This window comes from Vigna umbellata, chromosome 3, assembly GCF_029865625.1.
Source record: "Vigna umbellata cultivar VRB3 chromosome 3, Vumbellata_1.0, whole genome shotgun sequence".
Lineage (NCBI taxonomy): Eukaryota > Viridiplantae > Streptophyta > Magnoliopsida > Fabales > Fabaceae > Vigna > Vigna umbellata.
The window spans coordinates 52,389,564-52,460,592 of record NC_142167.1 but is presented as its reverse complement, the minus strand read 5'-3'; the positions used below and the strand labels follow the sequence as shown (position 1 = coordinate 52,460,592).

Here is a 71,029-nt window from a genome sequence, read left to right as displayed (position 1 = left end):
AGGAAGAGGAGGACGTGGCACTAGAGGAGGAGGACGAGGAGGTCGGGGACGTACTCAATGCACATATTGTAAAAGGATGTGTCATACTCAAGAGAATTGCTACTCCTTACATGGTTTCCCTTCCAAAACCGCCAATATTTCGAAGACTGAAACTTCCACTTCGAAAACTGAAACCTCCACTTCTATGTTTTCTGAGGATGAATATCAAGAGTATTTAAGGTTAAAGTCTAACAGCTTGGCACAACCATCTCAATCTCCCAATACATCAACAACCTGCGTTTCTCAATCTATGGAATGTCAAAATTCATGGGTAATTGACTCAGGTGCTTCTGATCACATTTCTGGTAATACCTCTTTGTTCTCATCTATTTCCTTTCGAGAAAAACCTCATTTCATAACCCTTGCAAATGGATCTAAAACTTCTTCCAAAGGAGTCGGTGATGTTTCTTTGTCTCCCTCCCTCAATCTCAACTCAGTCCTTTTTGTCCCTAATTGTCCTTTTAATTTAATTTCCTTAAGCCAGTTGACTAAAATGTTAAATTGTTCAATAACCTTTGATCATAAATCTTTTGTTATACAGGAGCGTGGTTCGGGGAGACAGATTGGAGAAGGATATGAAGCTGGCGGATTATACCATTTTGGATCTCGTCCAAGGGTGTCTTGTGTTGCTGCTCCTAATCCTAAAGTGCTACATGATCGACTTGGCCATCCTCATTTGTCCAAATTAAAAAAGATGTGTCCTGAACTTAGTGGTCTCCAAACTTTAGAATGTGAGTCATGTCAATTAGGAAAACATGTTAGATCTTCCTTTCCTAAAAGGTCTCAATCAATATGTAATTCTAGTTTTTCCATCATCCATTCTGATATATGGGGACCTAGTCGTATCTCCTCCTTTGGTTTTAGATATTTTGTTACCTTTATTGATGAATATTCAAGATGTACTTGGGTTTATCTTATGAAAAATCGTTCTGAATTGTTAGTTATCTTTACATCCTTTTTGAATGAAATCAAGAATCAATTTGGTCAAGTAATCAAAATATTAAGAACTGATAATGCAAAAGAGTATTTCTCATCCTCCTTTTCTGCCATCTTGAGTTCCCATGGTATCTTACATCAGTCTACTTGTCCTCATACACCACAACAAAATGGTATAGCAGAACGAAAAAATAGACACTTGGTTGAAACTGCTCGTACCCTTTTGCTTGGTGCCCATATTCCTGTCCATCACTGGGGGGATGCCATCTTAACTTTATGTTATCTTATTAATAGGATGCCCTCCTCCTCTCTTGATAATAAAGTCCCTTTCTCCATTTTGTTTCCTAATGATCCTCTCTTTCATACATCTCCCCGAGTGTTTGGCTATGTATGTTTTGTTCATGACATGTCTCCAGGTCTAGACAAACTCTCCGCTCGCGCTCTCAAATGTGTCTTCTTAGGCTATTCTCGACTTCAAAAAGGATATTGGTGTTACTCTCCTGAAACTAAGAAGTATTACATGTCTGCCAATGTCACATTCTTTGAACAGACTCCTTACTTCTCTCCATCTGTTCAGGATGTTTCTATCCTCCAGCAAGTCCTTCCTATTCCAATGGCTGAGTCAAATAGCTCCACTGTCTCTGTCATTCCAAGTCTTGATCACAATCCTTCTACACCTGTTTCTCCACATACTGAGATCATCCCACACAGGGCCTCAATGGATAGTCCACCTCCCCAAGACAATGGTGAATCTCCTACTTCAGATTCTTCTCCCTCGTCACCTCCTCCCACGCCTCCTGGTGCAAATGATTCAGCATGGCCTATTGCCCTCAGAAAAGGTACTCGTTCCACTCGGAACCCTCATCCCATTTATAATTTTCTAAGCTATCATAGATTGTCGCCCTCCTATTTTTCTCTTTTATCCTCAGTGTCCTCTGTTGTTATACCCAAGAATGTGAAAGAAGCACTTGATCATCCTGGATGGCGACAAGCTATGATTGCAGAAATGCAGGCTCTTGACCACAGTAATACTTGGGAGCTGGTGCCCCTTCCCCCAGGAAAAAAGGCGGTTGGTTGTCGATGGGTGTATGCAGTTAAAGTTGGCCCTGATGGTGAAATTGATCGGCTCAAAGCTCGGCTTGTTGCCAAAGGTTACACTCAGGTTTATGGTCTTGATTATTGTGACACTTTCTCTCCTGTAGCCAAGATGACTACTATTCGTCTCTTCTTTGCCATGGCAGCCATTCGTCACTAGCCACTTCATCAATTGGATATCAAGAATGTCTTCCTACATGGTGATCTTGAGGAAGAAGTTTATATGGAGCAACCTCCTGGGTTTGTTGCTCAGGGGGAGTCTGGTATGGTATGCAAATTGCATCGATCTCTATATGGCCTTAAGCAATCCCCACGTGCTTGGTTTGGAAAGTTTAGCTCCATTGTTCAAAAATTTGGGCTAAAACGCAGTGAAGCAGACCATTCAGTTTTTTATTGTCATTCTTCTCTCGGGAAATGTGTTTACTTAATAGTATATGTTGATGATATTGTCATTACAGGAAATGATGCTGTTGGAATATCTCAACTAAAAGAGTACTTGTGTAGACATTTTCAAACCAAGGATCTTGAAAGTCTCAAATACTTTTTAGGCATTGAAGTAGCGCAATCAAAAGATGGAGTTGTAATCTCCCAAAGGAAGTATGCTCTTGATATATTACAAGAAACAGGCATGATTGATTGTAGACCGGTAGACAGTCCCATGGACCCAAACCAGAAATTAAGGACAGAAGAAGGTGAATTATTCTCCGATCCAGAGAGGTATAGGAGGCTGGTTGGCAAACTGATTTATCTCACTATTACAAGGCCAGATCTATCATTTGCAGTTGGAGTGGTTAGTCAGTTCATGCAGGCTCCATGTGTTGACCATTGGAATGCTCTCATTCGCATTCTAAGGTATGTAAAGAAGGCTCCCGGGCAAGGATTGTTATATGAAGATAAAGGAAGCATTCATGTCTCTGGGTATTGTGATGCAGATTGGGCAAGTTCACCTATTGATAGATGGTCTACAACAGGATATTGTGTTTTTCTGGGAGGAAACATTATTTCATAGAAAAGTAAGAAACAGAATGTAGTAGCTCGATCAACCGCGGAAGCCGAGTATAGGGCAATGGCATCATTAACATGTGAACTTATATGGGTGAAACAATTCCTTCAAGAGCTTAAATTTTGTGACATCCATACTATGAAGATGTATTGCGACAATCAAGCTGCTCTCCACATTGCATCAAATCCAGTGTTTCACGAGAGGACTAAACATATAGAAATTGATTGTCATTTTGTTCGTGAAAAGTTGTTGACCAAAGAAATATGTACTGAGTTTATTGGGTCAAACGATCAACTCGCAGATGTATTGACTAAGTCATTAAGGGGTCCTCGGATTGAGTTTATTTGTTCCAAGCTTGGTACATATAATTTGTATGCTCCAGCTTGAGGGGGAGTGTTAGGATATTTATCCTATTTTATCATCATTATAGTGTGTCAAGGGTTACCCTATTTATCATGATTATATTGTGTCTAGGATTATCCTATTTATCATGATTATATTGTGTCTAGGGTTACCTATTTATCATGTATTTGTGTATCAATTTATTCTTATAAATAGAAGATTGTGAGAGGGATCAATTAAGCCCTCAAGAATTATTTCTTTTCAATCTTAAGTGGAATGATAAAAAGAACATTACCCTTTTAACAAAAAAACTCTGACACAATGGGAAAAAAAAAGAAAGAAGAAAAAACAGATAAAGATTGGGAATTTAATGCCCCTTCCCTTCCTGAAGGGAGGCATGTGTTGATATTCAATATTGTTTGATTGAAGAACTAAGCAAAAATGGAGAGAAAGGGAAAAGAAGCTGCCAAAGTAATGTTTGTTCCCTCAATGTAAAGTATATTACAGCCTTAGAGTTGAAGGGATGACTAAAAGGAAGCAGCAGAAGGGTTGACAACAATGTGCCTAAGAGGGTGTGCAACATCACCACCACCAGCATGCTTAACAAACTCTGCTGGAGACAGGAAGTTTCCATGGCACACACACATGATCCTCACTTCCTCTCCCTTACCATATTTGTACAATATTCCCTCAATCCTTCTTCCATTAGGACCATCCCCTTTTGTAAACACACAAGGCATGTCTTCCATTGAGTTTGTCCCAATTTGCTTTCCCATTATGTTCTGTGAATGATGAGTTTTCTTAGATGGATTCTCCACCTCTGCTTTGGAACTTCGAGCCACATGTTCATTTCTCTTGGCCCCTATACCCACACCATCTTGTGCTGATTGATTACTAGCAGGGCTTGCTTCACCACCACAACTATTTGATCCTGTCATTTCACCAAAAACTACATTATCAAATCTTCCTTTTCTTAAATTTGATGTTTTCGTTTCCCTCATTTTCAGCTAACTTATACAATATACATATAAACACAACCACAAGTTCCATCTTTGAAAGAAAAGCCACACTTGCTTCAATATCAAGTAACACATTCCAATAAATTATGCTTTGTTTCATTCTGCAATAAGTGGTGATCCATGAGCATCCTTTTAATGCCATGGAAGGGTTTAAACATCAATCACTGTATATATAGAAAGTAAATGAATGAACTTAAAAAGCAGTCCTAAAAAAGGTTAAGTTTATCCCTGATCATTCTGCATAAATTATAGATGAATGCACACAAATTCAGTGTCTAGCCACGGATATCATTTCAGTTATTAAATGATAGAAATTTTTTTGTTATACCATCAGTAAAGGATTGTAATAATAAGTAGCAAAGTCAATAACTATTAAGGATCGACTTATGAGGCTGCATATTCATCACCTATGTGGCTATGCCTGAAAAATGTCATTTTTCCTAAGTGATATTGTGTTCTAAACACGTCAAAATAGTCCACTAGCATTAGCTTGTTAGTTGATACAGGTTAAACCATGATGAATCTGAACAGTGTTTTTGATGAATGAAGGTAATATTACATGTTAAACCAAAGACATTTTGTTCGGAAGTGAAGTCAATCAAACATGCTAAGACATACTCATTTTGCAAACAAGACCAGCAAATTACTATTGAAGTGAGGTTGCAATATCAGAGCACATGCACAAACACAAACCATCTGGTAGAAACTAGCATGACATTCGAAATTGTCTCATGAAGCTCGACAGCCAAAATAGAGCAAGAAGTAGTGCCATCAGTAAAAATGTTCTTGTCTTGACACAGGTATTATACCAAAATTTAAGAATTAAGTATAAGTTCCATGAATTTAGCCAAACTTCAGATTCCATAGCATCATCCGATCATTCCAATTTAGTTCTTTTGAACTTTCATGAGTGAGCATTGTTAGGGCCTTTGACATCCAGAAACCAGAGCCAGGATGTAGAATCAAAACCTCAGTATAACTCACGTAAGAAGATACAGGCAAAAATACAAAGAGTACTGAATCACTATAATAAATAATTAACTTTTATATCACTTAGCTTGATTAAGTTTTGATGGGTCTTTTTTTAAAAGATAAAAATTTACTCATTGAAATATAAACAACAGATTCGGAATATGTTTGTAATAACAGGAAAATTAACTAATAACCTTAGTCTTGAACTGCTTATCTTAAATGACCAGAGCTTAAAATGGGAATCAATAAGATTAAGGGGTCATGATCTCAATGTAATTGATTATCAGTTCAGCAACTAGTGATGACAATTCAGTTCAATGCTACTATAAAAAGATGTGTATATTATTAACTTGAAAACCTATAAGATCACACCTTAGCAAGCATAAAATTTACAGTGGTAATCCATCTCAAATAACATACAATATATTCAAGAGCTTTATTTGGTAAAGCTAGCATCTTCTCTTTTTGGTATCATAGTTAATTCAAATATGAAGCTTCAAATAATGGTAGTATCACATGTGCAAGAGAAATTCCCAAGTGACAGAATAAAAGTGACTGTTTCACAATGCTGGAACGGTGAAAAAGAAAACCTCACAATAACATATACTTGCAAAACATAATTCCTTTCAGTGTGCTGTGGCTTCTAGGTGATTATTACAACTCAGAAAGGGACAAATGCATAACAATGAAAGACTAAAGGGGAAAACTGGAAGGGGAATCGCCCCCAACTTTATAATCATTCCAAATTTCCATACATATAGTGACCAAATAAAACGAAAAGCCACAAAAAGGAAGAGATTAACAAATTAACAGCTTCAGTAGATTTCAATACAAGTAAAACAACACTCTTCATGGTTGAATCTCAAGAACACTAAGTCCCCTTACAAGTAACAAATCATATTCACAGAATCAATTAAAACTTTAAAACAAGCAAGTCACACATAAAAAGATACACAAATCACAAATACACAATCACCATCACACACTCGTAACACAATCACCACCATATAACCACAAAAAGCAGCACGATGTCAAACTCATATGTACAGTAACCAAAATTTACCTAAAAAAGCCTTGCTATCCATTTCGGACACTGATGAAGAGCTTCCTCCTTGCGAATCTGCCGAACCCTGAGAAGATGGCTGCCCAAACAGACCTTGAAAACCTTTTCCCTTCCCCAACACATCGCCAAGAACAACCTGCTTTGGCGCCGCCACACCCCACCCTAGAGGGGGCGGAGCCAAAGTGGCAGAACCAAATCTCGTCAACCCCATTGCCACCACACTGCCACCCTCCACCTCCTCAGCGGCGGCGCAGCCACCAGCAACGGCCTCCCGGGAGCCCTTCTGCTTCTCAGACCGGCGTCTCTTGGCCTCCATCCGGCGCAGAGTCTGCATCTCCTTCCTCCGCCGCCACTCCTCCTCCGTCTCGGTTGGCAGTGAAGACGTTCTCATCAGCGCAGGGAACGCTGCAAGCGGCGGTGCCACCGCGTCGTCCTCCCTGAACAGAGGCATTGTCCCCACCACAGAAGAAGAACGCATAAGCTTCTTCTTTTTTGGGTTCTTGTCCACCCCAAATCTTCCTCCGAGAGAGAGACCAAGGTTCAACTCAAGCTCTTCATCCTCCTCCTGATCCTGTTGCTCAGGACGAGGGTGATGAAGAGGCTGCGATACGCTAACGTTATTCATATTATTATCCCTAAGGGTAACACCTCTCATGGCAAATCCCTGAAGCAAATCCCTCGGGTACCTCTCCATCCTCTCAGAATCCTCGTTCCGATTCTGCTGTTGCTGAAGATGGGTTGGTTGATGCTGCTGCTGTTGAGGGTGCCGCTTCTTATAGTCCTCCATCATCAATGCCCGTTACAAAAAGACAACAACATAGAACATCGTGAAGTAGTAACACCTGTTCACAGCATGTTCTTCACACAATCCGCGTGTGCAGCAGAAAAGAACAAGGCTTGGTGGGGTGACGAGTAGCAGTGATTCAAATCAGCAGTAAAACCCATGACACCAAACATGCCTCCTCATCAAATGATGCCAAAAGCAGCACACAGAACACAACTGGATTACACAAAAACCGGTTCTTTCCTCTCAAAACAGTCGAAATTTAATGCAATTAATTCAAAAAAGAATTTTCCTTTATTCTCCCAGACAGCAATCAATCCTCACACAAAACAAATAAAAAAAAAAAACCATCAAAATCAGTTTTTTTCTTCCTCTTCGTTTCTCACACGTGCGAAACCCAAAGCAAAGAAAGAAAGAAGCAACCAAACACCAATGATTCAAGAGAAAGAGTGAGGAAAAAATGGAAAGAAGAAGAAGAAGAAGAAAGAAGAGAAGAAAAAGGTGTTGTTTTGCTGAAAGAGGAGAAAAGAAGGAGAAAGTGAAAGAGGAGGAATAATATTTATTAGTGGACGAAAGTACCCCTGGGATGTGACGGGTTGAGTGAGGAGGAAGAGACAAGTGGGTATGGCGAAAGAAGGGCGCGTGTGTGCCACGTGGAGACAGTGACATGATTTTTTAATGTAAGATGAGATTGCTGTCGAGAGGGACAGATGTCAAAAGGAGGGTGGGGATAAACCAATTGCCACGTGTCGGTGAAGATCCCGGAAAAGGAAAAGGAGACGCGTGTCTCCAACATTAATAATGATTTATTATAGTTTGTTTGTCGTGGTTGTTGCGGCTTGGGGTTATGTGTTGTTTGTGCATTAAGTCGTGTCGTGTTCTCTTAGGTTAGGTCCTATGCGGTTCCACTTTTCCTCAATTTGTCAACCTCTTTCGCTTACTCACTCACTGCCACCCATGTGCCAACCTCAACTTCTCACCCCATTCTTTCTTTCTTCTTCATTAGCTGTACCCCATCATTATTTAATAATTTTTTCAATATATTTATGATTTAATTAATTCTCCAAAATTTCACAATAGACACGTGTTACTTAAAGACGTCTTAAATTAAATAATAATAATAATAATAATAATGAGACTAACCTTCTACAGCTGATCATGATATGTACCTTGTAGGTTGAGTTTGTTTTTATTGCTGTTCTCAGTTAATTATCTCTGTGGGCATGTAATTCATAAAGTCAACTTTATTGTATTTGGAAATTTCTCACTAAATTATTGTTTTCCATTTTTATACATTGTTAATTCAAGAAAACTTTTAAATATTATCTTCAAATAATTATTACAATAATTGTACAGGGAAAAACTTAATTTGAGAAATTTTGAAAATTGTTAGTAAAGTCTTTTCATGGATGAATACTGTGTATTGATAATGTAATTATAGAAAACGATAATTCTAAAACTAATTTTGTTATAAATGATAATTTGTAATTAAATTATGATTTTTATACATTATCAATAGAAATTTACTTCTATGCTTTTCAAGAGTATTATCATTAAAAATCAACTTTATTATATAAAATATTTTATTTAAATTGTTTTTAATTTTTAACACATTTTCAGTCAGTTTAATATATTTATCAGTTTATTTTTAAAGCGATTATATGGAAGTTAATTTTATTATATATGGTCATTTGTGATTAAATCATAATATTTTGTTTTTGTTTTAGATGTTAATAGTTAATGAAAAGTAATTATTGCTATACTTTTCAGGTAATAGTTATACTTCTTTTTATTCAATATGAATGTATTTGACAAATGTTAACCCTCTCATCCAACTAAAAACGAGATTTATATTTTTTTTCTTAATGATTAGAAAAGTTGAATTTATTATATATTGCAATATGTAATTAAATGATAACATGATTTTTTTTAATAAATTCATATCAATTTAAAATAATTGCTGGCATGGTTTTTAAAATAACTATTATAAAATTTGATTTTATTATATGTGGTAATTTTTAACGAATAATATAGTTTTCTTTTAAATTTATATACGTCTAATGAAATTAAAATAAGTATTGATATATATTTTTTAAAATAATTATGATAAAAATCAACTGTGTTAGGTATAGTAATTTGTAAGTGGAAGACAGTGTAAACAAAAAAAACAGCAATACTACAATATTTCCTAGTGTTATATTATGAATATTTATTTTTTCAGAAACAGAAAATCAATTTCCTTTACTTTCTTCTAAATATTATTTCATTGTGTTTTATTTTCTTTTAATATGTATGAAACTTAAATTTATCAAAGATAATTTGAATATATAATATATTAATACTTTAATTTGGATAATGTATTTGTGTTTGAAATTTTAAAATATTTTATTTATATTTATTAGTGAAGCATTTAATTTATAAAATAACAATAATAATTTATAATTTTTTATTTTAATAATATTTAATATATATGATTTTAATTTAAATTTACACAATAACAATTATATATTTATTATGTATTTAAAAAATTTTGTACACATTTTAATATGTATATATTAAATATTATATTTTATTATTAAATAAATATATCTATGTGTCGTATTTTATATATATAGGATTAGTACATCGTAGATTTGAATGCATGTTGTCATGTGCTTTAAAAAAAATATTACATTTGTTTCTTATTTAATCATTTTATAGACAGCAGTTCATTAATTAAAGTATTAAAGACTATTCATTTATTTTAATCTCTCTTCTATAAATATTTAATAAATACGCCTATATCATTTTAAGAAGAGGCCATTTTCTAATTAGCTTCTTTTTCCTAGGTATTTAATGTATATATGAATTTGTGTGACAAATCTTTTCTTTTTAAGGATTTCATTAAATCTAATACACTTATATTACCTATCTTTTTATTGTTTTATCATTGAAATTAATCTATTCACGTTTCATCAAATAAATAACTTATTATAATAAAACATATTAAAGGTTGCTTCAAATTTTAAACTTCTATGTGGTGTGTTATAATTAAAAATCCGTGTAATTTTAATTTAATGTTTTATTTAGTACGTGAATGTGTGCAATTTTTTCTCAAGTAAATGTAATTACAAATATAATAACCTTTAGTTGTTATAGAAAAACTTTTCTCAAAGATAGCATGATACTTTTGTCAACATTAAAAGGTTTACGTAAATTGTTAAATGTTCAACTTTAAATATTAGTTTAAGCAATAAATTATTTCTAGTAAATTCTTTTCAATAGTTGAAAGATGTTTGTTGCAACATTTTGATAAAGCTTATTCTTTATTAAAGAGTCATAACAAGAGCTTTTATATCAATTAAAATAAAGTGCAACTTTAGGACAAAATTTTTGTCTTGATTCTCTTTTTCAATCATCTTCTATTTAATTGCTTCTAAAAAGATGTTCGTTAGACAAAGTTTTTTCCTTGATCATTGAGTCTTCTCAATCTTGTCGTATGAAGTAGTCATTGGTTAAAGTCAACTTGTTAGAGCATGTAAGACCCATAAAAAAAAAATCTATATATATATATATATATATATATATATATATATATTTATAGTAGTAAATTTTAGTATTTTATTAGTAATAATAATTTTAATGGATAGAAAAATGTAAATTTTGGATATAAAATTATAGTAATTTTAGAAGGAGAGGTTCAAATTTTTGGTAACTTATTTAGTAAATTTTTTTAAATTGAATAGTAAAAAGTAAATAGTAAATAGTAAAAAGTAAATAGTAAATAGTAAAAAGTGAATAGTAAAAATAAATTTTCAGCATTTGGATTTCTTAGCATGGAAGAAAGTAGTAGGTAGAAATTAGGATCAGATTTGGTGAGAAAATGATTGAAATATTATTTTTAAATAATATTAAAATAATAAATAATATTAAAATATTAATGAATAGTAAATTTTTTTTACTATAAATAACCATGGGAGGGAAGATTATTCTGCACCAAGAGAAGAGAAATCAAGTGAGAGAAAGTTAGAGAGAAATTTTTAGTTGCAAGAAGGGTAGAGGTTCTGAAAGGTTTCGGAGAAATAAATTCAGAGCAAGAGACGTCTGGAATAGAGGTAGGGGAGCTAACTTTTCTATGCTTTTATATTATGATTTAGTATTTCTATGCTTTTATATTATGACTTAGTATTGTTTTATTACTATTCATATCTTGAAATTATGTATGAATACTGTTAATGCTTACTGTATGTTTATCTATATTGAAATTCGGTGTTAATATTATATGCTGTTGTTTTGAATCTGTAAATAAGAAATTTGTTAAAAACTAGTTGAGGAACACTTTGGCTAAGGAAAGATTTGGTACTTAAGTTGTCCATTGTGACGCACCTCTCTTTCCTGGAAGTCTACTCGACAAGTTTTTAACTTAAATCTTATTGAACAGATTTTGTACTATTAAAATATTGTGCAATATATCTTGTTGGAATGGAAATGTCTGATGAATTCATTTTTGTGGTAGATATGGAATTATGAATTATAATTGTGATAATTGCATTTTATTATACTGCATTTGAATTTATGCATCTGAACATGTTATGGGTAGTATGGGGAGATTTTGTAAGGGTATAATGTGAGTTGAGGAATATTAGTATGGTATGAGTCTTGTGGAGAGATTAAATAAATGTTATGGTATTTGTGTATATGTTGATGTTGAGGGTCCCGTAGTTGGAGGTTATCCTGATACTCTAATAATCATCTAGTCTCAAGTAGAGAGGGATGAATTATGTGGTGAGAGGAGCAGGAGGTCCTGGTCTATGTGCCGGTTTTGGACATAGTGAGGGGATTAACCTTGTAAATGGTATGAAGTATTTTGAAAGTATATTAAAAAAAAGAAGTAGAAGTCATTACAAGTGCATAACTTCCCGTGACCGCTCATCAACGTATCATCCGGATGAGTGTCTATTGGGTATTGTGGTGTCTATTGGGTATTGTGAGACGAGTGTCTAATAGGAATTGTGGTATGAGAGTGTCGAACATAATTATTATATGATGTTTATATCAAGGTAATTATATATGTTTTATAAATGATTTGTTGCATGTTAGCTCACCCTACTTGTTTGTGTTTGTATGATGTGATTGTTGTATGATGGTATGAGTATGTATGACATAATTATTATATGAGGTTTGCATGCATGTTTCATAAATGATTGGTTGCATGTTAGCTCACCCTACTTGCTTGTGTTTGGGTATGTGCGATGATCGTATAATTCGTTATACGGGAGCAGATGAAGGAATGTTGCCTCACTCAGTGCCAAGGAAGGGAGAAGTAGAAGAACTATAATTAGAACATTTTTACATGTATAGACTTATATCAACTAGGAAATTTTAAAGGGTGAGATTACGGGATGTTACCGTAAATGTAATGTTACAATATATAAATTATGAATTATCCAATGTGAGAATTTGGGATGTTACAGAGCATACTTATTTTTTGAATACTTTGACGAAAGTAGATAGTACAATTTATCTGACACGTCTTCTGGTGAAGAGAACATTCCGTGAATGTCTTCTTTGTTCCTAACATCCACTTTTGATTTATATAGAATGGAGCATATGGATGCGTGTAATAAGCAATCCATGTATGCAACAAATATGTTTTTTCTCTTATCACTTTTGTTGGTTTTAAACGTTGATCATTTAATGACATTTAATATATGTTCAGAACAAAAAAATGCTTTCTACGTTTTCTATAGTTTCGGTAGGATTTGATCATTTAATCTTCACACTAAGATACAAATCAATTGATAAAAACTTCATTGTTGGATGAAGTAAATCATTTGACACATGATATCATCTAGTCTATGTAAACACTTTAGGTTTTTCCCTGTTCTATTCAGCAAGTGCGTTTTGTTAAGACAAAATTGTTTATATGTCTAAACGCTATCATGTTTTGAAGTTTAACCAAATAACATTAAATGAAATAATAATATGGAAAATACCATCGGAAGAAACATAAGACTTAAGTTCAAAATCCCCAACCTATGAAAACTTTAGGAAAACACTTAGGATTTTAGGAAACAAAAAAACAACTAAGTCAAAACACTCGGACACTATGCTAAACGACTATTAAGTCAAAACGTCTAAGAGAATTGAAGCTAAATGTGTAAAGCTTACTATACCCAAGGGGTATTCAGTTTAACTCTCGGGAAAATGAAACAATGTCAAGATAATGTCATTGACAAAAACACTCTAAAAGACTAAAACTTAAAACACTAAAGGAAGCCCTAACAATGCTAAACGATGTTGCTCTAAAAAAGAAAAATCAAGAAAAACGTTTACATTAGTCTAAACGATACCATGAGCTAAACTATTACTTCGTCCAACGATGAAGTCTTTACTCAACGCTTGTATCTTTAGAAGAAAAGCTAAATCGTTAAACGCTACCTCAACGGTAGAAAATTGAAAAGCACTTTGTTGTTTTGAGTAAAATAACATTAAATGTTCAACATTCAAAAACAACAAAAGTGATAAGAGAATATCTTGGGGGTTATCCTGACACTCTAATGATCATTCATTTTCAAGTAGAGAGGATTGACACATGTGGTAATAGTAGCAGGAGGTCTTAGTTTATATGCTTCCAGTATGACCTAAGACGCGGTACATACTAACCTTGTGAGTATGGTAGAATAAAACTCATTGTCAATAACTTTGCAAAACAATTGAGGCTCCCACAAGTGCACAACCTGTCATAGCTTGACATTCATACTAAATCCGGATAGTCCCGTCTAGGTCCTTACATGTTAAGATGTTTGGTTTAATTCATGTTCTATATGATTTATGTATGCAATATTTTAAGTGTAATATGAATTATTTTGTATCTAGCCTACCTTTTTGTTTGTGTTTATTGTTATGTTTCCTTGTTCTTGTCTTGACTATGATCATCTGAGTGTGAGCAGATGGTGATGAAGTGTCAGTGGAGTAGGCTCTAGACGGAGGACCAACAAATGTGTAGTCTTTTAGACTGTGTGGATGTATATAGTTTTGATTATTGGTTTTATATATATTAAGTATGTTTTTATGGTTATGTTAGATGATAATAAATAATTTTATATTTTTTATCTTGTCGATTGTTTTAATTTTATTAATTATGTAATAATTCTCTTATAATTTAATATTATATTTTGGAATGTTACATTATATATTATAAATAAAATAATTTTTTTAGTGATGAATAATGTTATATATTTTATTATTTAATCATTGAATAAAAGAATATTTAGGGTTGGATCTTCCTTTAATATAGTTGTATATACTAAATATTGAATGTAACTATAACTTGTTCATCATGTTATTATCTTATTTCGTTATATACTATCATATACTTTTTATCATATGGGGTTATGTTTATAAATAATTTGAATTAAAAATATCTAAATATCCAATTTAGGAAGATATTCACTAGTTAACCTGATTTTCTCCACATAATTCTTCTTAATTATCTTACAATTGGAGAAAATTGGTGCATCTATTTTGAAGAATACAGGCTTAGAAGTCATATCATTCTACAAAGTACATATATTCGATCAGTAGAACTTGTTTGAAAGAAAGTATATTTATTCCATCCAAAATATGACACCTGTTAAATAGAACTTTCTAGTGATGCTTACGTGGGATTCTTCTCTTTGTACGTAGTCAATGCAAAATTAAATGAATTTTCTCATTGCAACTGAACTTTTAACTTTGTAGTATTAGAATGGACACATAGCATTAGCCTCTGCAATCTATGGCTAGACCTATTTTTTATTGCTACCAAAAAGTTAACAACAATCACTTCCATCATCTTACCAATTTTAACATCTATCTTGCAGTTTTTTCTTCTTTCAATTTATTCATATATGTTTTTGGCCATTTATTAATCAAATTTGTTTAACGAATAATTTTCATTAGGAATTTCACTGGTCATTTTCAGTGATCTCTTTCTTTGAATCACATTTCATCTCTATTTTATAGACTATTCGATAGAGAGAGAATAAATTAGATAAAACGAGTAAAATAAATCAAAGTTTAAAATATAAAATTATATATAGATTTACCTATATTTGCATTCTTTTTATATTGAGCAAAGAAATTGAGTCAAGAGAAAGAATAATAATTTTTATGTATAGGTAAATGATTTAATAACATATTTATTTTCATAAATTAATCATAAAATATTGAATAAATAGAAAACATATATTTTGGTGACTTTTTTTTATCATTTTATAAACAAGTTAGAAAAAAATTCAAATTATTTTCATAAATTCATTTAAAGGTTAAATATATTTTTAGTTTTTAAAATTTGATATAAATTAGAATTTCTTAATTAAACTTTGGTTCTCAAACTTTAAAAATTAATGGATATAGTTATTTCAACCCAAGTATAATAAATTTTTTTCAGGTGTTAAGCGTGTTTTTCAGTTGCTATTGTAACATCCATTTTAATGGTATAAAACTACTAAAATAAAAATGTTACAAAGATGATAATAGAACAACTAGATAAAACAAACCTACCACAAAGAAAAGATCTACACCTGTTAAACCATTTAACTATAAATCTGTTTCACTCTCACCTCACGCTGAAGCAACTTAAGAAAAATGTCTCCTTAAGCTCACACCATTAAGGTGATCATTGCAAAAGAGAAAACAACACACAGACAGACAACGCAAAAACAAAGGTGAACTAAAGTACCAAAAGAATATACATACGTTTTTTTAACAATAACAACACATCCATAATATAAATGAAACAACATAGAAATAATTCCATCAACCTTGAACTCCAACTATCCGAATAGAAGTATTGATTTCAGATTCATGGGGGACCTGTCCTGTGGTAGTGAAACAACTTTCCCAAACCATAACACTATACCATCAAACTTCCACACATCAAGGTTAACCCGTCAAACATCTATCGTCCAAATCAGTGACCATACACCAGGACCTGCTACTCTCCACAACATAATCACCCTTCTTTACTTGAGATTGAGAGTTATTGAGAGTGTTAGAATCATTCCCCAATCTCGGAGCCCCTACTTCAATACATTACAAAATATAACACCTAGAAGTATTTTCCCATGGAATCTTTTTCACCTTATACTTGAATCCATACAAAACGCTTATATCATGTTTAGTATTCATCAAATAAAACAATAATTCATTATACATTAAATTCATTTAAACCACTTAAAACGAGCCTAAATCATGTTATAAACAAATCCTAGTTTCATCACTCACACAATCACTGAATACATCACAAGAGTATAGGAAAACTTAGTTAAAATTTTGACATTCTCGCTCAGCCACCAGATTCTGCTCGCCTAGCTAAAGCTCTCTCGCTCAACTACCAGATCTACTCGCTCAACTAGAGGTGTCTGACAACACTCTAGCCCAGGAACCAAAATTGCTCGCCCAACAAGAGCAAAAATAGTGAACTCCACAAGCCCAGCAAGGGAGCTCGCCCAACCCTTGGAAGTCACTGTCAAAACACCCAATTACTCGCTCAGTGAGCTAATCGTTCGCCAAGCCACTTTGCATAATTCTACAGAACACCAATTCTGCAGAATTTGCATTCGCTCAACCTCACATATCTTATCTTATGTACCCTACCAACTTCTACCACTTCCAAAAGAGATTTTCATCTATATTAGACTTAACCAAGTATAAACAATCCAATTATAACCAAGTTTAACCCCTTCATCATTGAATTCCAACCCAAAATCAATTAACACACTACTTTTTAAACCATAATTCAATTCTACCACTTTTATCTCATATTTAAGCAACTTAAGGGTCTGGACAAGTCTAAAATGACTCAACCACAGACCCCAAACACTCCAATATACATTAGCTTTGCTGTTTCCAAAATTCACTACTCTAAACCTCTAAAATACACTAAAAACCATTCAAAACATAACCAATTGACTATCACTCTATTCTAGATCCCAAATCTACCAATTCATAACTCATACAAGCTCCAAATATCCATACATCAGAACCTAAATCCTCACTTTTTCGCTTAGACCAACCTTTCTAAAACTCACCTATTAAAACCCCATTTTAAACCAAAATCAATTATAACTCTATTCTTTTGACCACACTATGATTCAACAGAAATTTCCAACTCAATACAACATCACTTGCACCAATTCAAGCAACTAAAACAAGTAGATTCAACAATCAATCACTACAAGGTTCATTCAATATTAGAAAACACACATTCAAACCAAATTCACTCAATCATGTAGAAAACATCAGAATTTCAACAAACTCATTTACTCAACTCAATAATTTTATCAATTAATCAAACTAAAATACTCCAAATCAGATTTATCAAAATTACTAGAACAAAAAATTTATGGTATTTAGCTCCCCTTACCTGTTAGAAATTCAAACAAGCTATGGAGACCCCTACTTTTCTCTCTCGACTCAAATACACCAAATAACCCTTATAGACAACGAAAACATGATTAGGGTATGCTATTAAAACCACTGATCAGTAGAGAACCTAAAAGAAAACTCAAATCATACATGTGACAAAATTAAACATCACATGCATTGGAAAACGTGGAACCAGATAAAAAAGCATAAAACTAACTTACTCTTTTTGTGAAGCTAATCGAGTAAAGTTGAAGATCTAACCGCAAGGATCACACAACCGGTCTTTGGTCTTCAAACTGATGAACAGGGTGCAAGAACCCTTAGAGAGAAGGCAAAGAACTGTAGAAAAGTAGTTTCTAGAGAGATAGCGTATTTTAAAATAGTGAAACCCGTTTATAACAAATCTATTTATATTAAAACTTTTTAATATTAAAATAATCGAGTCTCAATATTTTTAACTCATTATTTCTAAAATACCATTTTCTAGATTTTCACATATATTGAAACGGAAACATGTCAAACTATATAAATAACTCAAATGCTTAAATGAAACATGTTTAATACGTAAAAAAGAAATAATGTAATTGGTTTATAGTAGTTATGCATTTCTCTTTATATTTTAACTTGACAATTTCTTTTTATTAATGACTTATCAAGTGATGTTTAAAGTTTATTCTTAAATTTATTATTTTGTGTCACTTTTTTTCCATAGTTTTTCTTCCTTTGTTTGCAATATATATGGATTTAAATAGACTCGTCATATCATTTTATAGGCCATTATTACTTAACATTTTCTTCCTTTCACTCATCATGTTGTCTATATACTGCAATTTCATAGATCGTCTAACCTTTGTAATTACATATAGTTTCTATCACTTCATAACCTTTTATATATTCCTTTAATCATATAATTACCTTTGCATATTATTTTCTCTCCAAAAAAAAAACCATTAGTCTAGTTTATTATTTTTTATATTTTTTAAGGTCTTACACAACCAACTTTTAATGTTATTGACAACTTACCCATTTTAGAGCCAAATCTCAAAAATCGGTATCAACATCCTAGATTAATGCAAGTAAAAGAAGAACTACATTGGATTACTCAGAGGAACTTCATAAGAGGATCGCAAAGAGCATTACTAGAAAGGAGGTCTCTAATCTATCTTCTTTATCTTCACTTTTCATTTCTTTATGTTGACTTTTATGTTGTGGACTTATGTTGAGTTGACTTTGGTTAACTTGAGTTGAGTTTACTAGTTGACCTTTTGAGTGTTTGTTTTGTAGGTTAAGAAAGGATCAACTTGGTGGAGGATAACACTACTTGAGTAGAGGAGATGATTGCCCTTGGGATCACACATCTTAGGTGCATGTCATGAGAGCTTGGAGAGCAAGGTTAACCCTTCCCTTCTAGAAGGTCAATGTCGCATATGGAGAAGACTTGATGGTCAGGATAGGTCACTCTCCATACAAGACATTAACATTGAGTTGTCTTAGCTTCTAAAACCTTGTTTTGAGTATTTGTATTAGTTTCCCTTAGCTTGTGTGTGTTTTGCAAAGAGATCCCTTACGTCACTTTTAAAAAAAAGAGCTATGCTAGACTTGTAAATGGGTTGAATATTTGGAGTTTATATACATTATATTTGACCACCTTGTGAGAGTGCTTTCTTGAGAGTGTTCCTTCTCTTTGTCTTATATTGAGCTTAAAGCTTAAGTGGTGGCATACACCACTAATATTGACTTTCATGAGCCTTGTACCCCCCTCAAGTGGTGTGTCATCGTCTTCATCCTCTCCCCATTTCTAGTCTTTCATCCTTTTATTCCATATTTGCTTCAATTTTGGTTCCTTAATGCATGTTATATTCGACATTTATGCTTATCTTTGTGTTCTTATTTTTGGTTCCTTTTGTTTGAATCCTTTTATTCTATTAAGCTCCTAGAAATGAACCTTCAACCTTTGGTTATCTTAATGTCTAGTGAGGATCTCCCTTGAGCTTTCTTCACCATCTTAACACAATATTTGCTAAAATGAAAATGGGTCTTCATCACAATGTTTAACTTAGAGGCATATGATGCATTAGACGAAATGAAATGAAAAATGCAAAGATGTTTATCATATTTGGTTAATGTAGACCTATTAATTTGACAAAACCTACATGGATTGACCTTAAATTACAGGGGTCAAGGTAAAAAATTCCACATGACCAAAAGGTCACATAAGAAAAAGCCCATAATGCCAAAATAGAACCAAAAGCCCATGGGTCTGGGTCAACCCATGAGTTGACTTATGTGAGTTGGTTTAAGATCAAGATAGATGAGGTTGAATCGAACTTGGATTGAATAAATATACCTTCAATTATAGTTGACTCAACTTAACCTTTTAAGTCAGGTCGACTCGGATAGACTTTTGGTTAGAACTAACTCGAATTGACCTTTGAGCCAACTTCCATATTGATTGGAATAACCAAAAATGCAGCTTTCCCCACTATCACTTTCTAAGTTCTTTCTAATACATGCTTTGAGAGGGTTAACCCCGACTATCAAGATGAGCCAAATGGTCACACTAGTGTACTTTGCCAAAAGGGAATTTTAAAGATCTCGGGATTACTTCAATGGCAGAAGCCAGAAGAGTGAATTCAGTGATTTCCTTTTGACATGGTAATTGGAATCTTCCCTCAACCAAGGAGGGATGGGTAGGCTCAACTCGATATGGCTAGAAAACCCTTACCTTGAGGCCATTTCTCATTATACCTTTAGACACAAGATTCGCCATCTAGGGTTTAGTCCTAGAGTTAACTTGACCTTCGACCTGTGTCAACTTAGCAAAAACTTCAGTTCAGACTAGTTGACTTGTCATTACTTTTACAAAAACCCTTAATAATCAAATCAAGGGTATCACTATAATTCTTAACTACAAGGTATTCACCTTTTTACATAGTTATATAAATCATCCAACAAACAATAAACTAAGGAAAAATTGTAAAAAGAAATTTACTCTAAGCACAAAACTGATAAGTGAGTTTAATATTAATTATCGAATGAAATCAAATATATTAAGGTTCTCTAAATTTTAAAATATAAAACACAAACTATGTTCGACTCTCAAAAGACCCATATTGTATTTTTAATATTGTTAATGTAAGAACTAATTCTAAAACCTACAAAATTAGAAGTCTAAAACCAAAATTAAAATAATTAAAACATATTAATCACATATTCAATAACCAAATTTAAAGATTCATAAGTTTCAACTATTAATCAATCAAACCAATTTATACCAAATAAATATCAATATCATTCAATCTAATTTGTATTAAATGATAAATCAACATTTAATTGATTCCTAATATGAAATCTAATTTCATAAATGCAAATTGATATCACAAAAAGTAAACCAAAATTAGAGAAAAAAAGGGAAGAGAATAAACTTAGAGAAAAGATCGATGCATTCAAAACTCAATTCGAATTGTTTTTTTTTATCTTGATTTCGTGAATTGATTACCAAAGATTTATCTCTATTATATAAGAGAAAACACAATACAACGATAGAAAATGAAGAGAAATATGAAAGGGTAAATAAAAATAAGCTAAAAAGAAAAGAAAGAAAGAAAAAAGTTAAAACTCTTAAAATTTTACAAAATGTATTCTTCTTTCTATATCAGAACACAAGTAATTCTTATAGAAGCTCAAAAAATAGAAACAAAATTGGACCTAACTTAAACCAGCAAAAACTAATATACATAGTTCTCTTTAGTTGCCTCAACTTTTAAAATAAGTTCAAATTCAATAAATTTTAAAGCCCCCAAAATGTAGAATTTAATGTAACTAGAATCATTAAAAAAACTAATATTTACAGAGAATATTACAACCAAAATAATGAACAAAGTCATATAAGAAAAATAAAAAGTTAAATCAAACATGTAAAATAAATCCAATTTATTAATAATGAATGGAAATAGTTTAAAATCTAACATATGAAAGATATTGAGAATATTATATAATAAAACTATATATATATATATATATATATATATATATATATATATATATATATATAATATGGTTATCAAAACCATGTTTTCTTCTCTCTATTAGTGTTTCTATAATAGATTTAGGTCTAAATCTTAAAAAACTAAAAAGAAAACAAAAAAAAAAGTACGCTAAATAAATGATGTTTTTGTGAAATGGAATTTTAATTTTAATTATAAAAGATAAAGAATAATACTTTTATAAAGAAAATAATGTTACTTTAATAAATTACATTAACAACTAATATATCTAGTGTTATTCTAAAAAAAATTATAATGATTTTAAAATAAAAATATATAAAATTAATCAACTCTTATATTTAAATTCTGAAAAAACTTTTTAATGAAATTTCCTCCATTGAAATATACTAAATGACACTTACGTCATTGTTTGGTTTTACGAATAGCATTTACAACCTTCATATTGTTAATAAAAACTATATACACTTCTTATAATTTTTAAATAAACATTTACAGTCCTTATATTTTTAATCAATAAATACATATTTTTATATTTTTAGGAAAATGATACTCGGTTCTCGTATCGTATTTACAAAATAAGTTATTGCTAAATTTTCGTTTATATTTTTTATCAAATCTTAGTCAATATAATATTTTGAATTAAAATAAGATAGAAATAAGTGTTGCTTTATTGATAATATAAAGGGAGTATTGTTCATTAAACATAATCACTGTGAAACTAGAATTTATGTGATTAGAGGAAGAAAAGTAGAAGAAGAGTGTGCTAGACCCGAAAGCAGCGTAAAAAAAGAAGTCAACGAAGGATGCAGAGCGTGGTGGAGGTGGGTGACCGGGAGAAGCGGTGGAGAGAAAGAGGAGGCGACACGTCACATGGTCCCAAACAGAGGGTATGATGGAGGTGGGACCCACATGTCAAGTTGCGCTTATTTCGATTAAAATAGAAAAGGAAAAGGGATAAGAAAAGGGTCAGAAAATAAAAGGACATGCAAAAGGACTGGTGTACGTGGGAATGCCACGTGTGTGACAGCCACAGGGTGCCACGTGGCGCCTCGGGTGAGGGCGAGAGTTCTGTGCCACCGCACATCAATCAACTAAGCTGAGAGCGACCCTTCGGTGTCTGTTGGAGCCAACGCCGTTACGTCATCATGCGCACGTGTCACTTTTGCCTCACGTTTTCGAATAAACTAAAACTTCCCTTCAACATCTTTTTCATCTAATGAGTTCGTTGCGTTTGCTAAAAAAGAGAAACAGGTTTATCTGTGGAACGTTAAATAGTATTTTACCTTTGAATTAGTATATAATTATGACTTTAAATTAAATTATAACATATTTAGTTTTTAAATGATATATGAAAAGTTTTTCATTTAATAAATGGAGTTTATAGTAAATTATAATATAATTTTTACATATTACTTGTTAAAAAAATATTTTACACGATTTTCATAAATTGTAAAAGTAAAATATTTTATAATTTAATTTAATGGGAAAATAAAACATTTTGTATTTGTTTGAAAAAAAAATAATCTAAAATAATCAAAAACAAAGTTTTAAATTGTTTTTACTGTTGGAATGTATCAACAACCAAAATAGATAAGAATACAAACTTAGAGAATTTAAAATTATATAATCGAAGATGATACAATTGAAAAGATTATATTCGATAATGTAATTTTCTTTATAACTAAGACCTTGTTCTTTTGAGTGGAGTTGAGGGAGTGGATTTGAGGAGATTTGAGAGGATTTGAAAATAAATTTTTTTGTCGTTTATTTGAGTGAATTTGGAGGTAAATGAAAGTGAATTTGAAAATAAAATTTGTGAGAATTAGTATAGAATTGTATTGACATGACAAATTAAAAAAATTTATTTCCAAATTCACTCTCATTTACCTCCAAATTCACTCAAATAAACGACAAAAAAATTTATCTTTTAAATCCTCTCAAATCCACTCAATAAGTTTTTTATGTTAACTTTATATCCAACCGTATCTTTATTTTTCTAATTAAATAATACTCATCTCTCTAACATTATTTGAAAATAGCATTTACTAAAATTTCAAAAAAATATAAAATTAAAATTTTATTTTAAAAAAATTAAGTGATTTAAATTATTGAAAAATCGTTCTTATTTTTTCTAAGGGTCTTCTTGAATAGTAGAGACAATTTAAGTAGTATAAATTGCTTAAGGTTATTGGGAGAGATTTTTGAAGGTTGTTTGGTACGTTGGAAATCTCTTGTTTTTTTTCCTTGAGTCTACATTTTCGCTCATGGAGGTTTTGTTACTTTTGGGTTGGAAAAGATGATGGATTATGAAATTGGAGGTTGAGATGATAATGTGAGGTGCAATTGAAGAATAGAAGAGTTGCTAATAACCTTGTAAGAGTTATCAAGTGTTGTATAAGTCTCTAAAAAAAGAATAATATTTTTTCACTTGCTACGGTGAGAGTTTCGTGCTAACAAACACACGTAAGGATAAGTACTCTATTAAAGACTTTTTTACTATGAGTATTTAAAAAGAAGAGAAATTACTAATGAAGGAAGGTGAAATAGTAAACTTTGACTACTTCTCTTAAGAATAAAAAGAATCAAGTTAATCATAAGAGAAATATGTCTACTAAGTGGTTATAAAGAAGGAGTCCATGTGTTTTTTATGTAAAAAATGGGACACATGAAGAATGATCGTACAAAATTTAAGAATTAGGTAGAGAAGAAAAGTAACTCTTCTTGCTTTTGCTTTTGGCAGTAAAAACAAAGTTACGAGTATGGTATTTTTCATGTAGTGAAGCATGTGAAATTGTAATATTTTATTTTGTATTGTTAGTTTTAAGGTATAATGTTTTAGTAATGTTTTAGTAAATTTAGTGACTTTGGGTTTTCTTTCAACTTAGTAGTGGTTTTGGATTGATATTGTGTTTTCATGATGTTTTACGTGATAAAGTTAAAATAGTTTTTTTTTTGTCTTTTCAAGTTTTAAATGTTTTATCTTAAAAGTAATTGTGGTTGTGTATTTTAATTGCGGCATGATTCAATTATTGTTACGTGAGAATAAATCACTTATTATAAATAAAATTTCCATAAATAAATATAATATTTGAATGTCTGTATTTAAATATACATGTCACTCATAATTGTTTCATTTATATTTATAGAATAATGTTGTTAATACATTTGTGTGCTAAGATATGGGCGTTGAGTGTCACATTAATTGTATATTATGTAGTAATGATTTGAGTTTAAGTTATGTGGTTATTTGATAATATGAAAAAAGAATATGTGTTATTGCGAATGAAATTCCTACATATGTTATGTGACAGTGCAGATGAGAAGAGTGTGTCTTGGCTAGAGGTGAGGGGGTTCTAGAAGCTGACCTTGAAGGAGCTTTGGGAGTTGACCCAAAGAACTTTAATTATGGTTTTTGGGAGAGCAACAGGAAATGAAGGCTTATGTCTTAACAAAAGGTGAGGAGGCTTTGAGAGCTAACCTTGGGGAGTCCAACTATGGTCTCTAGGAGAGCAACAGGGAGTGGTGAGCTTAATGTAGTTGTATCAGAGGTGAACCTCGCTAGGAAAGCTCTTTGGGAGAGTGTTGTGAAGTGACACATGTGTACTTCGCATGTAAAGCTTAAGGAGGAGCAGGAGAAGTAAGCACTAACTCTGAGTAGGAATGGATAATGGTTTTAGCTTTAGAGGTGAGCTGGTTTTGGATAATAAGTTTCATGCGATAATTATATTGATGATTAAACCTCTTGAGTTGAGTCTACAACGTGGATTCATTATTGTTTGAGATATTAAAATATGTTAAAAGGGTGCAGCATTACTTTAATAAGAAAAAAAATTAAAAAAAATATTTATTAAGGTTAGAAATAAAATTTTCTAAAAAGTTGGAGGTGTGGGATGAGATGTTGGAGGTGCATAGTAAAACACCCAACGTGTGCACAATGCAGCCCATGTGCTCTTCTAAGCGCACCTCCATTCTTGGTTTTTAAACCATCCGCTCCTCATCTCCTTCTTCCTCAAGGAAACCCATGTGCTTGCTCACTTCTAATGACACCTCCCAAAAGGCCGCTTGCACCTCCTTTGCTAATGGCACTTCTTTTATTTGCTATTTTGACCTTTAGGCTCGTAAGTAGAAGCGTAGGATTTGAACTCCAATTATATGCTAAAAGATCCCCATTCTACTCCTGACTACTGGGAAAAATGCATTTTCATAATAAAATGTACAAATAGTAATTAATTTTAAACACTAAAAATAGTTAGTCAATGCAGTGACAAATTTTATGAATTAAAGATTATTCGTATTTAAAATAGTTTTGTTATGAATAAAATATTATAATTGATTTGTGAATTGATCACTAAATTAGTTTCTATCATTAGTTATCAAGATTTTGACCATAAAAAAAATTAGTGTGTAAATTAAAGATCATCTAATGTTAGTGACAAATTTACAAATCAATTATAAATTTGTATTTATAATGGATTATTATAATAGATTAAGATGTCTTTACTTGGGCATTAACCCTATATTTATAGGGCTTATAGCAATTAAGCTCATTAATTCATATTTGATATGGTAATAAATTTAATAATACTTGCTAATGTACCTGCTAATTGTCCATTAATATCATACTCTTGTCCAATATGACCTGTCAATCAGTCATAAACAACATATATTCGCATTTAATATGGCCATTAAACATATTAATTGACCATTAATGATATCTACCTTTCCTGATTGGTGTGTCTGCCCGGTCGGTTGCTTGTTTTGGCTCGCCGGTCGGTCAACAGGTATAGTACACTAAATAATCTTTAGTTTATAAATTGGTATTTAAATTAATTATTATAGTAAATAATTACTTTTTGTTTCTAAAATTGGTTGCTATTTAGCCATTTTCTTGTAATGTTTATTCAATAAATATTAGTATTTTGAATTTTTAATATTTAATTAGTTAATATATTTAGAAAAAAAGTGTAACTACATCACAAAGGATTGCTTCTGTTAATACTCCATTTCTTACCTAGCAATGAGCCATATGATCACATTTTTTTACGTACAATTAATTTATGCTAAAGATCAAGACGATGTATGGCTTAAAATTTCATGGTCAGGTTAATTAAATCTGTCAGTGTGTTAAATATTATACTAATGATAATTGATGTCTCTGAAACAAATTACAGGATTTCATTGAAATACAACACCAAAACAATCTCTTGATCTGTCTTCAAATTAAGTCCTCTACAATTATGGAATGATTTGTCACATAAAATTAGCAAACTTTCTTTAAGTAGTTCAATTTTAGAGCAAAGTCAGATTGCAGGTTCATGTTAATTTTCTTCGTGAGTGCTCCTATTATACTCAAACACTCTTAAGGGTTTTGGTATGATTGGCTTTTAGACCGATAATTGAATGATTTTAAACACATCAAGAGACACTAAGAGGGAGAAAGAACTTCCCAGGAAGTGTCAAAACCATTAAATTTATGATGAAACCATATAATTTTTCTTTACTCATTATGAATCTAGCTCGCATATACATTCATATTACTCTTTGAAGGGAAGAGTGGTTCACATGAAGCTCCAACATATGTGTTCATTGCCATGTGATCAAAACTATGTACCTAAAGGTGGTGGTAAACTATAAACAAACGAGGCATCTGAATTCTGTAAAAGATCTCTCAACAACAACAACAATGTTTGGAAGGTAGTTTCCATGGACAAGAAAAAGAATGGATCCAATTGGAATTATTGTCTTTTGATTTGGAAAGCACTTCGGATTGTTGTTTAGTTTGGATGGCTGTAGAGTCCGAAGTCATTCCTGATTCTTCTTTATCTGATTCATGTGGTTTATCTGATTCATGTGGTTTATCTGATTCCTGTGGTTTATCTGATTCCTGTGGTGAAACATCCATATTCGTAGAACCATTTCCTTCTTCTTTCAAACTACAATAATTCCAGAACAGATTCAAATCAATATGCTTGTACAGTTAGAGCTGAAACTAAGAGAACTTTCAGAGAATCTCAAGACAAATTATAATGCCTCAGCGTGTGCAAACATCAAAATAGATAACAAGGAGATACTTGATGCTATAAAAAGAAGCATGGATAACAATAAGGTAAATAGAATATAAAAAACATACATTAGGGAGGTGGGATGATGACACTTTGTACGATTACAAATCCAACAACTGGAGAATGATGAGCAACAACTCAAACACTTGCAGCTCGGCCACAAATGGCTCATCCAGCCACAACTATAAAAGTAGCCTTTCCGTGATCGCTTCTTTCTGCAATGTACATAAGGGATATTCCTCAATAATTGGATTTGACTGAGTTTTCAATATCTATGGATGAATGTCCTTGTAATTTACCATGCTAATAGTTAACATATATTTATAAATCAGTTGTAAAGGATGTATACAAATATAAGAATTTCCACATGGACATTGCTTTCTCTGTCAATGTTTCTAACACTTTTATTGTGGTCTTCCCTAGCTTCTTTTTGTTAGTAGATTTGGTTTGGTCTCCTATTTTGTATTTTTTTTTAAATATAGTTTGGGAATGATGTAGATGACTAATACTCGTTGAGATGCAAACCTAGTTAGTATTGTAGTCAGAATAATGATGTTTTAACATTTTTGTTTTCTTATTAAAAAAGGTACAATCCATAGAAAATAGATTTATGATTAAAGAATTAAAGATGAAAATGAACTCACAATGGAGGATCAGGTAAAATTTCATTGTCACAATGAGAAGGAATTGACGCATTGGACTTGGATGATTTCAAACTTTTTGTTTCAGGTGATGTCTTAGTTTCAGGTGAAGTCTTTGTTTTAGGTGAAGTCTTAGTTTCAGGTGAAGTCTCTGTTTCGTTATTGTCTTCAAGGTGACTTTCTCCCTCAAACCTGAAAGATCCAAATGATGTTGATGCTTGCAGGGCCTCTACATCAGCATTCTTTATGGCAGTGTCTATCTCCTCTACAGCAACATTATTTTCAGTAGTGCCTATCTCTTGTAGTATAACTGAAGGTGTTTGGTTATTCAGCCCACCAGATTTGGTCAATTCCGTTGACAAGCATAATTCACCATACATAAGCGCTTTTTCTCTGGAGAAACTTGGTTGCCCTATTTGAATACTGAATAGTGAATCATTAGAAGCAATACTCCATTCTGAAGGATTAGCAGTTGTTTCAAAAATTGAAGATGGAACAATAGATGCATCATAACTTCCAGATCGATCCATCAGTTGGAGGGGGGGACTAGCAATTGGTGAAATATCCTTTTGGCTGTTGCTCAAATTGTTAACTTCATATGTTGATGTTGGAAGTACAAAGTTGTTGTCAACTTCAGACTTGTCAGAGCTCTCAGAGCTAGAAACATAATCTTTCCCAGATTTGGTGTTCGTAAATGATTCCTCCATTTCAAAGGCATCATCTGATGATGATTCGGATGAAGAGCAAGAAGTTCCCCTTCTAGCTGATGAAGACGTGATTTTAGTGCCATCGGTATGTGTGTCAGAGAATTCAGCCTTATCACTTTCAACTTTACTGATGACACAAATTTGCTTTGGTGAATCACTACTGCTTCCACTCTCACGGCTGGAATCTTTACTTCTCGGACTGTCACCGATAGTTTCTGAAACTACTTTTGCTTGTTTATCTTGTATACTATGATCAAATGACTCTCCATCCATTTGAACACTTTCTACTTCTCTTCCCTCGCTGGATTTCGAATGCTGGGAACTTGGTTTGCGATGCCCCTATGAATTTTACTTGAGTACTTGACTTACGTTATACTATATTTCCACATTTCAGTGTCAGGATATTGACATGTAAACTTGAAGTGCATTTCCATTTGTACTGCATGAATAAGCTCAAAAGCTTGTCTTTTCTGAAAATAAAAAAGATGTTATAGAAAGATGACAAAGAGTAAATGGTGTTTCAGGATTAATAAATACCGCATGCTAAGAAATAATGAATTATATGTCACGTAAGAACATTGAAATTTGGAATTTTATGTAGCCTAACAACTAGAGAAAAAACAAAAGACCTTGAGAATAATATATTTGTGCAGACTAGTGCTAAATTTAATGACTTCAAAAGCATATCAGCAAGCAATATATGAGATATTTAATATTAATGATTAAGAATCAAATTAACTAAACACCTTGAACATCAAAAACTTGATGGGAATTCCATTACTAAGATGATATTAAAGTCTACCTTAATTATGCTCACTGGGATTGTTATGTCACTTGCTAGAGCTCTAGATAGAGTACTTAAAAATATATAATTAATATCACGCGGGTTTGTTGTAGATTGTAGATTAACTAAGGACATGACCAAATCATAACGTAGAAATGAGGTACAAAACTCTCCTTCCAAATTAGTTTTCTGAGGTCGAATTACGCATTAGCTCACTTTCATAGAAACGATCCACAACGGTGTTTTTGACCGTAATGTCAAGGTTTTTGGGGCTCGACGGCTGCAACACAACTACATCGGTTGTAATGTCAAGGCATTTTTGGGTATAGACGGCTGCAACACAACAATATGGGTTGCATTTAACTGCCGCTTTAAGCAAAATCAAGGATTTCAGCAAAACCACAATTAAAACCTTGAATCCTTAATATCATTATTCCAGAATCCATTTGCAATATACGTTTCAAATATTCAATACCACAAAATTCAATAAAATTGTTATCATCCCATATCTTGCTTCATTTTTCACGTTACTCATCTCCAAAATGAGACATGTTCAAGCTCAGATACCCCTTTCCAAAAATTCTACACCCTCCCCTTTTTGATATATCCAGGTTGATTCATTTGTTCGTAAAAAGAACAAAAACCGAACACAGAATAATCGAAAAACAAAATGAAAAAAGAAAACATAAAATATAGATTTCAAAATTTAAAAATTGTTATAACCCAAGATAAAAAAACCAAACGGGTTTGATTGAGTATATAAGAGATGCACCTGAAAAATCAAACAACTGAGAAAACAATTTTGTGTCTGAAACCTTTGCTTATTTAACGTGACGATTGCATCTAGCTACAAATATGTTGTTGAATTTGAAAGGTGGTGGAGAGGAGAGGAATGGAAAGCTGATTAGAAAGAAAAATCAAATGAAAAATTAGGGTTTTCAGAAGAATCTGACGGAGAGGATTGTTGCGACAATATAGGAATTGAGTTTTGGATTCCATTCTGTGAATAACTGTTCTTTCGTTTGGCGCCAAATCTCCAACTAATTGTCTTAGACACAAGGTATGTCAGGTAACTTCCAGTGACAGAAGATAATTGTATTTATTATTTTTTAAATAGTATTGTAATTAATTTCAATTTATTTGCTTTTTGATATATATATATATATATATATATATATATATATATATATATATATATATATATATATATATATTCACATAGAGTTTAATTAATTTTTAATCCATAATAAAATTTAAAATTTTGGAGACATATGATTTTTATTAGGAATGACGACTAGACAAAATGACTTTTATTATCTCAATAAAAAATTTATATCAATTTATATCTTTATATTTATTAGGTATTTTTTTTTTTTCGTCTTCATTTATATTGAACAATTCGTACTCATATTCATCCGTCATTTTCTTACTTTTTAAAATCAATTAATTAAACTTTATAAAAAAAACATTACCTTATCAAATATTTAATATTAAAAAACGTGTTCAATAAAAAATATTTTAAAAAATTATAATTATATAAATTTAAATTTTAAATCAAAATATTAAATAACAATTAGATAAAATTAAAATAACTATATAATATAATTATATATAAATAAAATTTCGTAAGAATCAAAACATCTATTCATTTTAAAAACATTTGAAACAAAGTTGATAAAGTTAAAAGAAATTCCATTAAAAGATTATCAAACAAAACAAATATTTATCTCTAAAAATATTTAAAAAGTCTTTTGACTTCTTTCGCTATATGATAATGAAATTTATTTTTTATTCATTATAATACACTATTTAAATGAAACCATACTCATCGGAAAAAAAAACTAATAATAATTCAAATTTAAATATAAATATTTTATTTTTTAAACTTTATGACAGGGTGGTAATACAAGCCAACTTGATCCGTTTTGGCCCATCTTGGCCCGCAAAATACGAGTAAAATTGGGCCATCTCATTTTACAAATATAGCCTTCAGTCTTTTAACTCATCCCACATAGATCTTGGTCCAAGCCTATGGGCCACCCGCTTTAGTTAGTGTCTTATGTCATCAATCAACATGCCCTAAATCACAAATCTTTGGTAAATGAATAATCATTTGTAAAAAACAATGTTTGAAGTATTTGAAAAATACTAAAAGGGGTTGAATAGTGTTAACAAAATACTTTTTTGCAACACTTATAATATAACATGTTCGTCGAGTATGAGATTTATCAAGTAATTGTTAAACGTTCGACTTTACAAATGATTATGAACGATAACTTATTGTACATGTTATTCAAAATACACAATGCAATGTTTGTAATGAGAAGTTTCTTGTATGTAAAAGTAAAGTGCAACTATAGATTTTATAAGAGAAGCGTTTAGGCAAAAGTAAACAATAAATGCACAAATATTTTTATATTGGTTCACTCCAATTGAGTTATGTCTAGTCTCCTCTATCCATAGGGGGTTCCACTCCTGGTATCCCTAGGCACTCCTGGTACCCACCGATATGTTGTCTAGTTGAGTTTCACTCACTCTTGATTGTGCAATATTCTTCATCACTCTTGGTATCCCTAGTGAATAACTTCTCGTTACCCTAAACTAGTTGAGTATTCATACTACTCTTGGTATCTATAGTCAGCGAATAATCTTCCATTACCCTAGACTAGTTGAGTATTCCACCACTCCTGGTACTAGACAATCTTGGTATCTTTTGATACGTTGTCTAGATTTCCTTAACTCCTTAGAGTTTCAACAACAGATGTTTTAATTCTCTTCAGAATTGCAATCAACGATTACTTACAAGCCGTTTAGACTATTACTCTCATAGAGAGGATATGTTTACAATACAATACAATCTAGAGACTCACTAGGTGTTTCTCTCTTTTCTCTCTTCTTACAACAATAAGCAAATATAACAATGAAGCTCGAGAGTATTGCTTGAATTTTCTTTTTCTCTACTCAGATATTCTCTTTTGCTTGATCTTTTTTTGTGCTTCTCTTCTAAATGTTTTTTTGTAGGATTAATATTTTCATTGTAAGCTTTTCGCTTGGCTATCCTCTTGATTCTTCCTTTGAATGACCTTCTATTTAAAGGCTCTTTGAAAATATATCCGTTAGACTGTGAGCTCTTAGCCTTGAATCTTGTCGTGTCTTCTCTGTCTTGGGTGTAAAAACAGACGTTGGTTAAACTCAGCTTGTCAAAGTAAGCATGCCTTTTTAGAACTTTACTTGAAGTAGGTTGTACTTTCTTTCAGACCATTTCTAATATGTTTCAAATAAAGCAGTGAATATGTATAGTAGGTTATTTGCATAGAAAAGAGTAGATTGTGCATACAACAAATATGTCTTATCTCTTATCACTTTTGTTGTTTTTGATTGTTAAGCATTTAATGTCATTTAATGCTTGTTCAGAACAAAAAAGTACTTTTTACATTTTCTACTATTGAGGTAGCATTTATCAATTAAGTTTTCCTTAAAGATATCATTTGTTGAGTAAGAACTTCATCGTTTAACGAAGTAAAGGGTTTAACTCATGGTATCGTTTAGACTAATGTAAACGTTTTTTGAAATATTGTCTTTTAGAGCTTGAGCGTTAAGTACGTTTCTTCTTTTATAAGTTTTCAATCTTTGTTTAAGGCTTTTAGAGGTTTTGGTCAAAGACATTGTCTTGACACCTTTTTGCTTATTGAGAGTTCAACTGAATATCATTGGGTACAATATAGCTTACGCGTTTAGCATAACTCTCTTTCGACACTTTGACTTGTAAGTCGTTTAGCATTGCGTTTGAAAGATTTTAACCTAGTTGTTTTCCTAAGGTTTTTCTATGTTGATGGATGATTTGAGAATATTGTTTCTAGCATTTGGGTTTCTACCTATCCTATTTTTCAAGTTTAGATGTTTTCAAATTCTTATCTCGTTTAATGTTAATTGATTAAACTTCAAAACATAAGAGCGTTTAGATGATTTTGTCTTAATAATGATCTTTCAATGATTTGATCTGAAACAGTGGATAAACACTAATTTATAAATATTTACCTTCCAAAACATTGGAAGTCCTTGACCTTAGGCTGTTATGATGGTACCATAGATCAAAACAAACATATCTCTATTTACATCACCCATATCAGTCTATACTTGATTAGTGATATCATCATGCGTAAAACTTTTTCTATAACTCTCAAGAAGATGACTCTAGGGTGTCTTCCTTACCCATTGATTATTTCCACAAAGGCTTTTACTAATTTTATCAAACACTTATATTTAATTAACTAATCTGTATTTATTTCAGAATTTATTTTAAAGACTAATTAATGTGAATGAAAAAAACAATTCAAAGACATATATTTTTAGGCATATATTTAATTAACTAATCTGTATCTGCTCTAGAATTTACTTTGGTCCTTTATCTTCGTTGTTGTTTAAAGACTAATTAATGTGAATGAAAAAAAAAATAGTGAGACATATATTCTTAGACATATACTACTTATCAATAAAATCAGTAAATACTTTATAGCAATACCAGTGTTGTAAAAAAGTATAATATATCAACTATTAATATATTCCATATTTAATTAATTTTTAGGCTATTAATATATTCCATCTTTAATTAATTTTTATGTTACAGATTCATTCTATCAATCTAAGAAGGAGATAAGGAAGAAACATTACGTGGTAGGAATTGCATTATATTTTATCATACAAACAAAAAAATTAAATATATTTTTTTGCTTTTATATTTTTTCAAAAATGTATATTTTATTTTTAAATTAAATTATAAAATATTTAATTAACTTTTAGGTTACAGAGCTGATTTGTTTTACCAATATAAGAAGGGGATAAAGAAGAAACATTACCTTAGTAGGAATTGCATTTATACATATAAACAAAAAAAAATTAAATATATTTTTTCTTTTTAAATTATTGTAAAAAATTATATTTTATTTTTAAATTAAAACATAAAATATTTATTATGAAAGTAATATAAAATATCATTGTAAAAAATTATATGTGAAATGTGTTTTTCATAAAAAAGAAAAAGAAGAATTTCACACTTAAATATAACACACATATATAATTTTTTTAGAAAATATCTAATATAACTTTTACATACAGAAAAAATAAAATATATTATAATTTAATTTAATTTAAAGATAAAAAACATATGTTATATATTTAATAAAACACATATTTACTAAATTAAAAAAATACTTTAGAAGAAGAAACCTTTTATGTAGCGCGTATTATATACAACTAATAACTACCTCTGTCAAGCTGTTTTACTCTTTCGAAAACAAATAAACCCAAAAGGTTAGTAATTAGTAATCAAACACTTAAAGCAATTCGGATGAACAGCGCTTACGTACAATCCATCGTTTCTTTTCTCGTAATGCAGTGTTCGTAACTCTGAGAATAGAAACCCGTTCGCAATCTTACTTCAACCCATCTTCCACCTTTCAAACCTTTTTTGCATATTCTCGACCTTCAGGTAACTCTGGGTTTTCGATTTACTCCACTGTTTGAATCTGATTTGATAGAAATTGTTAACCGGGTGGTGGTATTTATGCAAAAGATGAAATCTTGTATGAGACTCGGGAATTGGTGGGTGCTGTCAGTATAAGGTTAAGGAGGGGGAGCGTGGGACTTAGTTCAGATGATGGAGAACTTAACTGTGTCAATTTGATTCAGTTGGGTTGAAATTGATTGAAGGACTCCCTAGTGTGAATTGGTATTTCGGCACAACATTAGTGTTGGCAAGTTTAAAGTATCTGGCCGAGTTTACTGGCAAAGCAATTTTTTGAATCTTAAGATAAATTATGTATTGAATGATGGTAATTATCACAGCATTGCGTTTTCTCGCCCTTTCGTTTTGTTATTGTTTAATTGATTGCTTCCTTGTTTTTATTGATTGCTTATTTGGGTTAAGGTTTTATTTTTCTATTGAGTTGAAACTACTTGTCCGTTCCTTGCTCCTTCAATTAAAGCGCGATATGTGGTTAAAGTGTAACATTCTTTTTCCTATTTGTTAGTTTTCACATCGACTGAGGCGTCACTTTGTTAGTTTTCTTATTGGTTGCGGTCAATTCGTCAATTAGATGGAGACGTGAATATGGCCTCTTTCTGTATTTCTTTTTTTTTTTTTACATTCCGTTCTTCAGTAATTTTCTTGTCGGGGTACCAATTTCAGGTTTTAATTTGAGAAAGGCACAACGTATGGATCACCTCAGATTCAGTTCTTGATCCGGTTATCACCTGTATATCAAGGTTGTGGTGGAAACGAATGCTGAATAGTGAATACTAATGGAGACTACCACAGTTAAAAGTAATTCTGTATCAGTATTGCAAGTGTGGAAATTATAATGCAATTGCTATGGATGAAACACAAGATCAGTATTATTCTTCCAGTCTACCTGAGATTTCTTTGTCTCGTGATGGTAGTGTGAGGTCTTATTCCAATGCGCAAATAAATCGTGGGACTGGGATGCCAGGCCTGAAGAAGAGAGGTCATGGAAGTCGGTCTTGGATTAAAATTGGTAACGATGGGAATTTTGAGACAGTGAGACTTGACAAGGCAACTATAATGAGAAATTGTTCTTTGCCTTCTAGAGATCTCCGGCTATTGGATCCAATGTTTATTTATCCTTCAGCAATATTAGGACGGGAGAAGGCTATTGTAGTCAACCTTGAGCAAATCCGATGTATAATCACTGCGGATGAGGTCATCCTGATGAATTCATTGGATGGTAGTGTTGGTCAGTACAGGTCAGAATTATGCAGTCGCCTTAAGAATGAAAAAGCTGGTAAGGAAGGAGTTCAGCTCATATTGATGTAACATATAGATTTAGGTGAAAGGAAGACTCATAAAAAAATGTCTTATATGTATCTAGGTTTATTGTGACGATTTTAACTTACCTATTTGTCTTTTCTGTTGGGACACTGTTAGGGAATGGATGAAGAATAATAACGGATAGACATTGAATTTTCTTTTAACTGTCGAGTATTTTCTTCTTAATACTTATTAAATCTACTATATTTCCAAGGTATTAAGCACTTTTTTAAGTTTTTTGATGGAGATAATTACTGCATAGGATTGCTTACTTTGTCTGCCATTTTTTAACAGATGATCTACCTTTTGAAATTAGGGCACTGGAGTTGGCTCTAGAATTGACATGCACATCTTTAGATGCTCAGGTATAAATTGACCTAAAGGTCTACTTGGGGAATCTTCCACCTTAGGGCTGTGAATATGATAGTATATTTTCTATGTCTTATTTACATTGAAAATGGTAGCTATGAATTTGCATGTTTGTCAGTATTATGGTTAAATTACTTCAGGATTTATCATGTTGGAAATATTTTCATCATACACTCTAAGTATTTCCCTGCAAATTCAAATAATCTATATAACTCGACCATGATTATACTCTATTGACTGCCCACAATATTTTCCACCATTCACTGCAATCAAGATTCTGGCTGGTTAAAACCCTAGGATTAATTTTGCGTAGCACAAAGGTAATATAGTGTGCAAGGAGATTTGAAACAAACAATAGGGTGGTGGTCGTCTAGCTAATATCTTAGGAAAATATAAGAAAACGTCTATTATTAAGGACAACTATTTCTCCTATTATACAGCCAAGAGACCTATTTGTATAGTATGAAACCCCTATAAAAAAACAAATCCTAACCCTTAGGTCTATATCCAGATCATCTAAAACTCTAACTAGAATCGAACAGAAATCCATGGGAGCGACTAGTACATGTCTCAGTGAAGGAGAACAGTTCTCAGAAGAATTAAGGTAGCATAACTAGCAAAACACAAGAATCCAATGAAAGAAGAGAGGAGAGGATAGGAGAAGAGAATTGTCTGGTGTATGCAAAACCTGTCTTAAAAGAGGTTATTTATAGAGTGATTATATGGAATAATTCTCCTAATCATTAAATAAGAAATAAACGAGCAGATAAAAATGTTGAATACCAAAACATTAGTATGCATTAAATCGAAAATATATCTGACAGAGTAATGGCTCAAAACCATAATATGACACTTTGAATAATGGTAACATTTAAAAACCGTAATCTGATTCAAAATATAATGGCTTTGTATTGAAAAAATATTTTAATTAAATCACATTGTAGCAACACTTATGTGTCTCACTATCACATGTGCAATGGAAAATAAAAACAAGGCAATGTTAGACACTTGCCTTTTTGAAATACCTGAACTTAGCATCATGAATGGTATGTGGGAAGTACTCTGGGACATCAGCTTATCAGCATCAAGTTATAATAGCTTGAATAGAAGTCCAGGTGTCATGACATATAATTATGAATGACTCCTCTTTGTCCTACATCAATTTCTACCCTATCATTGTTTATGGTAGAATAAAAATTGGGGGTGGGGCGGATGACATTGCAAATGATCTTTGATTGTCAAGATAACAAACATGAATTCCGGTTTTGGTTGCTATCAGCATCTGATGTGTGCAATTACCAATGTTGCAAGACTCTTAATCCATTTAGACAACAAATTAAGAGGGTGAAAAAATGTAGAATAAGAATAAAAACTAAGTAGTGCACAATGGAGTAATTTGCAGATATAAATAAACACAAGGATGTCAATTATAGATGAATCTATGGTTCATGACTCAGTTGTGTTGAATTTACTATAATTCCAAATTCCCATATATAAGTGTAAGAGATTGTTGGGTGCTATCCATTAAACAATTGAGTAAGAGTTTCCGTTTGATTATTGAATAACCATTGACCTGATTTGCCTTATACCTGATGATTAATTATATTTGTCATCATTAATCAATCCATCCTCATACATCTAAGAATGGCCAATTGAATGCAGCTAAGTGCAATGTAACAAACCTAATGAACAGAAATACAATATATTTAAAACTGGGAAGATCCAGAATCAAATCCCAAGGTCCACCATAGCCCAAACTGTGGATTTAGTTATAGAATGAAAAAATGCCTGGTACTCAAACATATATTTCAACCATAAAGATTCAAAAGATGGTAGAAAAAATCGAATAAAAAGATAAAATCCCTTTTTCCATGCAGCAATGAACTCAAACTTTTTAGAATACGTGCTTGAATTTTTTAGATTATATTGAATCATTTATAGTAGACTTCTATTAAAGCTAAAAAATAATAATACAAATCCAAAATTTAAGGTATGTTCATAAGTAATGGGTGGAAGTTATAATTTAAGGAGAGTGCCTTGATTAGGATTTTGAAAGATTTTTTTTATCAAAAATTCTTCTGGTATTGAATCAAGACTCTTGAATGATAGAAATAAGCATTGCGGTATCAATTAAATTATCATAATTTATTTAAGGAAAACAGAAAAATTTGGTGATATTCAATTGAGATTTTTTAAACCTTATAATAAGTTTGTTGGTATTAAAATATATACAAATTTTGATGTAGTATTTTTAAGAAATATTTTATATTACTTTTTAATACTATGTATAAATATTATACCATCAAACAATCTCACCCAAAACCTTGAGACTTTGCTAGACTTTTTTTCTCCCAGCTAGTTGTCATAGTTGTCTCTATTTGTTTAAATTCATATAGAAATTCATGTGTAGCAATTGATAATTTGCTAGAATGTCATTATGATAAATTTCTATTGATCCAGGAGACGAATCTTGAACTTTGGTATTACTATATAACAAAGGTCATAATTCTAAATATATTCTTCATACCCAAGAGAACGAGAAATGCCGCTACACTGAGCGATCTATGAACAAAAAGATTTCACCCTGTTTTCAGTTTTTCCTGAGCACTGCAATAGCTGCAATGACTTTGGCTTGAGTTATTGCTGCTACTGTGTACTATTTGACAATTTATGTTTGTGATGCTCCAAGATTGCCAAGACGACAGAATATTGTGAATTGAGTAAAAAAATTGAGGTATTATGAAAGATGATAAGATGATCAAAGATGAGTGTATCCAATCTCTAGTTCCTACTCTTTTCATACGGATAGAGAGAGGATTACTTCATTATTTCCACCAAATTTGAGATTGAGATTGGATAGAGTTTCTTTAAATTGCCTCAGAATAGATATCTCTATAATTTTCTTCAACAATTCCTTTTGTTGATATCTTCATAAAATCATTTTGTTTTATATCTCCATCAAATGTGATGACCTATTTTCATCTGAACTCATCTAATTCATTAATTTTGTTGTAAAACAAGAGAAATTGGGAAAAACCAATACAAGATTTAAAATTAACATATGAAGTTTCACAATGTCCCCAAGAAATCCATAGGAGTGAAGGTTTATCACTCCTCTGATATCTAATTTTATCTTAGGACCTAGATCATTGTAATGCAAATTTCAGTGGCTCAAGACCAGGTATAGTCGTATAGCTTGTATCTTGCAAATGGTTGTTTTAGTTTTGGAATTGAGGTCATTACGTTTATGTCACGTTATATCATATGCATAGCTTAACGCATAGAAAAAGATGTTGAATAAGCTTCCAGCTTATGCAATTAAATTGACATCTTGAATCGGGTATATTAAGAAGGATGTTATTTGACAGGTAAACGAACTGGAAATGGAAATATATCCCGTGCTAGATGAACTAGCCTCATCTATCAGTACTCTAAATCTGGAACGTGTTAGGAGATTTAAAGGTCACCTGCTTGCTTTGACTCAACGAGTTCAGAAGGTTGATCAATGTTGAATTATTATCCTTGATTACTATTCTCATTTTTTCTGGCTTTCTATCACCTACAACTAGTAATTCCTTGTTAATTCCCAGGTTCGTGATGAAATAGAACATCTTATGGATGATGATGGTGACATGGCTGAGATGTGTCTAACTGAGAAAAAGAGAAGATCTGATACTTACACTATTAATGACTGTTTTCAAACTAATGCATCTGGTGGAGTGATTTCAAAGTCAGCTCCTGTTTCACCCGAGCGAACGACTAGTGGAGTCCAGATGTTGCAAAGGGCTTTCAGCAGCATTGGAAATTCTAGTAAACATGGTAGCTCAATGGTCTCTTCTGATAACGAGGAAAGGATTGAGCCACTCGAAATGTTGCTTGAAGCATATTTTGTACTCATTGATAATACTCTTAACACACTATTATCGGTATGAAAAGTTTGACCTACTCAGCTGTAGCCTTACAATCTACCCATGTTGCTTATAGCATAGGGTATTTTACGTTGGATATCATAGTATTGGGTAATATAGCTAAGGTGCTTATATAAACATTAAATTAGCTCAGGCAAGCCTTCACCCAATCAGCTGTTGCATTATGATTTTTCTCATATGAGTAGCAGCCACAGTTTCATTTTATATTAACTAATAGCATATGGTTTTATTATTTAGGCGCTTCATGCAAGTGCTAAATATTTTTTTTTTTCTGCTGGTAATGCAGCTCAAAGAGTACATTGACGACACAGAAGATTTTATCAACATAAAATTGGTAAGCTGACATTAACAGTTTTCAACATTCTGCTGAATATTCCTTTAATTCTTTGATGCTCTAAACTGTGACACAGGCAGCATTACTTTTCACTCTATTTATTACAGGGAAATATTCAAAACCAGCTAATACAGTTTGAGCTGCTTCTTACAGCTGCTACATTGGTAGCTGCAGTATTTACTGCTGTAGCAGGTGTATTTGGAATGAACTTTGAAACCACAGTTTTTGACTATCCATCTGGATTCAATTTGGTTTTGGTAATTACTGGTATTGCTTGTATAGCATTGTATTTCGCTCTCCTATTTTATTTTAGGTACAAGAAAGTGCTTGCAGCTTAAACTTAAATACCAATAAATTGAGCGTGCGTTCGCATTGGTCAAGATGACAGCTTGCAGCCGAATATAACATCTATTTGCTTGTGGAAGATAATTTACTCATAATTCACTGCTTCAACATGGCTGGATACATTGAATCTTTTTCCATTTTATCAATCAAGATGCCATTGTCATACTTGGGCAACTATCCATGGTGCAGGCCAATATGTCTCTATAATCACGTGATATATTGAAGGAGTCATAAACCTTCCCATCTCGGCTCTTCTTGTACTCAAACAACAAATTTGAGTGATCAAAAGCAGTTAGTTTTACAAATCCATAGTCATAGTCTTTAAAGATGCTCCATTTGGTTTTGAGGGAAGTAAATGTTGAAAGGCTAGATCCACCACCACCAGCAACAATATGTATTGTCCCCTTTAAGGTTCCCTTATAGTGGTATTTCTCTTCATTAGTGCAGATATTCTGTTGCAAAATGTAAAAGATAGTTGTTAGTAGAGAAAATGCACATTGTCTTTCCGATTTTCAGGTTTAAATGATGATATTTGTGGCATGTAAAATGCTATTTGTTTCATTTTGGTCAAGAAGAGCACAGTAGGGATTAGGGAACTTGGCCTTTTGATTTCTTTACGCCTAATTCTTGATGTGTGTTGTTAATGTAAATATTAGCTTTATGTTAAAAAAAATTAAATGGAAGAAAGCACACGGTTGAAGAAACCTGGTATATGGGGCATGTCCTCTCATAATTGTGCACATGGCCATATACGGCAATGTCCACCTTGTACTTCTGCCATAGCTTTTGAAGGCTCTCTCTCCCCATTGGTTCAGCAAATGATCCCTCTTCTGCATAACAGATACAAGAGGAGTATCCAAGTACCCTATGTGCAAGGAAAATTAGCCACGGCTGTTTTTGTCTGTCAACTGAAGCGAAACAATGCTCAATGAACTTGTATTGTTCTGTTCCTTCTCTCCAATCATGTTCAGTGTCAGCGATACAGAAGCGGAACATGCCATAGTCAATTGAATACCTGGTGAAAGAAGTAGAAATGTAACACGTTCCAAATACCTGATGTGTTGAATATTCCATACTACCTAAAGCTTTTTAAACCAAAAGCAACCATTGGTGAGCTTTATTATAAAATTATTACAATGCCTCATTACATTAACCTTCCAAATACTAAAATGTATTTATTTGCCATAACTAAAATAAATGATATTCCTTTTCACTAAGCTTTACATATTGAACCCACCTCGTTATCTTTTCCCTCCTATTTACTTTCAGTCCAAAAAAGAGTATGAATGAAAACCCTTAATTTAGATTTTGATGCCGAATAACTCAGCCTAATGAGCTACATATTTTAGGAACTGATGATAATATGATCAATACAAGGTGGTGGTTCTTGTTGCTTTACTTTTTTATGTTGAGAGTTATCAATGGCATTCCCCTTTATTCATTTTTTAACTGTTATTACAAAACAAAATGAAAATGTCATTATTTCTTCAAAATGTCATTAATGATTTTTAATGTCAGAGAGTTTTAATATTTCTTGGGATTAATTTTTCAAAAGTGATTTGTAAACCCTTTCTGGTTAAATGAGGATAGTTTTTGAATAATAGTTAAAAAAAAGGGTAGCATCATTAAGAAAAAAAGAGATGGTGCAAAATTGGAAAGTCTTAGAATTATTTTGACTATTTACACTTAATTGAATAACGTTGCAATTCTTAGTAATTCATTGTTCATACCCAAATCATGAAAAATCATTAAACCCAGCAGAAGATAAACTTTCTACACAGGAAAAATCATACAATATACAAAATTTATTTTAGTGATTATCATCTCAAATGGAGGTCATATTATCATACCAAACCTTAGCCCTGTTTGAAGCAGGGGTGTAGAACATAGTCTGTGCCAACACACCACATTCTCCTCCAGAATCCATGTTCTCGTAAAAGGATCCTGTTCCAGGCCAATCTCGCTCATGATTCCCACTGTAAGACCAAAGACACCACAAGAGTATCATTTTTATAAATAAATAAATAAATTGAAACACATCCTAGACTAATTTTTTGGTAAGCTGTATAAAAAACCTTGCAACCATGTAGGGCACAGCTGATGCAATTGGCTCCACCTGTGCTGTAAATTGATCCCATTGAGAAAGGTAACCATTTGCATAACATATATCTCCAATATGGAAAACAACGTCAATGTTTTCCAAGTCCTGGATAAGCTGCAGAGTAGTGTTAATTGAGCCATGCTGGAAATTGTTGTATTCGTTGGAACCGTCAATTTCCTCCTGCATGGTTAACTATGCATCAAATACTCATAATTGATCTCATAGGCACAAGGTTTTAAATTATAGTCGTGTTTAGTCTCATCAAGATTGTTGATATTGCGGGAAATTATGCACAAATATGGCTGATGCAGCCACAATTGCAACCATTTGATGTGCTCCACTTTTTACAAAGGTTGCACAGCTTTCCTAAAAGTATTGTAAGTGACCCACATTCTAAATTTCTTAGTTGGAGGACTTTGTGGGGTAAGATTGGAACTAAATTGTTGTTTTCAACAACTTGTCACCCCAAACAGATAGACAAACTCAGGTGGTGAATAGAATCTTTTCTACTCTTCTTAGAGCTACAATTATGAAAAATCTTAGAACTTGGGAAGAGTTTTTACCACATGTTGAATTTGCTTACAATACGGCTATATATAATACTATTCAATTGTCACCATTTGAAATTGTTTATGGTTTTAATCCTTTAACTCCTTTGGATTTGTTACCATTACCTAACACTTCTCAGTATAAGGATCAATCTAGGCAGGATAAAGCATAATATGTCAAGAAGTTACATGGAGGCCCAAATTGAGAAGAAAAAGGAAGGGTATGCAAAATATGCCAACAAAGGAAGAAAAAGGGTTACATTTGTACTAGGTGACTAGGTATGAGTGCATTTCAGAAAAGAGTGATTCCCAACACAAAGGAAGTCTAAGCATGTGCCAAGAGTGGATGGTCCTTTTCAAGTATTGGCCAAGATAAATGATAATGCCTACAAACTAGATTTGCAGGGTAAGTATGGTGTAAGTAATACTTTTAGTGTGGTTGATCTCTCTTCTTTTGATATGGGTGATGATTTATCATATTTGAGGACAAAGCCTTTTGAAGAGGGGAATGATGATCATTGAGAATGATGAAACTTTTAATAATCATGAAGTCATATTCAAGATCAAATAGAAGCCTAAGACCCAATACAAGGCTTGTGGCGATCTTCAAGGATTATCAAACCTCATTGTTTGTGGTGCCTATTTTTAAGTCTTCCCATCTATTATCAGTTCTAAAGGTTATAATTTGTATTTTCCAATTCTTCAAGTGTTGTCAATCCTTGATAATATCATTCTCTAAATCTCATATATAATATTATTGATATTATAAGTGACTTCCAAACTCTAGTTAGATTCAAAATTCATTGAGGCTAAGAATAATCCTCTTCACCATTGTATTACTAACAACTACATCTTACACTTAAACAATTATATCCACTTTATATGTAGAACACATGAAACTATGGCTGCCTCATGACGAATGAGTAACGAAACAAGTCTTCTCATAAGTATTCATTTATTCTATAGTATATTCTTTGGCTAAATACCATAGACTAGAATTTTGAATGTCCAAGCAAGATATTGATATAATATACTGAGTATGAGCATATATCACAATTTTAGACATCAAATTATCATATATATAGGACCAACGTCACTGAAAAACATGACAGATGCCATCCATCGAATATATGAATGCATACTTTTTGTAACAGTTCAAACCTTTCCCATATCTCCAAATATGAGAACACGTTGTAAGGACTTCTGTCCAGGAAAAGGAGGTGCTCTGAACTGATAGTTTCCGCTCCAGATAAATGTACCATTGTTTAATTTGTGTCCTATCTTGTACTCATATCTGCACAATCAGCAGAAAGCACAATTAAATTGTCATGACTTCACTACAGCAAACATAATTTAAGTAGAAAATACGGTTCAACACAATAGGGTTTACCTAGTTTGGAGCTCAATAACAAAAGAATAGTAATTATTTTTCATTGGCTAACAGATCTAAATCAAGCTGAAATATATGGCATATAGTGACAATGCAACAAGATAACAAGAATCTACTAGGTGGTGTTCGACCATAATAGATAACAGTATCAAATAAAAATTGATGGCTTCAGAGTGAAGCTCTCAAAAAATTATTGAAAAGGTAATGTACTTTAAGGTAAAACAAAATCTGAATATCAGAATCATGGATATGCCGTACACCTTTCCAAGGGAAAAATAAAATTGAAAAGTGCTTAAAACTAGGCCTAATCTAGAAATAACATACAATCTATTGGGCCACAGTTCTTTTAGATGACTTGTGTGTATGTATCCAGGGTCACGCCATCCCACTGTTCTTGCTGGTGAACCTGTTCAGAAATAGATAATTATAGTGTGCAATGAACAACCTTTTTGAAAAAGAAAATCCATCAAAATGAATGATGAAGTGCATAAATTTACTGGTTGATGAGTTCCCATACCACACATGCTATCGCTAGTGAAAGTCAGTGTCTCAGCAGGTGAATGCATATGATCCCCTCCTTTTGGACCCCATTGAACAAAAGGTTCAGCATCACTGATCCCGTATCCACTTGTCCATGTTACACTCATCTGATTTAAAGATCAAAATGATACTGTTTTATTTTGATAAAATGAAAGAAACCTTCTAATGAAAAACAGCAAATGTAACAAAAATGTAATTTAAAGGAAAACTAAAAGAGATAGTAGCAGCATGCTGTATGCTTTTTTCCTTCAAAAGTTCACATAACATTTGCTAACATAGGAAAATTTCAACTGTGTAAGTTTTATGCAATCTAGGACTAGAGAATAAGATCTAACCTCATTCCATGACTTTCCTAGTGCAAGGCGAGGGTAAACTGGAGCATTTGGATTAGCAAAAGCTATTTTATTTGACACTGCCACAAGCTTTGGCTGTCATGAGGTAAATAAAAACGAATGAGAAAATGCATTTAGTCATTTCATAATTGATGAGCAAACTAGGAGTTTAGGAGAGACATAAAATTGTTACTAAATATGTAGAATTGGGCAATGTAATTGATATTACTAATTAGGATTTCTTTTTACTGGCAAATGTTAGTTGTTAGTTTTTGTTAGTGGGAGAGTTAAACCCACAACCTCTCCTACCCTCTCTTTCAAATCCTTCAAATCAGTCTTATATCTCGCAAATGTTAGTTGGAAAGTTGAACCTACAACCTCTTCCACCCTCCCTTCCAACTTTTACCTCTAGGCCAACATTATAGCTCCACTAATTAGGATTGTAATGTAAACATAAGTAAATCCAAAAGAAATGTGTGTCATCCATAATACCAGTATGCAAATGAGGAAAATCAGGTGAGCGAGTTGGTATTTTTTATGTATATGTTTGTGAAACTTTGAGCATGAGCTGTCTGTGTTGTGTATTTGGTTGCTGTTCTATGAATGTACATTAAAACTACTATTGGTTTCCATTGTTCGTATCTATAATACCTCTGCTTTTCTTCTGTCCTAATTTGGGGGTGGAACCAACTTGCTGTCTAGTAGTCTCCTTACCATTCTGTTCATTTCTTGAACAAGGGAATGGAAACTTTCATACATTCTGTTTACATATTCCATTAGTCTATATAGAAAGCATATCAGGTGTGAAATGAAAGCATAAGAGGAGCTAATCTTTACAATTCATGTACACATAGATAGAATGAGAATAGAAAAATCTTAGAAGAGATAATGCGAAGACTTCCACAGTATCTGAAGGAAAATATGACTGATAGAAAAGCAGAGCAGAAGTGGACAAAAAATGCATACTGAAAAGGGAAACAAATAAAAATGATAATTTCTACTCATCCTTGAAGTAGCCTTTCAAGGAATTTGCTAACTTCTATTCACTGTTCAAAAAAGAAAAACAAATATGGAAATATTCTCATGGACCAAATCTACTCCGAAATGATTTTTCAATGCAACTTGATTTGTAGAAGAATAAAAATCATGGAATATTAACATCCACTTGATCAAGAAAGTTCAAACTAATGATGGCCTACATTTGACAAGCCACCAGAAAATAGTGCAAATGAGAAATCTGATCTCTGATTGATCAACCGAAGCTTCAGAAACCCTTTTCCATGTACTATGTATAAGGGGCTTGAGTAATTTGCATATTGATACTGCACAATGGGGTAAACATTCATTAGACCTTCACTTCTACATTTTCTTTGATAAATTTCCCTAGCTTCAAGAAAAGCTACAGAAAAAAAAAAAAAAAAAACAGTTGTGGTGATGTCATTACTAAACATAGGACAGGTCAGTGGTACCTTAATGGGCGCAGAACACAGTAGTGGTGGATAGACTCTACGGTTTTCTTTTGGACATGTGGAAGCACTGAAATGCACAAAACAAGAGCAATCAACTAAAACTCAGGAACCAGGTTTGGTTGTACTAGGCAAGAATTTGATTGAAACTATTGAATATAGTAAAACTAGGTATAGGATTAATCTTCCATGTATCTAAAATACACATAGAGTAATATAGTTATAATAAAGAATGATACAAGTATATATGACAACCAAACATAAATATAATAAATAAAAGATATTGTTAAAAAACAATATCTACCGATATCAAACAATTTCAAAAGTCTAAGTTTTCCTAATTAACATAAAATGTAGTGTATCTAACCGAAACAATCAAATAGAACCTTTATAGGTTACAGGGCAAGATTTTAGATAGGCATCTACTTTGAATGTTACCTAAAGTTTGCAGGAGAGAATACTCCAATCCAATCATCAATGGATGGAATTGGAGAACTGTACTCCAGGGTTATCCACTCAGCAGTTTTCCCCTATAAAAGAAACCAGTAAAACTTACATCAGCAATGAGGCAATATGCAATATAGCAATAATATGGAAACTAAAACAAGTTGGTTATCATCGAGAGTTTACAAGTGACACTGCTGATGAATTTACAGTGTCAAAACTTACTTCTTGTCCAAGAATAGCTGGTGATGCTTTGATGTAAGCAAGGTCAAGAAGTGACACTGTTGCCTTATGAACAGCAACTTTTGAAAGAGGCTGATCTTCATGTGACCACACCCTTTGGAGCACGGTACAAAGCATTAGAAAGGCCAAGGAGACAAACATGGATTCTCCCATTTCAGGTAGCTGTTTGAGTATGATTCTTTGATTAATTACACCTCATCCTATATATGTAGTTACAAAATTATACTATATTATTGTTGCAAAAGTCACATAGTAGAAAAAACAAAAAAGATAGTGACAAATTATAGAATATGAAAGGCAACTACGACTTTTCTAAGAAGTAGATGAGATTAGAGTTCACTTGCCTTCAATGATATTAATTGGTTTGTTGAAATTCAAAAGGGTGGTTTTAATCTGAGGGAAAGATATTTCACAGGAACATAGTTTGCAAGAGAAATCGTGGGAGCAAAAACCAAAGATGCCACTTTCACTAATAAAAAATGTTTTAACACCTAAGGTTGAGTTAACAAATATAAACTACCGCACACGTGGACCACTTATTTTATCTGTCAGATACATTAAGTTTTTAATAAGTGGCTGAAATTTGTGATCTGCAACTTGTTGAAAGGATGAGGTGTGCTATTGTTTTGAAAATTGCTTACTCGTCCCTAATCAGAGTTGTTTTTTCTCATTCATCTCCTCAAATGGTTGATCTTCCTTCTTTCCTTTTTGTCATTTCTCAATCAAACACACAAAAAAGGCTCTTTCTTTTAGCTGAGTTGGGTTGATTGCGTAGAAAGAAGAAATGGAAAAGGTAAGAGATTTGAAGGAAAGGTAACAATTGTGATAGCTTGCACTAAGGAAATTGCCCATGCTATTGCACATAGACTTAGCTTGAGAGTGCATCTGTTGTCATCTCTTCTAGCAAGCAGGTTCAATTTTCTGTTTCCAAGCTCTTTTCTGATGGAGTTAATGATAAAGTCTTCATCTTTTTCATTTTGGTTTAAAAAAAAAAAGCATTTGTATGTATTTGGGTCACAAGACTTAAGGTTTTTTTTTTTCTTCTATTTTCATTTGTATTTGACTCCTTTTATGAAGAAGAGAATGTTGTCTCTTTTCTTTTTATTATTAAAATTTAATGTTAAATAGAAAGCTGTTCTATAAATCTACTCGTAAAAACTTTATATAGAAAAAATATGAGGAAAAAAAACAAAAAAAAAAATTAGAAGCTACAGATAACTTGAATAACCTTATTTTTAAATTTTTATATGGGTTTCTTAAAAATTATTTTAATTTTTACATAAGTTCATTTTAGTGTACCAGAAAGTTTTTTTAATTTTTCGATGTTTTCTTTCAAAAATTTTACGGAGAAATTTATTTAAACATAACAATAGTTGGTATAAGAATCATGTTCGGAGATAATCATTATAATGCTTTTGTGGTAAATATGCTTGAATAAAAAAATTATGAATATTTATTTATTTTTATTATCAAAATTTATTTTACTCGATGAGTTCTTCCTAACTTCATTTTATTATATTTACTTTCGTATTGAACTTATTTAGTGAGGAGTTATTAAAGATATTGATTTTCTTCAAACAACTCACTCGAAGTACAAAAAGAGGAAAAAAATTATATCTACCATGTGTGATGTATAAATTTGTGCCTTAAGTTACAGGTTACTTCATCCTTCAACATCCTAGAAGCACAAGAAAGAGGGCACAAAGAATAGGAGTAAACCAATTGTTAGACTATGATATTTTAACACCAGTGGGGTGTTTTACTTCCACGCCATCATTGCAGCAACAAGCAGCACAAAGAATGGAACCTGCAAAAACAGAGATGCCCTTGCCTCGTGCAATGTCAAACTGGCACACATCACATACTAAAATGACAGATTTGAGTCTTGAGTTGTCATGTGTCCTAATCTGCAAGGCATGCCAAGTATTCAACATTTATGAACAAGGAATGTCTATATTATATGGAATGTGAATAACTCAGTGAAAGCTTGGCTTATTTTGTATTTCCAACAGCTTATAAACAAACACTTTCAGATAGAACTTTTGAGTAAATTAATTATTTTCTCCAAAAACAATCAAAATCATCTTGTTCCCTCCTTAAAATCCTATTCAATTCATTCAGTTTAAACTTGGTAAATTAAGGCAAATCATCTGTTTAGTTTACTAAAACATAAAACCTCTTGTTATTTTATTTATAATGTCATGTAAAGTAATTAACTCAGAATGTTGTGATGAAAAACGTTTGCCCTCACTAACTGCAACTGATATAGTACACTGCAAATCAAGTCTCAATTACTACCCACAGTCTTGAGCTATTGAAGAAAAAAAAATCTAGGCTAAATAAAAATATTAAACCTGAACATACACGTCCAGGGGATGAACAATCTCCTGCTTCAAATCATGTTCATTTATAGTGCTTAACTCTAATTTGGTTCAGATAAAGATAATGACTTTCTATAAACAACTCACTAGAAGTACAAAATAGGGAAAAGAATTGATCTGTACTATGTGTGATGCTATTACTTTCTGCCATAGTTTACAAGTTACTTCATACATAGTTATCAAGAAGTGTAAGCCGTTCCTTGATTCAGTGTGTTTAAATTTCCAGTCACAAGTACAAGAAGACAAGTGAAGACAGCAATCAACCACCAAAAATGGGGGACGGCAGAGAACAAAAGGGAAGAAGAAATCAATACATTTAGCCCAAAATGAAAGAATTAGCTGAATAAAAACTCAGTGACAGTGTCAAATAATTGCTTTCTGTAGCATCAAGGCAAAAAAATAGGAGAAAATAACCTTGTTGAGCCGAACCCTCCAAGCCTAAACTAAGTGTATCATTCAAGAAAATCAAAATTTGAAGTGCTCCTAAGTTGGTGGAATTGAAGCTCGCTTATTGAAAGAATCTGCAATATTGAACCATCCTCAGCCTTCATTTTGAATTGTTTCTTTCAGACATGATGGTTTAATCCCTATGATATGAAGTAGCCACTGTAAAAGGTTCAGGCATTTAAGCCAGCCCAGTTCTTGAAAGCAATAAGTGCTTCCATTTTTTTAAAATTTCTTTTCCTTAACTTTGCCACCCTGAGCTTTTTATGGGTCTCCATGAATGCTTGCTTGTATCTCCACTTATCAACAAATATTTTCATCTCATTAGCTTTCTCCACAACTTGCATAACAGCATCAAAGAAACCACCCTTGACCATAGCATAAAGGAACGCATCAACCAAATTATGGTCAAACTTGATCCCCTTCTGCCCATCCATGGATAGCTTCCTCTTAACCTCGTTCCACAACATCAGCACGAGAAAATATTTCTCAGCCAAGACATATCCATTAATCATAGACAAGTATGTCTGATCGTTTGGCTCAAACTGCAGGAACGTCATCCTTCTAAAAGTTCTTCTTGCATCGTCAAGTCTCCCAGCTTTACAGAAAGCATGGATGATAGAATTCCAATCATGAGTACCTACATCAATCCTAGGATCTTCAACCACCTCATCCAAGAAAGCTGCCATCAACTCAGGCCGATGTTTTTCCATCAAACCTGTCATTATAGTTAAGTAACTCCCTTTCAAGTCAGGAATCCTTGCCTCTCTCATGTCCCTAAACAGTGAAAACGCTGACTGAAAATCTTGGCTGCACATGGATGCTTCTATCAAAGCATCATAGGTTCCCACATCCAACTGAAGACCGGAATTACTAATCTCCATCACCAATTGAGTAGCCTCAGCAGTTCTATTTTCTTTACAGTAAGCCTTCAAGATAGGTATATAGACCCCAAGACCCACAGAGGCCCCCTGAACATTCATCTCATCAAGAATACTATGTGCTTTATCAGATAGTCCAATACTAACACACGCATTAACAATTCCATACCCTATAGACCTATCAACCACAATATTTGAACCCTCTATCTTTTGAGCTTTAACAATCAAATTAGCCAACCCCTTGATATTTCCCTTCTGAAAATAAACCTTAATCACTTCACAAAAAGTTTCAACACCAAAACCCCAATCCTTTCCACATCCATCATTCAGAAATCTAACAATAGTTGCCTCCACAGAAGCCAAATTCTCAGACTTAACGTAACCCTTAATCAAATTACAATAAAAACCCTTCTTGTTCAAACAGCCAAACCCATCCATCAAAACTTCTAACTCCCTAATCCTCTCTTCCAATCCCTTGAGTGCATACAAATACCCCAGAAACCCAAAACTGAACTCATCAGGCCTAACCCCTAGACTTGACATTGTCTCCACAATCCTCTCAGCATCACTTACAGACTCAAGCTCACAGCAGCAACCTTCCAGTGCTGCATTGCAAGCACCAACATCAGGCTTCATGAACTCAACTCTCTCCTCAAGAGCTACCCTACAATTCTCCTCAAAGAGCCTCAAGAAAGCAGCAAGGTTACCACAGTTCCTACTGATCTCAACAAGCACAGGCCCCCAAACATGAAAAGGAACAAAGAACCTGAACCTGAGCATGGACCTGACAAGGGCAAATGCAGGGGCTGCAGTGTTGGCAGCCTTCATGGAGAGGAGCATGTGGTGGAGGGTGTCATGTTGGAGCAACAAGGGGTTCTTCTCCATGAGAAAGAGAGCAGAGGCAAATGCCCTCTTGAGATTGAGGGTGTCACCAAGGGAGGAGAGGTGAGAGAGAAGGGAATTGGTGAGGGGTTTGGGAGGGAAGGCTTGGTGGGTGGTGAGTGCCTTGAAGGACTTCCATGCCTCATCAGTGTTGCTGCTTAGGAGGGACTTGTGGAGGGTGGTTTCGAGAGTGGAGTGTTGGGAAGGTGAGAGGAAAGTTGGTGGCTTTGGGGAGCCTTCTGAAATGGGTTGCTGCTTGTTTATGGTGAGGGTAAAGACTGAGGGCTGGAGGAAGGAGTAAAGGCTGGGGGTTTCAGTGGTGGAGGAGAAGAATAAGGCTCTGTAGGGAAGAACAAAGGACGCAACTCTTTTTCCCATTCTTCTTCATTCATCCAATCGTCATCATCACTACTCTTTTCTTAATTTTCTCTAGGGGTGGGCAAACTGTCCTATAGTGTACTGCACTATAAAAGTTTATAGTTAACTATAAACCAGTTTAGGAAAACTACACTGAACTAAAAAATAGTTCAGAATAACGGAACTGAACTATTTTTCAGTTCAGTGAACTATTTTTATAGTGCAGTATACAGCTCACGGTCCAGCCAATTCTTTCAACACATCAAGAGTTTCCCTTCCTTTCAAGCTCAGTTCTTTCTCCAATACTGAAGCCTGCTCCTCCAGTGTTTCAGCGCTGAGCTCTGCTGTAGTGCTGCTGCTAACAAAGATGGGGATAGGTGAGATACTTGAAAATTTACCTCAACCAAATACTTAAAAAGGAAATTTAACGAAAACCCAATATTAACAGATAAAGTAAGTATAATGGCAAGGACAAAACGTAGATAGAAATCCCTTAGTGCTTTTGGTGTTCTCTGATCAAAATTAAAGTTTCAATTTAGTAATTAGCATAATATAGGTTTGGGTTAAAGATCAACACAGTTACTGAAGTATTTACATTTTTTCCTTAAAACACCAATAGCTTCATTCCAATTTACCAATCAAGAAATCAATACAAAGATAGCATTTTTATCTTTTTTCCTTAGATTTTAACAATATTCTCCATAAATGACTTAAACTACAGTTCATGGGATCCAATCCTCGTACAACACAGATGTAAAAACAAGGAAGGAGAGAGGGATTTGAATAAAATTTGTTGTTTGCTTCAAAGGTTTAGAGGGAAGGGAAAATGAGGACCTCAAATACCTCCCCTCCAATTAAGAGTTCTCTTCTCAAAACATGATGCTTTTATTTTCTCCAGTTCCTCTCCTCACTTGAAACTAAACCATAAGTCCAAGGTTCTAAATTGCAACTACAGTCATGGTTTTGTCACAATCCATGACATTACCGAAAATTAAATAAATACAACAAATGCGGCCCCATTTATAACTGGAGACCCAAAAAGCCTTGAAATTGTGGCACAATTGAAACTGCAAATCATTTTTGAAACCTTGAAAGAGTCTGTAGATCTTTTAAACCTTGAACAAGATTTTAAAAAAACAGTCCACAACCACAACTGTAGCTGCAATTTCCTGCAATACCAAGAACTCAACAAAAATAGACTCTGCGACCACAATTTAGAACCTTAATCTTCAAAGAGTTTCTTAATCTTAACCCACGAGCCAAAGGAAACAAGGAGAAACAACCTAGAATCACGACAAAAAACCAATTTTTCAACAGCAAACATTAAGAAAACAGCACAAATGGGTCCATACACTGCAACATATCACAACTTACCACACGAACAGCAAAAAAAACAAAAGAACCCTAGTCTCTCCCACTCCACACAAATAAAACAACAGAGACACCCATCAAAATTCCATCAAAAAAGGTACCACCTTTTCTACTGAAAAGGGAGAGAGACAAACCTTCGACGGCGACGAACCTTCGACAATGGTGGTAGAGCCTTTGACAGTTCGGCGACGGCAGAATGCGGAAAAGCTTTCGACGGCGGCAAGCTTTCAACAGGGCGCGAGTTGAGAAAATTGTGATAGAGAATGACCAAATAGTATAGATAAATTATCCCGCCCTAATTTTCTCATCCTTAATTTTTCATCTACCATCATAGTTCTTCGGTTTGATCAGAATTGCAGGGTTAGGGAGGAGAAAGCTCTCTCCTCTTTTCCATGTCCTTATTTATTTAAATTAAATTATAAACAATAATCAGATTTGCTCATAATGTAAGCTGGAATAGCTCAGTTGGTTAGAGCGTGTGGCTGTTAACCACAAGGTCGGAGGTTCAAGCCCTCCTTCTAGCGTTTTGTTCTGTTTTTTATTTTAGATTTTGTATCATAATATATGATTTCTTTCTTTTAATTTTTATAACTTTTTCACATTTTAAAGATTATAGTTTTTATGTTTTTTTTTTAAATTTTTATATGAACTTATTTTTAAACTTTAAAATATTTTTTATTATATTTTTCAATTTTTTTATGTTTATAATAAATTTTGTAAATATAAATTTAATAATTAAATTTTCTAATAATTTCAAAATAAAAATAATTTTATGTAAATTTAAAAAAAACAATAATTTTTTTAAAATATAAGTAAATAAAAAATGATTCATTAATTAAATTATAAACAACTATTTCCAAATAAAAAATACATAAAAAATATGATTGTATAAGAATTTAAAAAAAAATAAAAAAATTAGAAAAACTATTAGCTATATTATTAAAAAATTGAAATTACATAAACTCTATTAAAGGAAGTTTGAATAGAGTTTTAAAAAAAAATTCACAATTTAGTGTTAGATGCTATTTACAAGGATTAGATGATTTGCAAATAGTGTTGAACAATTAAGGATTTTAAGAAGCATTTAGAAAACTTTTAAAATGATAACAAAAAAGAAAACTTGTTTTTATACTGATTCACTTTAATCTGTGTACAGTTCTCCTTTAAGCATTCTCAAGAGGTTCCACTAATCGTTAAAAAATTTACAACGAGTTTAATCACTTATGGTGTTTACAACGAGTATAACCACTCTTGGTATCAAATTGTCCAACTGACTATATGATTTAACTTCTTTTAGTTAAACATACAAGTATTTTGAATCACTTCTTATTCTACAAAAATAACGTGTTTTTATGAAAAATAAGTACATATAATGATTCTCGCAGAGAGGATATTTTTTTAATACAAAGAATATTTGAAAACTTGTAACAAAGATTATTTTTTTTCAAAGAGAGTTTTAGATGATGCAAGCGAAAGATAGTTTTGACTGTGTATATGCAATAATAAATCTTGATTATTGTTGTCTTCTCTTCATGTGTTTCTCTTTATATAGGTTTTTTTGAAAAAGATTCGTTACTTAGAGCATTAACTTTCACGTAGGTGTATAACCTTTTGGTACTAGGTTAGGTGTTATGCTACTTTTCCATAAGTAACTATGTTGCTTGTGTGGATACGTCAAACACAAGACATTAAGAAAACATTTTCAGAATGTCTTCCTATCTCTTAACATTCTTCTCAACCAATTCATCAAAAGTTAGTATTATGGCAATGTAAATGAAATTTGATGGACAAGTTTATTATATTATTATGTGGTGGAGAGAAAAAAAAATCAATCCAAAATTCATTGTTTAAATATGTTTTCCATTTTCTTGATTTTATGCATTTTGATTATTTGAGGAAAAAAATACTTTCTCGTGGAAATAAATTATGAGATTTAGGAAACAAGGAGATACCATTTTTTTAAAGATTCCTAAAAAATCTCATTAAAACTTGATCTCTAAATTTAAACATAGATATATGTTTACTAAGAAAAAGTGTATTATTTGTATAAGTTTAACTTTTGTATATTAACTTAACATAAGGCAAGCCTTATCATGGTAGTAGTTGTCTAACAACTTATTCAAAGAATAAGTCATGAATGTGTAAATATGTACTAATTTAAACTTTTAAACTATGAATGACTCATTAAATTAGTTATATTTTATTTTTTAGGGTATCTACTGCTTGAATCATCATAGTAAGTCTAGAGCTAATACATGCAACAAACCCCGACTTTCGGAAGGAATGTTTTTATTAGATAAAAATATTTACGTAAGTTCTACACATTGCTTTTATTATTCATGATAACTCGTTGGATCACATAACTCTTATGTCAACGATGCATCATTCAAATTTATGTCCTATCAACTTTTGATAGTATAATAAGTAACAATATATAATAGCATTTAAATCCCTTAATGATTAATTGGAGGGCAAGTTTAGTGTTAACAATTGCGAAAATTTCAGCTCTAATAGAATATATTTAAGTTGTTGTACTTGGAAAGTTTGTAGTTGGACCTTGGGTTTGGTTGATCTATCTGCCTCTAGTGAGCATCGGTACACTCATCCCTTCTATCGGAGATGCACTCCTGACCTTAATTAGTTGGATTGTCCCTCAAGTGTTGTTATTTTGAAGAAATTAGAGTGTTTAATGTAAAAACCTTTAAAAATAGATAAATTTTTATGATACAGTAAAAAAACGTATAATGTTATAATAAAATATGTATAATGTTACAATAAAATAAGTATAATGCTACAATAAAATACACATTTTGTTAAGTGTGGTATTAGGTCTGAAAAGTAAATGAAGGATAGAGTTAAGTAAGTGTTAGGTGTGGTATTAGGTGTAAATAGTAAATGGAGGATAAAGTTAAGTTTGGTTTGATATATATATTTGGTTTAATCATTCACTAAGTCCCTATTTTCGCATGGAATCTCAATTTCGTCCCTTTCTTTCTGAAAATATCAATTGGGTCCCAATTTTATGAAAATTGCAACAAATCGATCCTTTCCGTTAATTTGGCTGGACGGCGTTAAAAAAATTGATGAGTGAATGCTGAGATGACGAACAAGCGCTCGTCCACCAGCGAACGAACGCTCGTCGACCACCGAACGAACGCTCGTCCAGTGTGGAACGAACGGTTGTCCAGCAGTAAGAGGTCGACGAGCGTTCGTTCTCTGGTGGACGAGCGTTCGTTCGCTGCTGGACGAGCGTTCGTTCGCTGGTGGACGAGCGCTCGTTCGTCATCTCAGCATTCACTCATCAATTTTTTTAACGCCGTCCAGCCAAATTAACGGAAAGGATCGATTTGTTGCAATTTTCATAAAATTGGGACCCAATTGATATTTTCAGAAAGAAAGAGACGAAATTGAGATTCCATGTGAAAATAGGGACTTAGTGAATGATTAAACCTATATATTTTGATACATGATTTCTAATACTTATTATTACTTCACTTCTAAATTTCGAAATATTAATCTGAAGTCTATGTTATAAGAATTAATTTCATATTTTTGAGAAACTTGATTATCATTTTATTTTTATCATTAAATTATCTTAGTAACCCTTCAATTCAATATTAATTTACTGTTTAGATTGAACTAAAATTTGATATATAATTCAAAACACATATTTGACCGCACTCAGATTATTAATTAGAAGTCTATCCTTAGATAAATTAATTTCGCGTAAGAATCCATTAGATCTTAGAAGAAAATAAAATAAATCTAATGCCAATTAGGTGTAATTTAAAAATAAAAAAAGTTGTAATTGGGTCAAAGTCCCTTCGTGAGTTGAGTTTTAAGTTTCCACAAACAACCTGCGAACTGCGAAGTGATTAAGGTTTTGGTGGCAATTCAACTCCTTTTTCTGGGCATGGAAGCATCTTCATCCGTGTCTAATAAGACCATAACTATAGAAGAATGGAACGGTTCATCACCCACAAAGCTCTCTAAGACTTTCACCATCAAGGCTTCTTCTTCCTCTGTCACCATTACAAGGTACTTCCCTTTTCCCATCACCACCAATCACCATCTTCAACAGCCTCTCTCTCTCTTTCACCCTTTCTCTTTCTCCTTATTTACAGATCTGGTGCCCGATTTAGCCATGTTTGGAGACGCTTACTTCAAGCTTTTGTCCCTGAGGCAAGCTTCTATTTTACTCCACATGTTCTCTTAGAAATGAAAAGGAACTGAAATTTTGTTTGCCACTGCTATTTCATCATGTGGGTGTTCTTTAAGTTCATCATTGTTGAAAAAGGTTTATCTTTTTCCTTGTTGCTGGTAACATACAGGGTTTTCCAAGCAGTGTGACTGCAGATTATGTTCCTTTTCAAATATGGGACTCATTGCAGGTAATACCAAATGAGAAGCAGTTATGTTTTGAGGTGCAAAATGTGAATGATTTTAATTATCTGATCACAAATTATGGTGTATGACGAGTTTGTAGACTTTAACAAATCACCTTAACGTATTACCATGAATTTTTGTAGGTTGATAGTGTAAAACAGTTTTTACTTACATTGCATAGGAATTAAACACTATCGTTATATCAAAATCATGTTCTTGAGTTAATCCTGGATTCACTGTGGCAGGGCCTTTCAACGTACATAAGGACCATGCTTTCTACCCAGGTAAGGCCCTGTTTAACTGATTATTTATAGTGTTTGTCATAAAAGACATAAGTACATGAGTGGTCAATGAAATCCCTTTCAGGCTCTCCTGAGTGCTATTGGGGTTGGTGAAAAATCAGCTACTGTCATTGGTGCTACTTTTCAGGTAGTAGATGTTATATTTTCTATTTTTTAATGATTGAAACCTAGTTTGTTAGATGAGGCTTGTGAGTTCAGGCCTTTTGTGTTAACTTTATCTTGTTTTGGTACGTTTAATCTTCTCTGTTTCTTAGGCTGCAATTTCTTATGCATTGACAGTAGGATATTGAACTTTGAAACTGTTTCCAGTGGTTTTTGAGGGATCTAACAGGTATGCTTGGAGGAATCTTGTTCACTTTTTACCAGGTATGCGTTTCCCATGCAAGCGTGTTCATCTGTCCTTATTAATTTTGAACTGAAATGTGTGGTACTAGCTTTATGTGGACCAACCGATTGGCTTATTCTGGTTCTCTCTTTTTGAATGATTCTGAGTCCATTCTTTTTAGGTATGTTTATATTTATCCTATATGCTGCAGGGATCAAATCTTGATAGCAATGCAAAAATGTGGCGTTTGGTTGCAGATTTTATGAATGACCTTGGTAGATTCTTTCACATTTATCTTTTAAAAAAATGTGAAAAAAAATTTGTGCAGGCATTTTCTACATGCAATCTCTCTCTCTCTCTCTCTCTCTCTCTCTCTCTCTGTAGTATAGGCATAAGCACAAAATAGTTTTACATACGGGAGTCCTGGTTTATTAGTATGTTGATTCAAGAATTGAGATTGGGAATAATTGAAGGGTTGGGAGCAGAAGTATGGATAAATTTGTCAACCAATAGTAAACTTCCCTTAAATCATTTGAGCACAAAAGTTACTTGAATGTTTTAATTGGTTTGCAGATAGATTGAAAGTTGAGGTTCATGCATGATTCATTCTCCACCTGCCCACAGATAACATTGCCCGTTACCAGTTACAACTAATACTTTTAAATTTAACCCCAATCCATATTTGATAGTGTCAGAGTGCATGAGATTTATCATGTGTGGGGTACTAATCTAAATACTCACATCACAATTAGGCTATATATCTAGTAGGCATAGTTATACATTGCCCAATATTTAAATGGAAACTTTTAGATTTTAGGATATGGCAGTTGTCAGAATGGAGTCAGTCTCTTCTCCTTGGATGGTGAAGGAGGACAGACTTCCCTAATTTCTTGTAATTGCTACAATTTTATTTGACAAATCAAAACACAGAACTAAAGAGATTGTCTTCTAAGGAAACAATTTGAGCTTAGCTTTGTTTTTTATCTTCAAAACTTATATTAGAACTACTACTTTTTCATAATGGAACGCTGTTTTATGTGAACATGGTCCTGGTTATACATTAGCAGTGTCTTCCAAATTGGTTGACCCTGTCGGATGTAATTTTTTATGTTCTCAACTAATATGAATATTGCTGCAGATTTGCATTCATTATATCTTTGATTTCACATACACAGAGTTGGATATGCATTTCTTGTGAGTATATTGATAGTATATGGAGACTATAACCGAGGAGAAATTCTACATGAAGCATACTTTACTTTACTACTAATGTCTAAATTTCTTTATCTTTGCTTTGTTAAACTAAAAATTAATAGTAGCTCACAAGTGTATCTTTCCAAGAGGCTGCTTTCTGTTAAATTTGATCTTTCATATTTGTATATCGCATGATTTGTTAAGACTTTTTCATTATTTACAGGAATGTTAATGGACCTCATTTCTCCATTGTTTCCATCAGCTTTTGTGTTTGTTGTTTGCTTGGGAAGCATCTCAAGATCTTTCAGTAAGTTCCTACATTGCTGGAGTTCAAAACTAATTCACTAATTCACTAATCACTAATGCGATTTAAAGTTAGTTGGTGGCTGTAGGTTTGTTCCCTCTTCTTTTTCCATGTAAGAAAGATAAGCTAGTGTGACATTGTGTGATCTGTCGTTTCCTAATTAAAAAAGATGTTATGTAGAAAAATATGTTGTTATCCAAGATTAAGACATTTTTCTCTTTTATTTGCTGGTTGACATTTTGTTAGTTACTAATTCCATTTTTTGTATATTTTCTCTCCAAATATGATTTTGAAATAGCTGGTGTTGCTAGTGGAGCCACTAGAGCAGCTTTAACTCAGCATTTTGCTCTTCAGGATAATGCTGCTGATATATCTGCTAAGGTACAAGTAACATTTATTATGAAAGTTTAGATTATTAGCTGATAATTATGTCTTCGTTCAGTTGGACATATTCTTTAGATAGTATATTTTGACTTATTAAGATTTACCTATAGGAAGGAAGTCAAGAAACTGTGGCCACAATGATTGGCATGGCCATGGGTATGCTTGTTGCTCGCATTACCATTGGATACCCACTGGCCATATGGTTTTCATTTCTATCTTTGACAGTGTTTCACATGTATGGTAAGCCTCTAAATTATAATTTGTTTCATGCATATCCTTTGCATTGTAGAATTGTGAACTTCAGTTTGGTATTAGGTATAAACCTATCTCTGCAATACTGCTTTGGTTGTACAAACTACAAGAAAAAATATGAGGGAATCCTTGGTTATAATTTACCATTTCCAGTAGTAAAAGGAGGTTTTAGATAGATGTTATTAGCTTGCAAACAGTGATGTAACTAATCCATTTTCTTACCAGTGTGTTTGGGACAAATATGTAATCTATTTCTTTCTTGGATAGACAATAGTTGCTTTTTATTGTAACTAATGTTTAAATCTTGTTAAAGTGTGTTAGTGGTTTGTGCTAGAATGGAGATGGAATGAGTATTCGCTGCTTGTAATCAGATTGTGCTACATTACTTTCTCAATTAATTGAAACACTTCTGCTCATTTTAAACTATCCCATTTTATTTGTTATGTTAGAGAGCTTATAATTTCAATCTGAAGGTATATGGCAGCCTTTTTCCATGCATACTCTCCTTAACCCAAAATACAGCAGCTAAATCTGAGCATCGACATTATATATGAACACCAGATTTTGTCTCTTTTCCATGCAGCAAATTACCGAGCTGTTCGATGCCTGGCATTGAACTCAATAAACCCTGAAAGAAGCTCTATTCTTTTGCATCATTTCATGGAGACTGGCCAAGGTATTGTCAGTTTCCATTCTTCATTGCTTGTATCCACAACATGTCTTTGATATTTGAGAATTTATTCCGTCTTTTTAATTCTTACCGTAAACTTGGTCATATCTAAGAACAATTTTTTATCACCTTGAGACAAGGTATAGTCTAGTTTTTGTGTTGGGGATCTCACATTGAGGTCTCTGTCTGGTGTGTCTTTAACCCCTTCCTCAATCATCTCCCAAATTTAGCATTTTGTACAGGGAAACATAATTTCCATCATTTCAATATCCATATTAGTCCATTTTAATTATTGCTATGTATATTAATGCTTGCTTCTAAACTTTTTTCCAGTTCTCTCCCCTGAACAGGTCTCTTCACAGGAGCATGTTTTGCCCATACGGTTCATTTCATGGAGCTCAAGGAATTCTAATTATATGCATAAGAAAGTACGTTTAGGCATGAGGATTTCTTCATTCGATAACATGGAAATGTGAGTGGCAAAAATTTGGTTTGACTCCCAATTTATTTAGAAAATAGATTTGTTCTTAATGCACAGCTATAGTTTTGCAGTTATGTTACCTGAACACTTTTTCATTGCATTATTTGTCTCTTTTCCATTAGCAAAATCTAAATGACATTCAGGGTAAATGGTACACCATGTTTTGTTCTAACTTATAATAACCCTAGTCATATAGTGCACTATTATGTTGCTATCACTAGCTAACAAAGTTCGATAGAGTGATCTATGAAAGATCGAAAGCATTGATTTGCCCTTGACCGGCCTATACATGATTGAGACTTGATTATTGTGCAATAGTGCCTTTGGAATGTCATTACCAGAGCTTAATGATCAAGTTCTTTTTTCATTTGACATTAACAGTAAGGAGCATTTGCTTTATGCGGCATCTTACTACGCAAAAGGTTTAGTTTGCCTCATTACTTTTACTTCTGATTTTCTCCATATCATCTGTAGTCTGAAACCTTGTATCACTATTTGTTGTTTCTGTATATAGCCAAGTATATACTTGTGGAAAGGAAGGGAATCGTTGATGTTATTGTGCATAAAGATTCGAATGCTGCTGATGTCCTAAAGTCATTCTTTCATGCTCTGGTCTTGGCAAAGGATGCTCATAAAAGCAAATCCTTGCATTCAGATGGCCAAAAGTGGGTTGATAATCAATATGAATTATTTATTAAGAAGGTAATTCTTTAAGCTTCTAGTTGAATTTGATTTTGCTTCTTCCATATTTTCGGTATTATTTTAACAGTACCATATATTAGTCTTTTCCTTTTCTTGATATGCCATCGAAATTAAACTAAAAATTGATAGCATGTCACTTTCTCTTACTGAATTTCATATCCTAAATGGTATATTAAGAACACTCGTTGTGTTATGTGCAGCTCAAGTCATTAGGTTGGAAAACTGAACGGCTTCTAGCACCTATAATATGGAGGGCGTACTGGAGCTATGAACCATTGGAAGAAAAAATTGATTAGGGTATCAACATTGTCCATTAACATTAGCTGTGGCTCTGGAATGAATTGAGATTATTTTATTAGGAGATTGAATATATAGCCCTTGCCCTTGCTCCAAAATGAAATGATTATTTATATGCTTGACAAAGTTGGTGATGAACTTTTTTCAATTTTATGATTTCATCAAAGTTCTGTCGAGGTTTTTCTTGCACTTGCACCTTATTTATCTCTTGTACTAGTGCCAGTTTTAAGTTTAGAAAGAATACATGTTGGCTTTTATATACACGTCTCAGGTGAACAGAAGTTCCCTTTCACAGTTTAAGCCTATGTTTGACCTTCATGGTTTAACAATTTTTCTTTTAATGGATGCTATACGTTTTTCAATTCTTCTCACATTTAATTATGTTCTGCTGTAAAAGAATCAATTGTGTTAGGTATGAAGCAACTTGTATGGAATTCGGTAAGTAGATTTGATGGCAATTCAATTTAGAAGGACACCAAAGCCATTCAAATTATCCTTACCTGTGCAGTAGTAAGGATTTTTTTTTTCTTTTCAAAATTTAAGTAATCCTTTCAGAATCTTAGAATTTGAAAGACCATATTCATCTTATCTAAGTCTTATAATTTTTTTTTTTTGTTTTCCCCTTATCTTTGAATTATAACCAAATTGGTTATTTTTTCTTACGTAGATTAAATTTATTAATAAAACGAGCATTATCATTTCTTCTAAAGTACTTCATGTGTTTCATCATGCCTTGATGTTTTCAGTTATGAAGAATGTGTACCAAAAAAGGAAGAGGAAGGATTTACAATCACGGATTGTATGGCATTTGACATGTTTTTACTTGAAGGACCATTGATTCATCCCAACTTTTAGTCTCTTTTCTGGTTGTGGTCAAGCAGCTTTCCTAATTATTTAGGTCACGCAATTCAGTGAACAAACATACATTTTCGTATAAAACTGTTTATTATTGGATCACAGCCCAGTTAAGGTGAAAAATGTCCACCATTAACAACCACTTCTTAACTATAACCATGTTATACTTTTTTTAGAAGTTTGTTTCTACATGTTTAGTTTTTCATATTAACCAAGGATATTCTTTGGCCAACAAACGAAGATTATTTTTCTTGAGGTATTCAGATACATTTATTAAGTTACTTTTCTCAGAACACATTTTTTTCTATGCACGGAAATCACTGATCATATGTTTAAAAAGAAAGGTAGTGTGGCAATCACGTCATAGAATGTTTGTTTAAGGTTTCTATTTTTATTACATGTTTTTTATTCTTGTCTGTTATGTTGAACCAAAGAGGAACATAAGTTGGGAACAATGGTAAGTATGAAACCAAGTTAACCATGTTAAGTGATGTGAGGTATCCAACGCCAACCTTCATTAGGTTGACCATATACCCGCAAAGCATAACGTGCACAAGGCAAAAGCTTTCTAAAAGAATTAAAAGTGACCATGTACGATCTTGCAGACAAAATTTAACAATTTTTAGTTTGAGTATGATGAGAGAGCCAACCCAAGATTTCCATAATCTAAATATCAATATTATCCGAAACACAACACGTCTTTGACTACATTAATCTGTACTATTTATCGTTGTTGATACTCAATGTCAACATACAAATATAATGTGAAAGATATTGCTGATTGAAGAGGCAGCATATAGTGACATATATTCTTCACAGCTAATATCAAGAAACTCCTAATACTGATTCTTTAGAGAAAATAAAAGTGTGCCAAAATTGAACCTACAATTCTTACAGAGCATTGTATCCTTAACTTACTGTACACTTACATCAGAACTATTTTTTCTTACATGTCTTTTCTTGTAGTACTTCCAAAACTCATCTTTCTGCCTAATCACTTTCACACCTGTCTTACTTTTAATCTGAGCAAGCAAGGCTCTCCAATCCTTGTTTTTCCGAGCAGCTCTGGCCTCCAGAATGGCCAGAAGAGTCTGATAAGAACTGACATCCATAGTCTGTTTATTCTTGACCATCTGCTTGTGATAAAGAAATGCCCGCTTAAAATCATGAAATCTGACAAAGGCAAATATCATAGTCGAGTAAGTTACAGAATCTGGTTGTAATTTAAGAACTGCCATCTCTTTGAATATCTGTGGCAGTTTTGAGAGTTGCCCTCCCTTTGCATGTGCATTTATCAGCATATTGTATGTCACCACTGTTGGTTGCATTCCAAGCTTTCCAAACTCAGATATTATGCCTCTTGCCTCCATGTAGAGACCTTGTTTAGCAAAACCATCAACAAGAATGTTGAACGTTGTCCGTGTCGGTTCGGTTTTGTCATTCTTCATCAACTTCCATATTTCCATAAGTATTTGAGCTTCACCTGCCCGCCTAAGCACATCTAGTAAAGTATTGTAGGTTTCTACAGAAGGTTTAATACCTCCCATTTTCATGTTTTCAAATGCTATGTAAGCTTTCTCATGCAAGCCATTAATTGAATATGCATGGATTAGTGCTGTATAAGAATGTGAGGTGGATTTTATACCAACTTCCTTCATCCTCAAGAATGCATCTGCAGCTGCCAGGTCACTCGGGGTTTTTTGCTTACCATATGCACTGATTAGACAAGTATATGATTCGGCATTTGGCTTCAAGCCAACATCTTTCATTTCTGCCATTAGCTTTTCTACAATCTTGGGTTGCATTCTTCTGCTGTATGCATGCATTAGAATGTTGAAGGTAGCTACAGTAGGCTTAATCCCTTTGGCTCTCATCTCCACAAAAAGCCCTTCAGCTGCTTCTACATGGTTGTATTTACAGTATGAATCCATCAGAGTGTTGTACACAATTGCATTTGAAGAAACCCCTTTTTGCTCCATTTCGGATTGAATGACCAGAGCTACCCGCATCAGACCCTCATCACAAAAAGACTTTACTAATGCACATAGGACTTCTTCATTCCATTTGACCCCTTTTCTATTCATTTTCTCAAAAAATTGCCATGCATCTTTTGCACTATGGCCAAGTTTTCTCATAACGGTAATCATAATAGAACATGTCACATGATCTGGATGAATATTCTCTATTTCCATCGACTCATACACTTTCCAAGCATCTTCGTACCTAAAATAAGAACACGATAAAATCTTACACAATACATTGTATAGCATTTCATAAAAAAAATGCTGACCAAAACAGAGTAAGATAATTTGTAGTAGGAAGAGATGAAATAACTTTTTGTAACATCAAGTTCTTGGTAAGGAATTAAATGTGTTTACGATACTTACTTAATTAGTATTCCCCCAACGTAGCACAGTATTATGTTGGAAAGCAGCGCCTAAACATGTGAAGTGATGTGAAATATCATAATTTTTTGACATGTAGCAAATTAAGTTTCATAAACTTTATAGTCATTTATAAGTTTTCTTAGTAACAAAATAACCACGTCATAAGACCAAACACCCAAGAGGTAAACAAGAAGATTTTCATCTGCCATAAGGGAAAAACTAAATTGGTAGAAGAGAAATGCTTATGATTTGCTCAAACCCCAGAAAGGCAAATCATCAACGTGGTAACCAACTAATGTTTAACATTCAATTAAAATTTTAAATTATATTCTATCAAAAACCATATTTCCACAATTGGACACTTGTAACAGAAATACAGAAACATTTAGAAAACAAAGACATTTAAGAAAATACGAACTTCTGGTTCTGCCTTAATAGAGCAATACACAAAAACAATGTTTCTCACCACAGGATTAATGGAGTTTGGAAGCAAAATTATACCCCTTTAAGAGAATTTGAAAAGAATATAGACAACCTAAAACATCATGCCAAAACTGATGCACTAGCATCAGAACAGCGAGAGAATATGCATGTCACAAGTCACAACATCATCTTGTTTGGTCTTTGTTCAGTTTTCTAGATATCAGCATTAATTAGAATTACAGGAATGATAAGATAACAGACATGTTGCACACAATTATTTTCTACATTTTCCAGGAGATGAGGGAAGGACAATTAGAAAAATTATAATAGTGACAACTGAAATAGTATGCAAGGAAAATGTGATATATCTTATCTAAGCAAAAGACAGAGGTTTTAAAATATGATCCAAGACTGATCGTGACAGCAATGTCAAGGATTTTGGGGTCTCCACAATCACATTTCAACCACAACTCCAAGCGTATAACAAGGAACCCAATCAAGCTGCTACAGAGTTTAAAAAACCTCAGAAAAAGGTACAAGCATTTTTATTTTTGATTAGAATCCTTGTTACTTAAGCTAATCTTACCAGTCGTAGGAAGCACAAAAGCAGCAAGGAAGAAACAAAGCAAACCATATAATTGTGCAAGAACTGTATACCTGCCACCATACAGAAGTCCTGAAATTGTGGCATTATAAACATGAACATCTCTGAACTCCATGCTAGATGGCAAGTTTCTGAACAAACCCATCACCTCATCACCCATCCCCCCTTTTCCCAACAGCGGAAGCAACACAATACAGGCCCTAGGTGTAACAAGTGATGATTCCTGCAACCTCATCCACTGAAAGAAACACACACAACACAGCAAGAGGCGCTCCTCCCCAAGTATTTCTAGAACCTCCCAACAATCTTTCTCATTGACCCTTCCTTCATACTCACCCAAAGCCTCCTCCAGAGTCATATTTTGAGGCAAGTTCCTTGCAAGTTGAACAATTTCCCCCACAACGCCCTCAGCCTCACGCAATTCCCTCTTTTGACAACACCCCATTTCATCAATCTCCAAACTCATTTCAGGCTCTTCATCGATATGCCACGAGGTAAAAGGGTTCTCCTCAAGGTACAATTTTTCTTCGTCTTGAGGGTCTTGGGAGGAAACCCATGCGTCATTGTCGGAGAAATTGTGGTTTGGATCATCTGGGTCATGACCTTCTTCGTGTTCTGTGTCTTCTTGGTGTTGTGGTTGCTGGAGATGTGGGAAGGAAATGGGGGTTGTTGAAGAGTGATGGGCATCAGATTGAGCTGCACGTAGAGAGAGAGAGAGGACAAAGAGGTTATGGATTGTGAGAGCGAGAAAGGTTTTGAAAAAGTATGAGTAAAGAGTGAAGAGTAAGAGTGAAAGCAGAAGATGGAAGAAGAAGTAGAAGAAGAAGAAAGAGGTTTAAGGTGGATGAGGTTCCTAGACATGTTTCCTCTCTGTAAATGCAGAGGCTATCTTCTTGTAGTTCTTTCCACATTGTGACATGGGGGCGTATCTGTCTTTTACTTTTACACACGAAATAATTAAAGTGCATTGCATTCGAAGTTTAAAAATATAATAAACCTAAGGATTAGAAAGAAAAATAATTAGGATGGAGTTTTAATTAAAATATGCACAAAGTTTATGTGCCATTTCAATGGAGTTGTGTACCTTAATCTTGTCTTGCAGCATAAAATGTTAAAGAAGACAAAAGTAAAAAAGGAATCCGAAAAATACAAATGATAGGTATATATTGTTCATGACAAAATTATTATGTAGATATTTGTCCATAAACAAATAGATACAAGGATTATATTATTATATCTTTATTATTTAAAAAAATTAAAATTTAATTTATATTTTATTAAGTTAAATATAATTTATATTTTATTAGATTAAATTTAATTAAAATTAAAATTTATATTATATTATATTTTATAATTTTTAATTTTATTTTAAAAATTTATAAAATATTTTTTTAAATATATGTAAATATTCATGATACTTACATATTTTAAAATATTTGTATATATTTTTTTAAATGTTATTTGACGAGTACAATTTTTTTTGTTACAAATGGAACAATTGTAACTAACCCAATTTATTGTTATTCTTATCCATATTATCTTAATATGAGAATTGTTTTAATTACAATGCAAAAGAAAACATATTTTACTTATAATTGCTTAAAAACTATGTTATAATAATATAATATATATATATATATATATATATTTATTTATTTAATTTTTTTTTTTACAAGTGTGAGAGTAAAACCTTTAAAAAGAGAAAAAGGTCTGAAAGAAGTAAATATACGATGATTATGAGAAATTAACATACTAGATCTAGAAGTTGAAAGTAAGTGTACTAATTATGTTTCAAAGAAATATTTATTAAGGAAAAGATCTTTGTATAAGGTTGAAAGTTAATGAATTATGTAAAAATGGAATTCCTAATTTGTTATTATAGAAAAAGTCATTGATAATTTAGTTTCTTACAATGGACTTTAAGCCTAATTCATTTTCGCAAAATCAATTTGTAAGGTGAGATTTGCACCCACTTATATATTATAAATTGACTTTATCTCTAATTGATGTGAGACTTCTAACGATTTTAAATATTGTCCAAAAGATTGTGAATACTAAATTGTTAAGATATTTCTATAAGTCACTAACACTTCAAAGAAAAGAAATCCAGTTAACTCTAATTTCTTCAATCTCTCTACCTTCCAATGGGATGAATCATTAAATTTCTAAAACACGTAATGAAATTAAAATAATATTGTAATTCAAAATTAGATTAAGTATTTAGTCAGTTTTTTGTTGTCTTATTTCATGAATCAGTCATGTTTGTATATATAATCATGTGCATGTGTTTCATACCCACACTCATAGCTTCCCCGTCAATATTGCAAATTAAATACAAATAATTACAACATGTTTATATGTGCCATTATTTGCATCTTCTTCCTAGATACAGATGGAACACCCTGCAACATTGAATGAGCTTCCAAAGACCTAC

General features: G+C 32.7%; 6 protein-coding genes, 1 long non-coding RNA gene, 1 other non-coding gene and 1 pseudogene across 14 annotated transcripts; 4 read left to right on the top strand and 5 right to left on the bottom strand.

The window, feature by feature from the left end:
* Positions 1–3,857: 3,857 nt before the first annotated feature.
* On the bottom strand, positions 3,858–7,788 carry LOC124840155 (ninja-family protein AFP3-like). The gene is made up of 2 exons (XM_047316162.2): positions 6,470–7,788; positions 3,858–4,346 (listed from the first exon to the last, which is right to left on the bottom strand). The coding sequence occupies exons 1-2, from the start codon at positions 7,257–7,259 to the stop codon at positions 3,943–3,945; spliced, it is 1,194 nt and encodes a 397-aa protein (XP_047172118.1). The 5' UTR covers positions 7,260–7,788; the 3' UTR covers positions 3,858–3,942.
* Positions 7,789–27,270: 19,482 nt separating this feature from the next.
* LOC124840161 (uncharacterized) lies at positions 27,271–29,604 on the bottom strand. The gene is made up of 5 exons (XM_088109702.1): positions 29,600–29,604; positions 29,472–29,532; positions 28,359–29,401; positions 27,783–27,929; positions 27,271–27,585 (listed from the first exon to the last, which is right to left on the bottom strand). The coding sequence occupies exons 1-5, from the start codon at positions 29,602–29,604 to the stop codon at positions 27,321–27,323; spliced, it is 1,521 nt and encodes a 506-aa protein (XP_087965828.1). The 3' UTR covers positions 27,271–27,320.
* Positions 29,605–35,130: 5,526 nt separating this feature from the next.
* MGT3 (magnesium transporter 3) lies at positions 35,131–41,776 on the top strand. Its single transcript, XM_047316168.2, has 7 exons — positions 35,131–35,334; positions 36,034–36,646; positions 36,967–37,037; positions 40,410–40,538; positions 40,632–40,967; positions 41,257–41,304; positions 41,412–41,776. Exons 2-7 carry the CDS (start codon positions 36,217–36,219, stop codon positions 41,640–41,642), a joined length of 1,245 nt encoding a protein of 414 aa, XP_047172124.1. The 5' UTR covers positions 35,131–35,334; positions 36,034–36,216; the 3' UTR covers positions 41,643–41,776.
* LOC124840157 (Purple acid phosphatases superfamily protein) lies at positions 41,619–49,194 on the bottom strand. Of its 2 annotated transcripts, none has more exons than XM_047316167.2 (13): positions 49,058–49,194; positions 48,696–48,913; positions 48,465–48,556; positions 48,030–48,096; positions 47,760–47,882; positions 46,564–46,656; positions 46,206–46,335; positions 46,013–46,094; positions 45,460–45,592; positions 43,725–43,930; positions 43,500–43,625; positions 42,355–42,664; positions 41,619–42,101 (listed from the first exon to the last, which is right to left on the bottom strand). In XM_047316167.2, the coding sequence occupies exons 2-13, from the start codon at positions 48,864–48,866 to the stop codon at positions 41,796–41,798; spliced, it is 1,839 nt and encodes a 612-aa protein (XP_047172123.1). In that variant the 5' UTR covers positions 48,867–48,913; positions 49,058–49,194; the 3' UTR covers positions 41,619–41,795. The 2 variants fall into 2 exon arrangements, with proteins under 2 accessions (XP_047172123.1, XP_087967194.1); XM_088111068.1 differs by having other exon boundaries at positions 48,696–48,875; positions 49,058–49,183.
* Positions 49,195–49,359: 165 nt separating this feature from the next.
* Positions 49,360–50,717, top strand: LOC148202919 (uncharacterized). Its single transcript, XR_015785312.1, has 2 exons — positions 49,360–49,624; positions 50,371–50,717. It is a non-coding gene; the product is annotated as an uncharacterized LOC148202919 (long non-coding RNA).
* On the bottom strand, positions 50,306–55,425 carry LOC124840156 (Pentatricopeptide repeat (PPR) superfamily protein). 4 transcript variants are annotated; one of them, XR_007029008.2, is made up of 3 exons: positions 55,164–55,425; positions 51,509–54,013; positions 50,306–50,620 (listed from the first exon to the last, which is right to left on the bottom strand). XR_007029008.2 is itself a non-coding variant. In XM_088111067.1 (2 exons), the coding sequence occupies exon 2, from the start codon at positions 53,677–53,679 to the stop codon at positions 51,712–51,714; it is 1,968 nt and encodes a 655-aa protein (XP_087967193.1). In that variant the 5' UTR covers positions 53,680–54,016; positions 55,164–55,425; the 3' UTR covers positions 50,306–51,711. The 4 variants fall into 4 exon arrangements, 3 of the variants coding, with proteins under 3 accessions (XP_087967193.1, XP_047172120.2, XP_047172121.2); XM_088111067.1 differs by having other exon boundaries at positions 50,306–54,016; XM_047316164.2 differs by having other exon boundaries at positions 50,306–54,013.
* A 54-nt stretch (positions 55,426–55,479) lies between these two features.
* On the top strand, positions 55,480–55,553 carry TRNAN-GUU (transfer RNA asparagine (anticodon GUU)). The gene has a single exon. It is a non-coding gene; the product is annotated as a tRNA-Asn (tRNA).
* A 3,290-nt stretch (positions 55,554–58,843) lies between these two features.
* On the top strand, positions 58,844–65,453 carry RUS3 (root UVB sensitive protein (Protein of unknown function, DUF647)). 2 transcript variants are annotated; one of them, XM_088111066.1, is made up of 16 exons: positions 58,844–59,067; positions 59,154–59,211; positions 59,361–59,420; positions 59,661–59,699; positions 59,782–59,844; positions 60,027–60,083; positions 60,254–60,317; positions 61,460–61,543; positions 61,839–61,921; positions 62,035–62,164; positions 62,760–62,852; positions 63,180–63,318; positions 63,709–63,749; positions 63,842–64,029; positions 64,230–64,326; positions 65,073–65,453. In XM_088111066.1, the coding sequence occupies exons 1-15, from the start codon at positions 58,943–58,945 to the stop codon at positions 64,323–64,325; spliced, it is 1,320 nt and encodes a 439-aa protein (XP_087967192.1). In that variant the 5' UTR covers positions 58,844–58,942; the 3' UTR covers position 64,326; positions 65,073–65,453. The 2 variants fall into 2 exon arrangements, with proteins under 2 accessions (XP_087967192.1, XP_047172127.1); XM_047316171.2 differs by lacking the exon at positions 65,073–65,453 and having other exon boundaries at positions 58,845–59,067; positions 64,230–64,502.
* A 553-nt stretch (positions 65,454–66,006) lies between these two features.
* Positions 66,007–69,501, bottom strand: LOC124835957 (uncharacterized; annotated as a pseudogene). Its single transcript, XR_015785311.1, has 2 exons — positions 68,649–69,501; positions 66,007–67,404 (listed from the first exon to the last, which is right to left on the bottom strand). The product of XR_015785311.1 is annotated as an uncharacterized LOC124835957 (transcript).
* Between the last annotated feature and the right edge of the window lie 1,528 nt (positions 69,502–71,029).

Excerpts from the sequence above, each read along its gene's own strand:
- MGT3 (XM_047316168.2), top strand. The coding sequence starts at position 36,217 with ATGGATGAAACACAAGATCAGTATTATTCTTCCAGTCTACCTGAGATT. Across the intron at positions 37,038-40,409 it reads GCACATCTTTAGATGCTCAG|GTAAACGAACTGGAAATGGA; the intron begins GTATAAATTGAC and ends GTTATTTGACAG. Across the intron at positions 41,305-41,411 it reads ATTTTATCAACATAAAATTG|GGAAATATTCAAAACCAGCT; the intron begins GTAAGCTGACAT and ends TATTTATTACAG.
- LOC124840157 (XM_047316167.2), bottom strand. The coding sequence starts at position 48,866 with ATGGGAGAATCCATGTTTGTCTCCTTGGCCTTTCTAATGCTTTGTACC. Across the intron at positions 46,095-46,205 it reads CACTAGCGATAGCATGTGTG|GTTCACCAGCAAGAACAGTG; the intron begins GTATGGGAACTC and ends ATTTCTGAACAG. Across the intron at positions 42,102-42,354 it reads GGACATGCCCCATATACCAG|AATATCTGCACTAATGAAGA; the intron begins GTTTCTTCAACC and ends ATTTTGCAACAG.
- LOC124840161 (XM_088109702.1), bottom strand. Across the intron at positions 29,402-29,471 it reads AATGCACTTCAAGTTTACAT|GGGCATCGCAAACCAAGTTC; the intron begins GTCAATATCCTG and ends TAAAATTCATAG. Across the intron at positions 27,586-27,782 it reads CATCATCCCACCTCCCTAAT|TTTGAAAGAAGAAGGAAATG; the intron begins GTATGTTTTTTA and ends GAATTATTGTAG.
- RUS3 (XM_088111066.1), top strand. The coding sequence starts at position 58,943 with ATGGAAGCATCTTCATCCGTGTCTAATAAGACCATAACTATAGAAGAA. Across the intron at positions 59,212-59,360 it reads TTCAAGCTTTTGTCCCTGAG|GGTTTTCCAAGCAGTGTGAC; the intron begins GCAAGCTTCTAT and ends GGTAACATACAG. Across the intron at positions 61,922-62,034 it reads CTGCTGATATATCTGCTAAG|GAAGGAAGTCAAGAAACTGT; the intron begins GTACAAGTAACA and ends ATTTACCTATAG.
- LOC124840155 (XM_047316162.2), bottom strand. The coding sequence starts at position 7,259 with ATGATGGAGGACTATAAGAAGCGGCACCCTCAACAGCAGCAGCATCAA. Across the intron at positions 4,347-6,469 it reads GGATAGCAAGGCTTTTTTAG|GATCAAATAGTTGTGGTGGT; the intron begins GTAAATTTTGGT and ends GTGAAATGACAG.
- LOC124840156 (XM_088111067.1), bottom strand. The coding sequence starts at position 53,679 with ATGGGAAAAAGAGTTGCGTCCTTTGTTCTTCCCTACAGAGCCTTATTC.